Raw genomic sequence first — 72,089 nt, forward strand, 5'->3', positions numbered from 1 at the left:
TAGACTTCAAGGATACACCTGTGGTGTTGCATGTAAAGATTAATAGGGGCAAAAAAAGTGGTTTGGGGCATTCTAGTGCAGGCTTCGGAGGTACTTGCACAGGCTGCTATTTTATAAGTGGTACTAGCGGTACCCGGCCACGCGTTGCAGTGGCAGAGTCAGGTTCTTTACCTTCCCTCCCCCTTCCCCTTGCTCATTTACCTCAGTCACTCATCCTCCTCCCCCTTGGTCACTCACCCCCCCCTCCCTTCCCTGTCCCCACTCCAACTCTCTCCCCTCACACTCACCTCTCCCCTCATTCTCCCTCCCCTGACACTCACCTCCCCCCTCATTCTCCCTCCCCTCACTCATCTCCCCCCGCCTACTGCCTACCCTTCAGATCAGAAAACCTTTGTCTTTCTATTTCTGTGGGAACCCCCCCCCCCACCCCCCCAAAAAAAACCCCCAATCCCAACCCTTTAAATCAAATAATAACCCCCCCCCCTCCTGCCCCCTCCCAAGACCTGGGAAATTAAAATTGTTGGTGCTACATGTGGTCTGTCCCTGGGCGTCTGTGCACGTTATGTAGCCAAATAGGGGAGTTCCTAACCAAATTTGCACTTCCAAATTTGTTTTGTGGTCTGGGGAGGGCTATTTTGGTGCATTCCCGAGATCGTGCAATTTTAGTGTATGTATTTGTGTGTGAACCTCCCCCTTCCCCCAAAAAACAACCCTATGAGAAAAGTTCTCTTAAACTAACCACCCCACACTCTCCTGCCCCCTCCCCCAGCCCTGCGAAAAACAGTAGCCCCCCCCTGCCCCCCCCAGAGTTGCTGAATGAATGAAACCTGCCCCCTCTCGTGACCCCTCCCCAAGATGTTCGCAATAAATTCATTATCACCCCCCACCCTCCAGACCCCCCGAGACCTGATAAAAATGTCAGTCGGTAGAGCGGGCGTTCAGGAGCAGTCCGGGAGCGATGTATTGGCGTTGGTCCGTCGGCTACGAGCACTGAAACGGGTTCCGACGGCCCTTTGCCCTTACTATGTCAGTGGGGTGGAGCAATGGCAGCGGTAGGTCCTCTGACATAGTAAGGGCAAAGGTCTGCCAGCTGCCAGTCCTGAAAATGGCGCCGAGGGGCCCTCGCCCTTACTATGTCACATGGGCTACTGCCGCCATTGGTGTCCCCGAGTGGCATAGTAAGGGAAAGGGCCGTCGGCGCCATGTTGATTGCTGGCAGCCGACGGCCGTAGTGCAGGAGATGTGTCCCAGACCGGTCCTGGCCCCCCACTGGAGCCTCCCGGACTTCTGTCAGGTTTTGTGTGTGTCGTAAGGCCTGGGAAGTAAATAAATTTGGCATGTGTGTGGGGGGTGTGAGGAGGGTGGTTTTGTGTGTGTTGGGAGGCTGTGGGAAGTAAATCAATTTGGCATGTGTGTAGGGGGTGTGAGGAGGGTGGTGGGTGTATTTTATCTGTAAAGGAAATAGTTATCTTCCGGCAAAAAAAGTGTGCAAATGTGTTAAAATGGAAGTGAAATGTGGACCTGGACTGGCGAAATGATTAGTGTAGCGTGTGTTAGTGTAAGGTGTAACAGATGGTGCTTACGTCCAGCAGATGTCACTGTTTTCTCGAAAAAAATGTTTAAACCTATTTTACCTGTCACAGGTGTGACATATCTGTAATGTAAGTACAGAAGAACCTTCCTGTATGTGAAATGAAGGTTGTGTCCAAATTTGAAAGCAATCGGTTCAGTGGTTTCTGAGATTAGCGATTTTGTCCAAACTATTTAACATTTTTATTTATATAGAAGATATGCATATATATTACTAAACTTGTCCGTACACATTTATACCTACTATCTGGGTCACACGTCTTCTGCCTGTTGTTTTTGGGTGGAAGGTCTGGATGGTCTAAGTGAAGTGGAAGGGGTCTGGGTGAGCTTATGGAGTTATCAGCAAACTGGTGATTCCAAGTACATGCGTAAGTATTTACACAAGCAGAGTACACACATGCTTTATAAAATACCTGCCTCCCCATTTAAGTCTGAGTTCATAGCACACATTGTTACAATTATTATGTTTGTAAATATAGTATACACATGTATTTTTATAAAATGGGTAAAGATAATATGCGTGTTTCTGCATTGCAAATTCACGTGTACTGAAAAATATGTGCATGCTTTCAGTGCAGGAATACAAAGCATTTTATAAACTGTGCGGTTCCTGCTGCACAGTTTATAAAATAATAGCATAAATATCTGTGGGCCAAACTACACCTGCTGCCTCATGTGTGCTCTTGAAAGATGGGCTCCTTAACTTTCTGGCACTTTTCACCCCCTGTGTTTTGCTGAAATCATAAACTGTTTCTGCACCTCGAGTCGAGCCTCATGTTTCCAAATCTGCAAAATCATCAGATCTTGATCAAACATTGCAGTGAATCTCTAATTTAGCTGTGAAAATCCTTGGGGGGCCTTGCAAACCACGCTGTGTACTTCAGGAAGGCAAAACATGCAGATGCTAAAACTGCTGACAAGATTGCACAACTGGGGGCAGTTTATTCCTTTTTCAGAACTGCTAAAAATTCTGTAAACTATCTAAACTAGGCATGTTTCTTACCAAATAATGTAGTCCTTCATTTCCAGCTAGTCTTAATTTTTATATCTAATTTGTAGTAAGGGGAAAAATGGCAAATAATTCAACTACTCCAAATAAGTAAAACATTGTAATTACATCTGCTATTCTTCTATTTATTACATTGAAATAATCAGTACGAAAGGGATAATTTTTTGTAAAAAAAAGTATATTTATTGCAGGGTTGATCTTTTATTCAAGAATCCTAAAACATTCCAGATGAATACATATGAGCAAATAGGTCATAGAGAGCCAATCTGTGGAGGCCAACTTTCATCGGTGCTGCTGTGAGCACGTAGATGTCGATATTCAGAAGGTTTAGGAAGGTAAAATTGTTTTTCAGCTGCACAAATCTTCTCCTTTAAGCGTATTCCCCTTTGTCCAGGTCACTTTGTCTGTAAAAAAAAAACAACTCTAGGGACAAAGTGATCTGGACAAAAAGGAAAGGGTCTGGAGGACGGGGAAGGGCAGTTGACAAGAGTTGCCATATTATTGCATAATAACATAATAAATGATGACAGATAAAGGCCAAAATAGTCCCTCTAGTCTTCCCAGGTGTTTGGAATTGCTGCTCCATGCAGGTAACCCCCATGCCTTCCCTTTAAGGTTGCAGCTGCCCCTCTGTGCAGGTTACCCCCTTAAAGATACCAAAGCTTAGCTTGGGGCTTTGTTTCCATCCTTTTGTCTTTGGTTTTTCCAATGCCCTTTTGAATTCAGTCACCATCTTTGTGTTCACCACTTCCTCCAGAAGGGTCTTCCAGGCATCGCCCTTTCTGCTGAAAATATATTTCCTGACAATGATCCAGCTTGGAGCTTCCTATTTCTTCAGCTTTATTTCCATTGGAAATGTTTTGTGCATTTTTATTAACTTTCAGGTATTTAAACGTTTGCTTCACAACGCCCCCGCCCCCCCCCCCCCCCCCCCCCCCGTCTCTCCTCTCCTTAAGATTACACATTGTAAGTTTCCCAAATCTCGGTCATTTGGTGCAGAGCTCACACTATTTTGGCTGCCTTTTGCTGGTCTGCTTCTGTCTTATCTCCATCCTTTTTTGAGATACAGCCTCCCAGAACTGACCACAGTACTCCTGGAGAGGCATGAGCAGCAGCCACCTGCACAGGGCCACTATCATCTCCTTTTTCCTGCTGGTTATACCTCTCTGGGCAGTCTAGCATCCCTCTGGACCTGGTCATAGTGCTCCGCTACCTTCAGGTCGTCAGACACTAATGTTTCTTTCCTGGTCTGTGCACATCAGTCTCTCATCCCCTATCTTACAGTTTCTTTGGAGATCTGTACCCAGGGATGGTAACTTTTAAAATGGCATGTGGACACACGTGCACAAGTTTATCGGCCCATGTCCCAGGGATGCAGCTATTTTATAATGGACGCGCGAATATGCGCGCATTGTTATAAAATTGCCTGACCATACAAACATGCTCTCAGTTTTAAGTGGATGCACACATGTGCATGCAAATGCCCCTTCTACCACATAAGTGGGGGAATTTTAAAAGGCTTGCTTTCTGACGACATTGCCAATTTTCCCAGTTCATTCCCATTTCGCCCAGTTAAGAGATAGGACTTTCAAACTCTCCTAGTTTAATAGCCTGTCTTCCCCTCCCCCGTTAGCCCCGACCTTTAAAACCCCACTGATGTGCCTAGATTTTATTATTTTATAAGTTATACGTCATCCATAGCAAAAGTAACGTTACACGGTAGGGGACTCCAGTGTGCCTGTGCGCATACTTACCCACTAATTTCAAGTTAAAATCCAGGAGCACCCGTGCTCCGCCCAAACCATGCCCACACCCCAGCCCTTTTTTTTTTTAACTTTTCATTTGTGAGCACAGCAGCAATCGCGCACGTATCCGAGCGGCTTTTAAAATCTGCTGGGCATGCGCCGGCTCGACATATCCCTGCAATCCCCTAACTTCAGCGCGTGCCAGGCTTTTAAAATTCACCTTGAGATGCCTAACGTCACATTTTTAACTACCAAGCATTCAATCGCTCCTGAAGCTTTCTTACATCATTCCACATTCTGTCTACTACTTCAGGAATGTCCACTATGCTGCAGAATTTAGTGCCATTCACAAAATGACAAATGTCTCTTTCCAATCCCTCTGCAAATAGTTTTCCACAAAAATATTAAACAGAACCAATCCCAGAACTGAATCCTGAGTTCAGTTCTTTCTCTTCTCTGAGTGCATGCCATTTATAACTACCCACTACCAATTTCTAATCCAAACCACCTTGGGCCCACTCCCAGACTGCTCAGTTTATGACAGTATTAAAAGCTTTGCTGAAGTTCAAGTAGCCAACATTCAGAGCATGCCCTTGATATATTTCTTTAGGTACTAGGGCTGTGTATTCAATAATGAGGCCAGTTTTGTTTCATTTGTGGTCCCCCAAAATGAATGGAGAACAGTGATGAAAATGAGAAAATTGCACAATTGAACTCTGGAATTTGTTGCCAGAGAATGTGGTTAGTGCAGTTAGTATAGCTGTGTTTAAAAAAGGTTTGGATAAGTTCTTGGGGGAAAGTCCATTACCTGCTATTAATTGAGTTGACTTAGAAAATAGCCACTGCTATTACTAGCAGCGGTAACATGGAATAGACTTAGGTGCAGATTTTCAAAGGGGTACACATGTAAGATACGCACATACCCCCCGAAAACCTGCCCCAACCTCCCCCTGCGCGCACCGAGCCTATGTTGAATAGGCTCGGTGGCACGCGCAAGCCCCGAGATGCACGTAAGTCCCGGGGCTTTGCTAGGGGGGCATGTCAGGTGCGTGTCACGGCGGAGTGTCATCCGTGGGTGGGCTGCGGGCATGGTTCCGGCCCGGGGGCATAGTCGAGGCTTCTGAAACTGCTCCCAGGCTGGGAATCGCGCAGCCAGCGCACGCGAGTTACGCCTGCCTTGGGCAGGCGTAACTCTTCCAACAAAGGTAGGGGGGGTAGATAGGGCTGGGTTAGGTAGGGTAAGGTGCGGGGGGGGGGGGGTTGGAAGGAAAGTTCCCTATGAGGCCGCTCTAATTTTGGAGCGGCCTCGGAGGGAACGGAGGCAGGCTGCGCAACTCGGCGTGCGCAGGCTGCCGATTTTGCACCCCCTTGCACGCGCCAACCCAGGATTTTAAAGGATACGCGCGTAGTCGCGCGTATCTATTAAAATCCGGCGTACTCTTGTTCGCGCCTGTAGAAAAAATTACATATCACTTTGGTTTACAGAATAACAATAACAAGCATGTAAGAATGCATTACATTAAACAAGGGATAAAAAACTTGGAGCAATGGAACTGGGATCAGAGAGAAACAAATAAATAATAATAGGCTCTTTCTTGGAACCGGAGATTAACTGGCTAAGGATCTAAGTGCATAATAAGTTAACTTATTATTAACTTATTAAAATCTACCCCTTAGTGTTTGGGTACTTGCCAGGTTCTTATGGCCTGGATTGGCCACTGTTGGAAACAGGATGCTGGGCTTGTTGGATTTTTGGTCTGACCCAATATGGCATGTTCTTATATTCTTATGTTCTTATGTTTATATACATTCCTTTTCCTTTATCGTTATATTCTATGGCCAAGTAAACCACAGCTGCCAGCTTGATCTTCTTCTTCTGAGCTGTTTTTTTTTCTTTTTCTCATCAAAATAACTTAGCAATCAACCACTGCCAGTGAGGTCAGTCTGACTGGAGATGGGGCAGCAAGGAACAGGGAAGAAGACAGGAAGCAGAATCAAAGTCAAGTATTTTTTTTAATCCTACTACCATAGCTGGCTGAATATACTTGGATACTTTAAAGTTAGCCAGATACATTTATCCAGTTGACTTTAGGAAAACCTAATAGCGGTCCTATACTTATCAGGGTAACTAAGCCAGCTAATGATAAATATCAGCTTTATCTGACTACGTTATCCAGACAAGTTTCCTTGACTGGATCACCCCCATCCCATCCCTCACGTAGCAGGCTAGCTTATTAGCTGGATTAAAAGTTAGCTGGTTAGGTAGCAGCCATTAATCACATCTGGGTAGTGAAAAGGCACCATTTAGCTGGCTAAATCTGAATGTTGCTAGCTAAATGTTGCAGAACATTGGGTCCATATACTTTAGTGACTAGGTCGTAATTTAGTTTGTGCATAATTTAGCTTGAGTACTAAGGGGCATAATCATGCACAAGAAGTGCTAAGGGATACATTAAAAAGAAGCTCCGCACTTCACTTAGCTACCTAGGTTTTAAGAGGTCAATATTCAGCACCACTTAGCCAGATAAGTTCTGACTTACCTGGCTAAGTGTTGGCATTTGAATATCCAGCTGCATTCAGCTAAACAGTTAGCCAGCAAAGTGCTGGATGGGAGGGGGTATAACTGGGATGAGTAATGATATTTAGACTTATCCGGCTCAGGGAGTTATTTTCCAAAAGCTTATCGCAAGCGATACGGCCGTATCACATGCAATAAGCCTCTATCACATGCGAAAAGGCCCTTTTCGTGTGCGATAGCATGCAAATTAGATTGGGAGCAGAGTCAGGGCAGGGAGGGGCGGAGTCGTGGCAGGGAGGGGGTGGAGTCGGTGGTGGCTTCTCTGCCGGCGATACATTTACTAACATTATCGTCGTCAGTAGCGCGCTGAATAGCACCACCTTTAATGGTGGCACTGTTCGGTGCGAAAGCCGGAAGTTGGCACATCGCAGCCACTGAAATTGCACCGCCGTGGTGTGAAGGCTGCGGGCTTTCGCAGGCTCGCCCCCCTTTGCCCCCCTGCCCCCCATTTTCACAGGATTCATCATTCTGTGAAGAATGATGAATCCAGGTCTAAGTTAGCTGGATATATTAGACCTGCTATTGAGCAGGTCTAAAATTAGTCACATAAACTTATCTGGCTAATTCAAATGTGCCTGGTTACAAAATGAGAGGAAACCTTTAGTAAATAACCCCCTTAGTCTATTATGTTAACCATTAGGTCTCCCTCATTCTTGTTCTCTTTCTCTCTCTCCCTCCCTGCTTCATGTTTAAGTTCCAAACCATTATACACAATAATCTACATATAGCATTAACCCTTCTAAATTTCTAAAATTTTTGGATCAAGCTCTGGATTCTTCACACTCTTTGCTGACCTAAACGGCAAAAGTCACAGCTGCCCACAGCTTACAAACCGATCATTTCTTGTCCTTGTTTTCCAGACAGTTTAAAGAGTCAGCCCATGTAAAAACATAATAGAAATACATTTCAGAATGTTCCTGAGTTCCAGTTGCTTCCCCTGAGATGCACCACAGTATACATTTTTGGTACACTTCCTTCTCTCTGTTTACTTTGCACAGAGAAACCTTTTCTCATTGTCAAGTGTCCCTGACGAACTGAAATCCTCAGAAGAATACCGGCTGAAAACCAATTTGCTAATAACTCCAGTCTCTCCAAAGTGCTTTATAGCTGAGAAAACTTTTGTTAAAATGTTATTTTCTGACGAAGAAGGATGTCAGGATGAAAATATCTTTGACAAGAGTTTCTGATCAATACAGAGTGTCCTTGGCGCCTCATCCCAATTACATGCTCTATACTTATGCAATCATACAGTCTTTTTTTAAATGTATTTGATACTCAATCCAATACAGAAAATAATAGCTGAATTACCACAAGATGAATGTTATTTGATGGATTTGCTCTTTTGAATCCATCTGGTGATAGATTTTTGTTCCCTTACCCCCAAGTTCCTAGAGTTCAGTGAAGGTTAGATGAGTAGGCAGACACCAGAAATCAACTAAATTATATATTACTAAATGCTGTTTTTTACATGGAAAACTGTAAGTAATGATACAAAGCAGGCTGACACCCCTCTGGAACATTCTGAGAAGTAAAGCCGTCCCAATATCTATCTTCAACATTTGAAGAAAATGAGTGGTAAATATGGGAATTCATGTCATCGTCAATGAGGAAAAAAGTCAGTTGCTTTCATTTCAACCAGTCTAGTATGCTCTGTTATGCCAATTTTCTAAAAGATGAAAATCAATTGTTTTTATCCAGCAGAGAATTCTGTGTTTTGCTAAGCAAAATAATATTCACAAATGTAATAGAATTATGACATTACAACAGCTTTTAATTCAATAATCATAAACATTTGGCAGGTTTGCTTAGTTTAAGTATAAACACAGAACATTTAGACTAAGCAAACCTGCCAAATGTTTTTGATTATTGAAATAAAAGCTACTATAAAATATTTGTACATTTATGAATATTATTTCATTTAGCATAACATGGGATAGAAATAATTTAATTTTTGTGGGTAAAAAGTATATTTCCTGTAGAAATGTGCTTTTAACAATATTGGCCTCTCTACAATGCATGAATTCTTTTCTTCATTGTACACAGGCATTCTTGGGGATGGGGACAGAGTGGGTGTTGGAAAAACAGGCATAGTTTTGAATAAACATTGTTTTAGTGCAAAAAATGAGTAACTTACCCAGAGAGAAAGCAGGTATATTTATCTGTGCGTAATTTTTTAGGGGGCATTAACTAAAGCAAAGCTGTACATAGTTGTACTTTGATTGTTGGTGCTTTTCCCATGAGTAAAAATTACTCACTGGGGGGGGGCCCATGACATAAGGGGCACTAAACCTATCGCAGATTTTTACTCTCGTTGTTAGCTTGGGTTTTTCGGTGCTAATGTAGCCCTGGTATGTAAAAGGGGCTTTAGTGACAAAAAAGCCCGCACTAAAAAACTTGTGGCTAAGCAAATTACCTACTACCCTGCAATGCAAAGACACAAGCTAAGCAAAAGACTGCCTAGCATGTCTGCTACTACAGCGCGAATTATAATGCATCCTCAGAGGCAGCTGTTAAACTTCATAGAGCTAGCCTGACTAGCTCCCCCCTTCCCCAAGGTTTGGCTTGATGGGCCAAGTAGTCCAGGTCTGACCCAGGTGACCTCTACCTGAAATGGTGTATCAGAAGGCCCATGTCTTAAAACAGTGCTTGCCAACCCCAAATCCCCCTTGACAGTAAGTGAAAAAGGTTAATATTAAGTGTTGGGCACTTAATATTAATTTATTCACTCCTTCACGCCTTCTTACTGCCGATTGATCCATTCATTGATTAATATTAAGTACCTGACACAATATTAATTTTTTCACTCTTTCACTTACTGGCAAGGAGGAATTTGGAGTCTAACAAGCTTTTTTTTTTTTTACTATATAACACACTGGAGTCAATAAAATATATACATTATTCTACAGTCAATGTCCAAACCAAAATATGATATTTTCCGTTGCAAAAAAATCAGCAGAACCAGGGGTCACGATTTGAAACACCAGGGAGGAAGACTCAGAACCAATGTCAGGAAGTATTTCTTCACAGAGAGAGTGGTGGATGCCTGGAATGCCCTTCCGGAGGAAGTGCTGAAGACCAAAACTGTGAAGGATTTCAAAGGGGCAAGGGATAAACACTGTGAATCCATAAAGTCTAGAGGATGTGATCGAAGAGAAGAGGCATGGGTGTGGCTTGCAGGAATGACGGCTACTACCTGGAGATTAATATCCTTATTCAATAAGGGGCGGATTTTCAGACTCCGTGAATAGGCCTACTTTTGTTTGCGCTCCAGGCGCAAACAAAAGTACGCTGGATTTTAGTAGATACGCGCGGAGCCGCGCGTATCTGCTAAAAACCTGGATCGGCGCGCGCAAGGCTATCGATTTTGTATAGCCGGCGCGCACCGAGCCGCGCAGCCTACCCCCGTTCCCTCCAAGGCCGCTCCGAAATCAGAGCGACCTTGGAGGGAATCCTCTAACGCTCTCCCCTCACCTTCCCCTCCCTTCCTCTACCTAACCCACCCACCCGGCCCTGTCTACACCCCCCCCTTACCTTTCTCCGGGGATTTACGCCTCCCGGAGGGAGAAGTAAATCCCCGCGCGCGAGCGGGCCTCCTGCGAGCCGGGCCGCGACCTGGGGGCGGGTACGGAGGGTGCGGCCATGCCCCCGGACCGCCCCGGGCCGTAGCCACGCCCCCGTACCCGCTGACGACACGCCCCCGAAACGCCGCGACGACCGGGCCCGCCCCCCGACACGCACCCGACACGCCCCCCTCGGAGAACACCGCGACTTACGTGAGTCCCGGGGCTCTGCACGCGCTGGTAGGCCTATGTAAAATAGGCTCACTGGCGCGCAGGGCCCTGCTCGCCTAAATCCGCCCAGTTTTGGGCGGATTTAGGCGAGCAGGGCTCTGAAAATCCGCCCCTAAACATACGTGCAATTATTGCGACTCCAATATTGCTCTATGCTTCAACGGCAAGAGGAAATATGGAAAAAAGGATTTGCATCCACATAAAAGCAGGGGAGTAGCTTGCTTGTTACGGCGGTTACTACCCCAAACCAAAAATGCCTGATACTTCACTTTTGTTCAGGACTGAGTTGCTGGAGTTAGCAATCTGTTATTGATCTGATGCCTGATGGGAGGAACAATCAGATAGTAGTTAGCAATCTGTTGTTATATATGAGGGTGGATCCTTGGACCAGTGACAGATGACCACACCCCTGGGGGATGATCCCGAGAGGGACCACCAGTCAGGCCCAGAGTTAGGAGACAAACACACACTAGTTATTTTATTAGACAGTATATTGAACCACCAGAGATGGCAGTAGTGAGCTGGTAAGCCCGGCTGGGCTGTAGTCCCTCACATACTGGAACAGCAATCCCTGGAGGCTGAGCTGAAGAGAGACTGAGATAAAGTGAGTAGGCAGGGTATGCAGATGGTAACACTCACACAATGTCCCAATGAAGCCCAGGAGCTGGAAAGTATAGGCCCTCGCGGAGCGAGTACCTGGTTCCAGGGAGAGAACGATGGTAACTCACTGATGTAGCTGATATAGTTGGTAGTGAAGACTTCCAGATAGAAGAGTATACTAAGCGAGTCTGGGATCAGGGCCCTCGAGGATTCAGTCCATCTGAATCATTACCCATGAAAACCTTCTCCATTATGGGTACCTCCCCAACATCCTCTTCAGTAAACACCGAAGCAAAGAAATAATTTAATCTTTCCGTGATGGCCTTATCTTCTCTAAGTGCCCCTTTAACCCCTCGATCATCTAACGGTCCAACTGACTCCCTCACAGGCTTTCTGCTTCGGATATATTTTAAAAAGTTTTTTACTGTGAGTTTTTGCCTCTACAGCCAACTTCTTTTCAAATTCTCTCTTAGCCTGTCTTATCAATGTCTTACATTTAACTTGCCAATGTTTATGCTTTATCCTATTTTCTTCTGTTGGTTCCTTCTTCCAATTTTTGAATGAAGATCTTTTGGCTAAAATAGCTTCTTTCACCTCCCATTTTAACCATGCCGGTAATCGTTTTGCCTTCTTTCCACCTTTCTTAATGTGTGGAATACATCTAGACTGTGCTTCTAGAATGGTCACGCCTCTTGGACATTTTATACTTTTGTAGCTGCTCCTTTCAGTTTTTTTCTAACAATTTTTCTCATTTTATCAAAGTTTCCCTTTTGAAAGTTTAGCACGAGAGCCTTGGATTTGCACACTGTTCCTCTTCCAGTCATTAAATCAAATTTGATCATATTATGATCACTATTGCCAAGCGGCCCCACCACCGTTACCTCTCTCACCAAGTCCTGTGCTCCACTGAGAATTAGATCTAAAATTGCTCCCTCTCTCGTCGGTTCCTGAACCAATTGCTCCATAAAGCTATCATTTATTCCATCCAGGAATGTTATCTCTCTAGCGTGTCCCGATGATACATTTACCCAGTCAATATTGGGGTAATTGAAGTCTCCCATTATTACCGCACTACCAATTTGGTTAGCTTCCCTAATCTCTCTTACCATTTCACTGTCCGTCTCACCAACTTGACCAGGTGGACAGTAAAATACCCCTATCACTATAGTCTTCCCCGACACACAAGGGATTTCTACCCATAAAGATTCAATTTTGTATTTAGTCTCATGCAGGATGTTTATCCTGTTGGACTCTATACCATCCCGGACATAAAGCGCAACATCTCCTCCCAGGTGCTCCTCTCTGTCATTGCGATATAATTTGTACCCCAGTATATCACTGTCCCATTGGTTATCCTTTTTCCACCATGTCTCTGAGATGCCAATTAAGTCTATGTCATCATTCACTGCTATACATTCTAATTCTCCCATCTTACTTCTTAGACTTCTGGAATTAGCATACAGACATTTCAAAGTTTGTTTTTTGTTTGTATTTTCATTCTGCTTTTAATTGATAGGGATAAGTTAGAATTTTTTAGCTCAGGTGAGTTTTTAGTTACAGTCACTTGGACTATTTTTCTAATTATTGGAACTACACTGTCGGCATACCCTAAGTCTAATGCATCATTAGTATCCTTTGAAGATACCTCTCTCCGAACCATGCGCTGCTGAGCGACTGTCAGCTTTCCCCTTTGTTCTAGTTTAAAAGCTGCTCTATCTCCTTTTTAAAGGTTAGCGCCAGCAGTCTGGTTCCACCCTGGGTAAGGTGGAGCCCATCCCTTCGGAAGAGACTCCCCCTTCCCCAAAGGTTCCCCAGTTCCTAACAAAACTGAATCCCTCTTCCTTGCACCATAGTCTCATCCATGTTTAATCAGGCGGATTTTGATCACCCTTCTTTTTATGTCCTATATATAATAAACTACATAGACATTGCATTGCATACACCACATTTTTTAATGTACAATTTGTATTTCCTCAGATATCATAGGAATATCCAATTGATGTCAAGCCAATAGCGTGGTTGTGGTGTTACACATGGAACATGCTCTGCATGGTTTATGTGCACTTGATTATCTGCTTCTGGCATCCTCTGGTCCTAACCAGAATGTCTTTCAAGCTTTTCCTTTTGTATAGGCTACCATTGGATGATCCTGAAATAAATCATGGAAACCCAGTATATTCCAGTGTTTATGCAAAATTGCAATTATTGCCTGGGATTTTGTGAAATAATGCATCATGCATACTAGACGAACTTCAGAGGTTTTTTTGTTGTCTAAAAATAGACATTGTCTTCTGTGTTTAATGCCCTTTTGTATGCTGACTTAATTACGCACATTGGATACCCACGTTGTAAAAACCTCCGGCACAATTCCTGAGTCACTGTGCAATAATCTCTTTTATTTGAACAAATTTGCTGTAGATATAGAAATTGTCCAATTGGCAAACCTGAGCGTAAATTGTGTGGGTGAAAGCTGCAAAATGCAATAGATGATTTTAATGATAGGTTACAAATGAATTGTAATAGGTCTGAAATTTCATTTTTTAGTTCTTTCAGAACCCTGGAGTCTATACCATATGGTCCAAGTAATTTGCTACTCTTCAGTTTGTCAATCTAGCCTACTACATCTTCCAGGCTCACTGTAATTTGGTTTGATTCATCTGAATCATTATCCTTGAAAACTTTCTTTTGGTCCTGTAGTCTGCCACTCTTTCATTCTGGACCAGAATACAGCTTTTGCTGTACTGAAAGGCACCTGTCCCTCCAATCTTGGAGAATAGCTGGCCTCTTTCCTTCTCATGCCTTCTTCCTCAGTACCCTAGTTATCTAGAATATGTGACTCACTATAGATGGGAAAGGGTTCATCCTCCAAAAAGACTGGGTGCACTTCTCATCTCCTGCCACATCCCTTTCATACCCCTCTCTGACTGCTACCAAGACTCCACACAGCCCTCCTCTTCAGACTCGCTCTGTTCCACTGGACTTTCCTGTAGTACTACCAGAAGCCACTGAGGCCTTCCCAGGCCACTGGAGCCCTGCCCATCAGAATCAGAGTGGGTCTCATCTACAAGAAAGCAAAGTACACAATCACGACTTATTCTTGCTATCTGGCCATTTCTCCTCGCACTCACCGGATCTGCTTTACAGAATGAAGAACTGCAAATTGGCCCCCATTTAATGGCCTCCAGCTACTGAACAATCTTCTAGTTTAGCAAATCCTAGGGTGTCTATGTTTCCATAATGCACTTGAAAAAAAAATGAGCATGAACAGAAAAAGGACTGGCTGCAAGGTGCTGCCCATGATAGCATGCTCTATATGTCTTTTGTAACATAGACTTTCTATATATGATACAATGATATAATCAAAATGCGTTATGCACCAGATTTTGTAACATACGCACGGGCGTAGATTTGTGCGTGCAACCCAGCACGCACAAATCTATGCCCGATTTTATAACATACGCGTGCAGCCAAGTGCATGTTATAAAATCCGGGGTCGGCGTGCACAAGGGGGTGCACACTTGTGCACCTTGCGCGCGCCGAGCCCTAAGGGAGCCCCAATGGCTTTTCCTGTTCTCTCTGAGGCCGCTCCAAAATTGGAGCGGACTCAGAGAGAACAGGGAAATCGGCCTCGGAGGGAACTTTCCTTTCCCCCCCCCCCCCCCCCCCCCGCACCTTCCCCTCCCTTCCCCTATCTAACCCGCCCCCCAGCCCTACCTAAATCCCCTCCCCACCTTTATTATTTAAGTTGAGCCTGCCTCTGGGCACTTGGCTAGCACATGGTCCCCCGGTCTAACAGGCCTTTGGAGGCCTCTGGCCACGCCCCTGTCATGCCCCAGACCACCCTCTCCTCGCCCCTTTTTTCAAGTCCAGGGACATACGGGCGTCCCGAGGCTTGTGCGTGTCGCCAAACCTATGCAAAATAGGCTCAGCGCACACAGGAGAGTGTTTTTGGGGTTACGCGCATAACCCTTTAAAATCCGCCTCTATGGCTTTAACACCTGCGATAATGCATTAACGCATGCGCTAGTTATGTTACTACATGGCGCAAATGCAAATTTTTGGAAGGGGCAGGATTGGGGAAGGGTTTGGGTGGGATTAATGACAATGAGGGGCAATATTGCTCCGTGCGATAGCATAACGCTTTGCTATCGCACATTTTTAATACCAGAAATAACTACTTTTTTCCTGGCGTTAAGCTGTGCAATGTGCCCAAAACAGCCGTAATACAATTTGCAATAAAGATTGCAAATTGCATTTCAAGTCCTCTGTTTCCCCAATATGACTTCCTTAGTTTAGCATTTAGTTTAACATTTATAAGATAGTAGTGGCCATAAATTTTGTAGGCATATTTCAATTTTGAACTTTGACTCAGCAAACTACAGAGATGTTCAAAAATTCTTTAAAAATACAGCGTCTACTCAATGTTTAATGAGAATTATATATATCACAAGATAAGTCAATGAAAATGTAACATATAGGTCCTATTATATTTATACATGTTGTAGTTATTTATTTTTGTTTCTTATAAGGAATTGCTTTACAAGTATTTTATAATGCTTTATTTTCAATTCTGTCGATTTCTAAACAGTTTCATCGCATTCCCCCTGAAGAAGTCATATTGGTGAAACAGGGGCTTTTGTTGTGCATGCATGCTTTAGGCGGCCGAGATGTGCGTATTTTAAAGCCTGTGCAGATGGCTCTGTGGAGGCTCTAAAATGCTAGATCAAATCTCTGCAGACCGCTAAATGTGCATATATGGAGCCGCACAGATATGTTTGAAAGTGGGCCTCAATGTCTGCATGTTGACACATGCTAATGCAGCAGGGCTCCCAGATTTGAGTCCCTGCCCCCTTGAGCTGATGTTGTGTTGGGAAAAGCAATTGGGCATGTGATTGACACTGGACTCATACCCTGTACCACAAAGATGCCTAAAAAACGGTAAGGTGCTTCTAACGGCTTAGAAAGAGGTGCTGCAGGAATTGTTATGTTTTAAAATTATCCATTGCTGCATTGCAAGGAGTGTTGTGCTCACAGACACTGAGCACAGACCCTGATGTTACAGAAGGGGGTGGGGGGGCCTTAGGAGGCCTTCACGATCTGTTATGCGCACGCAGGCTTTGGCTAGATGTAGCAAGAGATACCATGAGCAGCTGCTGCGCGAGAATAGGATATGTGTGCCCATGGACCTCGGTGAACCCAGAGAAGAGCTCCAGGGAAACACCGAGGCTGGTGAGACAAATCCGTGTCTGGGTCGAGACCAAGCTCAGGCCCCTGCTGACCTGCATACCTCAGTGAGACCAACCGCACTTGGTTGGTCTCTGAGTGGTCCTGCAACTACTCCAAGCCCTTTCGGACCTGCCGCTGGGAACGGCAATGGTAGCAGGCTGGACAGGAGGTGAGAGCGGACAAAGACTCTGGAACATGAAGATTGAGACAGGAGACTTGGGGCGTGCAGACTCAGATGAGAAGCTTGGGATGTGAAGACTCAGACGAGAAGCTTGAGCACGAAGACTCAGGATCAAGGTTTAGGAACAAGTACTGGTTAGAGGCTGCCATGCAGCACGCCCTACACAACCCACCGACATGGGCGGACCCCATGGGCTGGTCATGGACCACGCTTGAGAGCGAAGCGGACTCCAGACGAATACATGGTAGTAGAAGCCGGAACATGGCGAAGATTCAGTAGAAGCCTGTACTAAGACGTGACCTACACAGCCGCCCATGGCTAGTCACGGACCATGCTGGAATGGCACAGGTTCAGTCAGAGTCTTAGGCATGGACAGAGCAGTCACCAGAACATCCGAGGGCTAAGATGAATTCCAGGGTAAGGGACTTGGCTTCGAGCATAGGGTATGGGCTGAGACTTGGCTTTAGGCATGAAACATGGGACCAAGATGAGACTTGGCTTCAAGTGAAGATGACACTCCGGAGATTAGTGCTGTGAAATGAGAAGGCAGGCCAATGCCACGAGGTGACGAGACACGATGTGACATGCCAGAGAAGGTAGCGATGAGGAACCAAGGGTCCAGGAAGCAGAAGTGGAGAGAAGGCATCAGGAAGGAACATTAGGAAGACAAGAGATAACCCAGAAGAGACCAGGAACATGAAGAACAATAAGGGATCCCATGAAGAACAGGAAATACCAGCAGGAGCGAAGACGAGAAATCCTTGAGATGAACTAACTCCTTGCGGAGGCAACCACAGACTGGAACCTGGGCTGTTATATAGGGCTGATGATCAGAAGACATCCTGGGAGGAGACCAGGTGGGGCCAGGAGGCTGGCCCTTTAAATCAGTGAAAGAGGCGTGGCCCGCCTCTTAGGAGACAGGGAGCAGGAAGTTGTGCAGAACCATGGCCAGCAGCCATGCTGCAGGAGCAGTGCAGGGAGAAGCCAGGCCCCTGCACAGGCCCTGATGTCAGCAGCGTCCCCTGCTGCTGCTGGAAGCACCGAGGGTGGCTCCAGCTGCCAGGAAAGCCCGGGGACTGCGGCTTCCAGGCCGCGAAGAGATGATGACGGCGGCGGCTCCGGCCGCATTGAAGTCCCAAAGTCCGCGGCTCCCTGCCGTGGCGAAGAGAGGAAACAGCTGACTGCAGCTTCTGCTGCGAAGAATGCCAGCGACTCCGTGCCGTATTGGTAAGTACAGAGTTATAACACCTGAGGACTGAAGGCCCTGGAGACTGGAGAGGAACCAGGTAGTAGCTGGCGACATTGCTCAACCAATCCAGAGGGAGGGAAAAAATGTGTGCCTTTCCTTTCCTGCTGGAATGTGATTGGTGTCTGAGAGACTAGAGCAGAACAGGGGAAGGAAAGAGACGTGAGCCTGCAGAAAAAAGAGTTTGGGGAACTTTGTGGCAAAACCTGGAGACACACCAGGGAAGCTAGGAACTGGATGACTGGCTTCTCCTCTGCGTGTGGCAGAGATAAGTAAATAAAGATCCTGAGGTGGGGGGACCATAAGGGAAGAGGGGTTCCTTACCTCTCTCATCATTTGTGGGGAGGACAGAGCAGCAGAAGTAAAAGTCCTCACTGCTAAAGGACTGTTAACAGCCCTGGGCTGCTGGAGTCAGAGGCAAGCTGTGAGTGATAACAGAGCAACCAGGTAGGTTGCTTGGGAGGGTTCTACATACAGATTCTTAATCTTTTGCCTTGCCTATGAAGGAAGCTAAGTCAGGACATAGTGCTGTTTGGAGAATTGTTTCCATATCCAGTTATACTGTAAGTGATAGAGAGCCGTCCAAAATATCAGCAGCATTCCCTTGGCTCTGTTCATCTGCAGCATCAGAACCTCCCCTCCAAGAGTGGTGTTTTTTTTTTTTACCTGGTTTGTGCACACAAATTGATTGAGAGAATTATTGTGTGTCCAATTCCTGGGTACCCAGTGTTTACAGATCTGCTGGTTGAGAACTGCAGCTACTGTGAAATGATATTCTTTCTATAAAAAGTTTCAATTTTTATACTTTAACCTTTTCCCCTTTATTATTTACTGGCTTTTTTTTTTTTTTTGGCTTATCAGTAAAATGATAAAAGCTTGCATTGAGTAGTATCTCTTTTATACCTCCTGCAACATAAATGTGAGTCGTAAAAGTGGTCTGTGGGTGCTGTGGGGTTGAGGCCCAGGTTATGGGGCTGTGTCCTTCCTTGGTTCCCATCATCTGAACAACTGCACCCACTGTTATTACCCACGCCACTCCTGTGGGGTAGCTTGGTTTCTTTTTGTGGCTTTCGTCTTCCTCCCTTGGCATGCAGTTCTACTGTTTTACTTGTGGGGGCACTACACTAAGGGACAGATTTAAAAAAAGTATGCGAGCGCGTACTTTTGTTCGCGCACCCAGCGCAAACAAGAGTACGCCAGATTTTAATAGATACACACGTAGCCGCGCGTATCTTTTAAAATCCGGGGTTGGCGCGCGCAAGGCTGCACAAAATCGGCAGCCAGCGCGCGCAGAGCCGCGCAGCCTGCCTCCGTTCCCTCCGAGTCCGCTCCGAAATTGGAGCGGCCTCGGAGGGAACTTTCTTTCCAGCGCCCCCCCCAGCCCTAACTAATGCCCCCTCCTACCTTTATTTCAAAAGTTACACCTGCCCGAGGCAGGCGCAACTTGTGAGTGCAGGCCAGCTGCCAGCGCGCCATGTTCCAGTCTGGGGGCTGGTCCGGAGGCCGCGGCCATGCTCCCTGGAACGCCCCCCGATGACGCGCCGGCAGAGACACGCCCCCCCCGGAAAGCCCCAGGACTTATACGCGTCCCGGGGCTTGCGCGCATCGCCGAGCCTATGCAACATAGGCTCGGCGATGCGCGCAGGGGGTGGAAGGGGCAGCTTTTCTGGGGTTACGTGCATATCTTACGCTCATACCCCTTTGAAAATCTTCCCCTAACCTTGCATAGTTTTCATCTCAATATGGTGTTGCTTGTTTTCTTTTGGCACTATAGAAATGAATTTTTTCAAAATGTGTTCGACTGCTGCCTTCTTCCCCATTATATCCTAGAGAGCACAGCCAAATAAGTATTACTGAGACTATGCAAACGAGGCAGGCATGTGATTGAACTGCGTGCAAGCAATTTTGGCTGCTTTTTCTCAGTTGGTGCTGACCCCATAACTAAGGCATGTTCTTTATATTTCCTCTGTGGTTTTCTGCATGGGACGGGCACCCAAAGGGCAGGTCTGCATGCCTAGAAAGGCATAACGAGGCTTTTTAAAGTAATGAGGTTGATAATACATTCCAAGACTTAGAGCTTATCTAGCCCCGAATGCTTCATTGTTAGGGATGTGCTTCCATTTCAAATAAATAGGTAAAGTTGTTGACATTTCCTGTTTTGTTTCATTTTGTTTATAAACAGAATGAAAAAAAATAAAATAAAGCTAAGCTTTTTTTTTTTTTTTCATTTCCTGTACAAACCCTGAGCCCCACAACAACCAGAAAATTATACAAAAAAAAATCTACCTCCCACCCTTTCTTCATCTTACCCCATAACTGGAATCTAAATGAGGCAAGCACAATACCCAGTTGCCTCTGCCTCATGCTGGTGCTGTACTTTAAAATGATGCAGGATGACCCGAGACCAGCACAATTTTGAAGTATGCACCAATGGGGATTGCTCCTGACCCATTTGGACCCTTGGCTTTTGGGTACATTTAAACAAGATGGCATAAATCTCAAAGATTATCAGATTTTTTGCTATTATTCTGGTTTCCAAAATCAACTTTTTTTTGGACTCAGAATAGCCTTTAAAACATTTATTTGACACTCCTGAATAGCTATTCATCATAGCCTCCTTTCTGGTCTCTAAATGGGTGACTTGACCTCTAAAAGATTTGTGGCTTGTTAGTAATGTTCCATTTGCTCAACCATGTGAATAAAGGTGAATAGTGTGAGACATTCCTTTTCAGAGTACTTTATTTTGTTTCCGTATTAAATTGCTTTATTGCATGTAAGTTACATTCTTTCGACACAATTTTGACAAGTCGTCATACAGTTCTGTCACTGGTCAGCACTGCCCCTGGAAATGCTTAAATATAAAGGGCCATGTTTCTATGCTCAGGTCACAGCACAATACATCAATCCAAAGGAGCTTTTCCAGTTCCAGTATAGAAAGGACAATTTAAACACAATGTAGGTGACATCTTTTAACCTGAATGATAATATATTTGTCACTATCTTTTGAAAGCTGGTGACAAATGTATTGTAATATATACTGTCAAAATTTAACACCTATAGCTTGTTTTTTAATATTGATATCTATCGGGCCGATACAGTAAAGTCCGCGGGAGAGCGGTCGAACGCCCACTCTCCTGGCGCACGCACAGGCCACTCTCCTGTGCGCGTGATTCTCTATTCAAATGAGGCCCGGCGGTAAAAACTGACAAAAGGAGCGGTGGCTGTCAGCGGGTTTGACAGCCGACGCTCAATTTTGCTGGCGTCGATTCTCGAGCCCGCTGACAGCCACATGCTCGGAAACTGGACGCCGGCAAAATTGAGCGTCCGGTTTTCGACCCGACAGCCTCGGGCTGACTTCAAATTTTTTTTTTTTTTTTACTTTTCGAAACTTTTGGGACCTCCGACTTAATATCGCCATGATATTAAGTCGGAGGGTGCACAGAAAAGCAGTTTTTACTGCTTTTCTGTGCACTTTCCCGGTGCCCGAAGAAATTAGCGCCTACCTTTGGGTAGACGCTAATTTCTGAAAGCAAAATGTGCGGCTTGGCTGCACATTTTGTTTTCTGAATTGCGCGGGAATACCTAATAGGCCCATTATTATTATTATTATTATTTAGAACTTTTATATACCAACATTTATGTGGAAAATTACATCGGTTTACAGTGAAAACGATAAAAGCAAACAAATGCATTACATAAAACAAGGGATACAGGTAACTGGGATCAAAGTTACAAATAAATACTAAGCTCTTCATGAGAGCAAGAAGCTAAAAATGAACAGTATTACATTTCTAGGATACATAACAGGTGATCAAAGTTAACTTTGCTAAACAAAAGGAGTCTAGAAGGAACAAAAACATATGAAACTGGGTGAGAATGAAACTGAGTGAGAATCAACATGCATTTGCATGTTGCGGGCGCTATTAGGTTCGGGGGGTTGGACGCACATTTTCGGCCCCTTACTGAATAAGGGGTAACGCTAGAGCGTCGAAAATGCGCGTCCAATGGCGGGTTAACAGTGCGCTCTGTCGGATCGCACTGTACTGTATCGGCCCGTATGTATTTAAGTAGACTAACATGGCAACCAAAATGCTTTAGGTGCAACTAAAAAAGACCAGTGTAAGCAATTGATTTCAAATTAGTATATTAGGTATGACTAATTGAGAAATGCAAAAAAACAAACAGGAAATTCTAGTATTAATTTTATTTCCTATCTTTATGAAAACACATTCCACTATCATTATTAATCTATCATGAATGATTTTATGGGGAAAAATGGATTTAAAGAAGGAAACATATAAACGAAGGCCATGTTGGCTTGGGAGCGTGATTTACAGTGTGTTTATTCCGCATCCGAATGGGAAGGAATATCTTTGGGCCTGGGAAAGGGCCTCATTGCAGCATCATTAGTGGAAAACTCCTTAAAGATGTTTTTTCGTTCGTACTTTTATCCGACCCGTCTACACCGGATGTCCTCCCAGTTGTCCAATCGGTGCTGGAGAGGCTGTCAGAGTGACGGCACCTACTTTCATATGTGGTGGACCTGCCCTGTACTTCGGCCCTTGTGGCAGGAGGTGGAGACTTGGATTCAACAGCTGTGTTTCGTTTCGGTGGCTTTATTGCCACAACATGCCTTACTGGGTATTCCACTGATCCCAAGTAAAGGGAATCATAACAGGCTCGTGAACTATGTTTGTACTGCCACTCGGAATGAGATTGCCAAGCACTGGAAAACCGCCTCTTTGCCTTCGATGGCTCAGGTGCAGGCCAGGCTGAGCCACATATATACTATGGCGGAAATCACAGCTAAGCTCCACAGGCAAACACAGCGCTTCAAAGACGTTTCGTCACCCTACTGCACTTGGTTGGCGACTCAGTCGAATTCTACCACAGCTTGAGAACACGTTCTTTATGCTACATGGGAAGCATGCTTTAGCCCATTGGCATTATGTTTTCTGTCACAGTGTTCCTGTTTCAGACATTAGTGCAACACCCTTTGGAGCACACCTACGGGTGGAGGGGGGGGTCTAGAGGGATAACAGAGGCAAGAACACGTGGTTTAATAGCAAGCATCATTTTATTTTCTTTTATGCATTACTGTACCCAGTTTTCTATATACTTCTATATCATGCGTTGTCAGGTTGTACTGTTTCTTATGATATGTCAACATTAGCTTGGATGTATCTTGACTGTCTTGATATTTATTGTTTTACTACTGCCGTGGTACGCTGTTGCTGAGCCTGATATCTGCTGTTCTGTGTACTTGTCTTAATAATAAAACATTTCATTTAAAAAAAAAAGGAAACGTATGGCAGAATTGGTGTAAGATATCAACAAATCTTTAATTTTAACTATTGCATGAATCTAATGCAATGAAAACCAAACTCAGTACAACACCTCATTCTCACACAATACAACCAATTAGTTTCTGGGCACATACAGCTTCTATTGTTAAAAACACCAGCTTCTCTGTTTCTTGGCTGCCCCCATTCTATTTCAGTGTTATTCTTAGGATTCCTTTCAATTGTATTCTTAGATTATGTCCTTACGTTTTACAACATATTTCAAGACATTCTTTATGAAAGGAAAACAAAAGAATTCCTTTTGGGCAAGCTGAGTGTGTCCGTTTGTCTCCTGTGACCCAGTATCAGCGGAGAAAGAGGTGGATGGATTATGATGAAATCTGAGGTGGGTCTGAGAGGAGGTGAAACTGATATATTCAGTAAGATCAGGGGGAACCGGCAGGGGTTCCCAAGTTCCAGCCCTGCAAGGGTGTGTATTCATTTTTAAATGAAATGACAAATGACAAATGACAAATGTGACAAATGTGACAAAAAACCCTGAATTTTTGTTGTTGTTGTTGAGTTTAATTTGAGATAGTCAATGAAAAAAGATGAAAAATTCCCCCTACCTTAAATCCCCGCCTCCTGACCATACTTACCATTCCACAGCGGTCACCAATGTAGAAAGGGGCAGGAGTGGTTCCCAATTGTTCCCACCTCATCACCTCTCCTTTGTAAATGGTGCTGGCCAGTCCTGAAGCTAGCGCCATTTTGTTTTATGGCCATGCAACATACAGATATATAACAAAGTGATGCTGGCCTTAGAGCTCGAACATCTACGTCATTTTGCTGTACAGCCATATGCTGAATGGACAAATAAATGACACTGGCCGGCACCATTCTCAAAGCAGTACTGGAGGGCCAGGAACGACTGGGGATCATTCTTGACCCTTTCAACATAAACAAATATGAGATCCCTGCAGAAGGGATAAGAGTTCTCTGGGGAAAGGGGAGGTAAAAAACATATTTTTGTTATTCTCTTTAATAAAGCAGGCAAAGCAAAATGAAATAAAGATTAAATAAATAAACAAAGATAATGCCTCTGCATTGCGAAATGAAAGAACGAAAAGAAAAAAAATTTCCCTGAATATCCCTGTTTGCTGTTCATGCTCCTGGAATGGCTAAACTATACAACTAATCCTCACTTAGGCATAGTTAACTTTTTTGGCAAAAAATGGCATGCAAAGACATTTTTACACATCAGGTTTTGTGAAATTAATAATTAATGAGCTGCTTTGCATGTTTTTGCATTGCAGCAGCTCATTATTTATGAATTAACCAAACCTTTGTGGATAGTGAACTGTACACTAAACCAGTGGTCCCCAACCCTATCCTGGGGGCCCACCAGCCAGTCAAGTTTTCAGGCTATCTACAATGAATATGCATGAGAGAAAATTTGCATGCACTGCCTCAGCAGAGAAAGCCTAAACCGGGGGAGTGGCAACTGTCACCCACAGTTTTTCAGATAATTGTGGATCGATGGGGGACACCAGCCATGGACCTACTAGCAGACAGGTCCAACGCTCAAGTTCCCAGATATTTCATCTGCAGGCGAGATCCTCGGGCTCAGGGGATCGATGCCCTGGTACAGCCATGGCCTCAGGGGATCCTGCTATAGGCCTTTCCTCCATGGCCCCTGTTGGGCGCCATTGTTCACAGGATTCAGAGACACAGAGGCCTGGTTCTTCTAGTGGCCCGGGACTGGCCAAGAAGACCCTGGTACGCAGACATGAGAAGACTACTGGCAGGGAATCCTCTTCCTCTGCCTCCATACCGTGACCTGCTACGGCAAGGCCCCATTCTCCAAGAGGATCCAGCTCAATTCTCTTACGGTCTGGCCATTGAGAGGGCTAGACTGAAGAAAAGAGGATACTCGGAGCCGGTGATAGATACACTCCTCCGAGCATGCAAGTTCTCCACATCACTAACATATATCAGGATCTGGAGAGTTTTTGAAGCCTGGTGCGATTCTCACGGCACCAATTCACATGCCGCTAAGATTCCTCTCATCTTGGACTTTCTACAAGATGGACTTCAGAAGGGTTTGTCCCTCATCTCCATCAAGGTACAGGTAGCAGCGTTGTCTTGCGATGGTCCCAGACGTGACGGCAAATCGATTGCCCAGCACCCAGACATTTCACGTTTCCTGAAAGGAGTCAAGCACATTCACCCACCACTGAAGTGGCCAGTGCCCTTGTGGAACCTCAACCTAGTGTTGGAATTTCTAGCGGGATCAGCCTTCAGGCCCCTTCGAGGCCTGTCGCTCCGGTTATTGACCTTGAAGATGGTGTTCTTGCTGGCTGTGTGTTCAGCACGCCGCATCTCAGAGCTACAAGCACTATCCTGTCGTGATCCATTTCTCAGAATCACTCCAGAGGCTATCCATCTTCGCACAGTTCCCTCCTTTTTACCCAAAGTGGTCTCACACTTTCACCTCAACCAAACCATATCCTTGCCTACTACGGAAGGTTTGAAGAAATCGGAAGAAGGTCGAATACTACATCATCTCGACATCGGCAGACTGCTGTCCAGATACCTGGAAATGTCAGAAGCAGTACGAAAGTCGGACCACCTGTTCGTCCTGCACAGCGGGAAGAAGCAAGGGGAAGCAGCCTCACGGCCGACCATCGCCCGCTGGATTAAAGAAGTTATCAAGGCAGCCTACGTAGAGGCAGGAAAACTACCACCTCTACAGGTCAAGGCTCACTCTACCAGAGCACAATCAGCCTCTTGGGCAGAAGCTAAGCTGCTGTCGCCTGCAGACATATGTAAAACGGCGACATGGTCCTCCCTCCATACCTTCTCCAGATTCTACAGTCTGGACGTTCAGGCCAGGGAGGACACAGCATTTGCGAGGGCGATCCTACACGGTCCTCGGGCAGCCTCCTGCCCAGTCCTGGAGTAGCTTTTGTACATCCCATTTGTTTTGAGTCCATCTGCTACACGCTAGGAAATGTTAAGATTACTTACCTGGTAATCTCCTTTTCCTTAGTGTATGCAGATGGACTCAGCATCCCGCCCGGCTGCCGGTATACATGGGGATTCGCTGACTCACGGTAAGCCATGTTTTGCTTATAATAGGGCTTCCACCCTGCCGGGTGTCGACGCCTTCCAGTTGAGAACACTGGCGGTCTCCAGCTACCATCAATTGGTCAGGGTAATCCTGTTGATTAATCGATCGGTCAGTACACATATAGCTATAATAGCTTTTCAAGGAAGATTACTGAATTGCTTCACTTCCTGTGGGGGTATATGTACCCGTGCTGACGTCAGATCCGTCTCCAACTGCTAGTACGAGCACACTATACCCATTTGTTTTGAGTCCATCTGCATACACTAAGGAAAAGGAGATTACCAGGTAAGTAATCTTAACATTGGATCTGATCATGATTACCTGCTGCCTGGATCTGACCTTGTATTTGGACTTGATCATGATTGCCTGCCACCTGGATCTGGCCCATTGGCTAGACCTGACTATTCTTGCCTGCTGCCTGCCCTGATTTTGGCCCTTCTCTGACGCCTACTGTCTACACAGTCTATGGTGTGTCTCTGGACCACCTTCACCATAGGGAACTGCTTAAGTCCTGCTGGTCATCCAAGGGCTCAAACTGTGGAGGAGGCAGCTGGTAAAGTTGAAGCTCCAGATAATCCCACTACAGGGTGCATTCTCCAGCTGCCAGTGTAGGCCTTGGGAGTTTGCCCTTTAGGCTGCATCAACTATGCCACAGTCTAAGGGCTCATACATCCCCTATCTCTTACAATGCCTTCCTACTTTCAGCATGTCTGAAAGACGTGGAGCGCTACTGAAGAAGCCTAACTTCCTACCTAGGGAGGTGGACTTTATTGTCCATGAGATCATGAAGGTCCAGAATGTCCTGTATGGCCTCTAGGTCCAGGAGAGTGGGCTAATGCAGAAAGGAGAGAATTTGGGAGAAGATCTATCACAGACAAAATGTGGTCTTTCACAATAAATGTGAAAGACCTGAGCCCCAGGTGGCAGAACCTCTGACATCTTGTCAAGTAGAAGTAGGCCCAGATGAGAGCTGAGGGGACTTCCATCCAGATCCATTTCTCCAGCAGAATAGATGCTACACATCTTCATTTTGGATGCAGCTGTGGGAGTGTAGAACCCTTGCATACCTTGCAAGCTGATGGACATCCAGATGAAATTTTTTTACCTGAAAGTATTTTAAAGTTCTTATATGAATGCATTGACTATAACTGTGAACAGCACCATACATATATATAAGAGTTCAGTGAAGATTCTGAGCACATGGGAACATAGGGATGGCCATTGGACCACCTAAGACTTCATGTCCTTGTGGAGTTCCTGCACAGAGTGACAAAATAGCGTATTTTATTTGACATTCTGCATAGTCATCACAGAAACTGTTCCTGCTCATAAGGCAATCTCTCCATTAAAACACTCTGTACACCAATGCAATGGAAGAAAATAAAAAGCTTTTTTGCGTGATGGCTGGGAAATGAACCTTTCCATATATTGTTGCCACACTATCTGTATTCACACAGAAACCATGAGAACTCATTTTCTTGTAACCTCCACACCCACTACATTGGTCGGCTATTTGGGACACCCTAGCCCTTCCAGTAGTTGAGAGCTTTAATCTTTTACTCCTAGTTTGTGTTTACTTTCCTTACATTCTAGGGCAGCTTTTAGTAAGCTCCAACTCTGATTCAGATGAGCATTCCCAGGCAGCAAGTGCCCTTCCTGTAGCACCTCCTTATACTCTAGTACTCAACTTGTGGGAACCTCTTCCCCTTCTTATGTCTTCTACACTTTCCAGAAATGATTTTCTATTAATCTTATCCTAAACTTTCCTCTGTCTCCAGCTAATTGGGGGAAAAGTACACCACCATTACATAATAACACAAAGCTGATCTCTGACAGGCAAGGTCTAGTAATGCCTATATTATACTGAGTGCCCTCCGACGAGCCAAAACCACACAGAGGACATATATCCAGGGGCTGAAATTGTCCCCTCTCCTTCCTTCCATAGAGCTATCTTAATGGTTAGAACTATAAAATGGTGCACATCTGATAAGGGCAAGCACTGAAGAGTAGGAGAGCCAAGTGGCTCACTAATTTCAGGACAGGTTGAACCAGTGCTCGTTTTATCACACAGCATACAGGGACTTGTATTATAGCTATTTTAAGGGAATACAATAGGAAAGTCTGACCTACAAGTCCCAGAATGCAATTGGATACATCAAGAACTACAAATCTGTCCTGCAAATCTTGAGCCAGTTGGCTAGCCTAATCAAGAGACACATCAATTAGTGAGTTTCCTCTGTGTCATTGTGTGCTGGTGCTTTACAAATGTTGCTGGTACCATGGGAATGCTTTCTATACAATTTATGGTGCAGCTGGAGGTTTAAGCATAGAGTCCATGGAGCTGTTTGGTTAGGCAGAAAGAATGGTCTAGTGACTGTGAAGAGTTAAGCCATATAGCATGTATATTTACAGTTTGTACACGCTTCCTATTTCTAGAGAAACAGCCATGTGATGACCCCAATTCCTTGGGACCTACTGGCCTCTGATAGGCAATGCAGCACTTTCAAGTGCTGCCTGCTAGACCAGAAGAGGAGGAGGAAGCTGCAGAGGAGCACAGAGTGACAGAGTGTACACACCCAGAGAAGGAAGAGGAGGATACCAAGATCCAGAGTACCATGACTGTCATGCACACCAGAGCTCTTGCAGCATGCTGTTGGGCCAAAGAGGGGCAGCTCCACTGAGAAGAACCTCAACTGTCAGAGGGATGAGGATGTGCAAGCCACTGCAGCAAAAAGACATGTAATGGACCTGAATGCTCAAGTGGTGGAAGAGATCAGACCTCCTTGCTGCATCAGGAATATGTGCAGACTGCAGGTAAAAGTGTGCTTTGCAAAGTGCAATTTATTATATTGAGCCCTATGGGGTTGATATTCATCTGTGGAGTGGCTACTTAAGTTAGTCGGCTATAGCTATCTGACTAACTTAACCAGGATATTCAGTGGCACGGTAGCACCGCTGAATTTACCCAGCTATCTTAAAGTTAGCTGGCTAAGTATATCTGCCTACCTTTAAGACAGCCCTACAGCACGACCAAAGTTAGCCACATAACTTATGCGGTTAACTCCGCACCTCCCCTGCAACACCCAGTTAACCATTTACACAGCTAAACTTTCAGTTATCTATCGAATTGGCTTTTGAATATCGATGTTTCTGTGTATGGCTCTTCAGCTTGCAAAACCGGGCCCCTTATTTTGCAGACCAATGTGATTTAATCATCAGCCTTATATTTACTTTTCCAGTATAACTACTGTGATAAATTCCAACCATCATTTGGCCGCTATAGGACTTTAGTTTTCCTTAGGACCACCACTAGTCATTTCAGCTGAGAGGTTGGAAAGATCCCACATGAAAAGTAATAGTGAGCCTTGTTGCAACTGGAGGGTGACTGCTTTGGAAGTTCTGACACGGGTCGTTCAATCTAGCCTTCAAAATGTGTGTCAAGCATCACTGAAACACAAATCATCTCCTATAGACAATCATTTGTGAGGAATAAAGGTTTGTTAAAGTAAATCCCTAGCACCTTTCATTGTTCCAAAATAAGAAGTACGTTCAGTGTTTTTCACTGTTTTATCCTGAACTTTTCGAGCATTAGCTTGAAGTATGTGCTTCACCTGCAATGAATAAATTAGGGCTTCAACTTGCATTATTAAGCTTACAGTCAAAATGATTACAAATGAATTTACTTTATGAATCAGAATATTTGAGAAATTATCTTCAAAAAATCCTTTTGAGTCCTCGGTAGAAGTAGAAAACTGTCATTTAAGGACGTAACCTTTTCTGTCATGATAGCAAATCTCAAAGCAAAATGAGCAAATGGAAATCACTTGGGAAAGCTACAAAAGACAGGAAACTTTAAACTAAATGCCATTCATCCCACTACAAAGCTAAGTAAATGATATGTTGGCTTTGGCAGAGGAAAACATATCTGTGCCATTATAGATCATTAAGCAATAGAAACTGTCAGACTCACTGCTTCTGCTGATGCTTCTTTTGCTGTTCTGGAAGGAATATTTGAAGCACTAATTGCAAAGACAAGTTAAGGGGAGATTTATCATGCCACAACATTTTATCGCAGGAGAAGCAAAAGATCGTGGGTGTTGGCCCCCCTCGATATTTATCCCCTCCCTGACAAAACATTGTGGTGATATTGGCTCATTCTCATTTTATCGCAGAAAAACAACACGGGAGAGAGCTGCAAAAATGTGCAGTGGTGGTGGGCCCGGTTTGCAAGGAGCCATCATTTTAAAGGACCAAGCAGGCCCCCCCCCCAAAAAAAAGTATCAAAACCATCCATAGATGCTAGTGAGACCCCCCTCCTACCCACCATGCCAACTCTAGGGGTGACGCCGACCCCAAAAATGAAAAACAAAATAGATTAAAACTTATGTGGCAATGCGCTAGGGACAAAGGCCGGTCAGAATCACTTTTTTTAAAAATGGCATCAGCCAGCCCAGAGCTAGTGGGCACTCTAGGCCGCTGTTGAGTCATCAATGAAGCTTCTATCAGGTGGGAAGGTCTGAAGTCACCATAGACCAACAGGCTCTGTTTTTGAGGTGAGGGGAAGGGAGGGGAGGCCTATCCTAGACCACCAGGCCTTTTTTGGAAAGGGTGGCCCTAGGAAAGGTCCTGCTACTGGGGGGAGCTTTGCTTGGAGCAGGGTGCTCTGATAAGGGTAGGGTTTGGGGAATGGGTGCTGGACAGCACTGCACAGGTTTTATTCATTTTTTTCCCCATTTTTGGGGTCAGGGCTGCCCCTAGTGTTAGTGGGGAAAAGAGGAGGTTCACTAGACCCCCAGGGGGTATTTTATAAATTTCAGGGAGTTAGTTTCAGGCTGCTTGTCTCATCCCAGAGCCATTGGGGTGTCCATCCCAATGGCCCATGGAAAAAATAACTGCACATCCCCAAAAGGCAGTAAAATAATGGATGCTTTTTTTCTAAGTCAGCCACATATCACAGAGGTGATATGATACAGACTTTCAGATATTTGAAAGGTTTCAATGATCCAAAGACAACGACAAACCTTTTCCGTCGGAAAAAAATCAACAGAACCAGAGGTCACGATTTGAAGTTCCAGGGAGGAAGACTCAGAACCAATGTCAGGAAGTATTTCTTCATGGAGAAGGTGGTGGATGCCTCAAATGCCCTTCTGGAGGAAGTGGTAAAGACCAGAACTGTGAAGGACTTCAAAAGGGCATGGGATAAACACTGTGGATCCATAAAGTCTAGAGGACTTGAATGAAGAGTGGGTGGTTCGCGGGAATGACGGCTACTACCTGGAGATAATATCCTTATTCAATAAACATACACACGGTTAATGCGACTCCAACATTACTCTAAGCTTCAACGGCAAGAGGAAATGTGGAAAAAAGGATTTGCATTCACAAAAAAGAGGGGAGTAGCTTGCTTGTTACGGCGGTTACTACCCCAAACCAAATAAGCCTGATATTTCACTTTCAATGCATATCCAGCATAGCTCTCTGCTTCAATGGCAGGGGAGAAAGACAGATACGTCACGCATATCCAGCATAGCTCTCTGCTTCAACGGCAGGGGAGAAAGACCGATACGTCACGCATATCCAGCATAGCTCTCTGCTTCAACGGCAAGGGAGAAAGACCGATACTTCATGCATATCAAGCATAGCTCTCTGCTTCAACGGCAGGGGGAATGAAGAAAAGTGGATCTATATACAGACAACAACCAAGAAGGACTGAATTACATAGTCTGGGTAAACAAATAAACTAATCGGAGAAAGTTCTTTTTTACTCAACGCACAATTAAACTCTGGAACTTGTTGCCAGAGGATGTCGTTAGTGCAGTTAGTATAGCTGTGTTTAAAAAAGGATTGAATAAGTTCTTGGGGGAGAAGTCCATTACCTGCTATTAAGTTCACTTAGAGAATAGCCCACTGCCATTAGCAATGGTAACATGGAATAGACTTAGTTTTTGGGTACTTGCCAGGTTCTTATGGCCTGGATTGGCCACTATTGGAAACAGGATGCTGGGCTTGATGGACCCTTGTTCTGACCCAGTATGGCATTTTCTTATGCTCTTATGTTCTTAAGCATGGGTGTAGCTTGCTTATTGCGGCGGTTATTACCCCTAACTAATTAAGGGGGTCATTTTTCAAAATGCGGTAAGGCGTTTTCGCATGTGTTAAGGGCTTATCGCATGCGAAAAGCCCCGTTTTCGCATGCGATAGGCCTTTAACACATGCGAAAACGTGTTTACCGCATGCGATCACACCATATCGTATGGTGCGATGCAAATTCCAAAAATGGGCTCTCTGCGAAGAGTATCGCACAGCCATAACGCAGATTTTTAACTACACCTTTTTCAAATGTGTTAGTGGCCGTGACCATGCGGAAAGGGTTTATCTCTATTTGCGATGTGTCCTGTAAGGCTTATTTCAGAGGATGAGAGAGAGAGAGAGAGAGAGACCGGCCATAATAGCACGTCCCATACATAGGTTGATACATCAAGCTAGGTTGAGAGACCCTTGCCCAAATCTCATCTTTGAGTGAGTTTCCTCACTCCGAAGGCCAGCAAATCTTCACAAGAGACCACTGTTCTGTTCGTACGTCTCATGTAGAATGTGGAAGCGGCCCCTAACCCCCTACACTCTTACCTAATCCCCACCTCGAGTTACTAGGTGGGCCTAACCTAGGGATACAAATACCTATGTATGGGACATGCTATTATGGCCAGTCTCTCTCTCTCTCTCTTTCTCTCTCTCTCTCTCTCTCTCTCTCTCTCTCTCTCTTTCTCTCTCTCTCTCATCATTGAAAAACAGGTCCCCCAGTGGTTGAATGCAGGAAATACATCAGGTTTGGCACTTATCACAGAATATGAAATGGTATCACAATCTGCACTAACTTAGCTCTTCGCACAGGTAATTATCACAAAATGCGATAAATACTACATTAGCATAAAACACACCCCTTTTGCTATCACAGGCGGTACTTACTGCATTTTGATAAATCCAGGCCTAAGCTAGATATTTCACTTAGATGCAGTTCCAACACTGCTCTCTACATTAATGGAGGGGGGGGGGGGTAGGGAAAATGATTCTAAATACTCAGAAAAATATACACCATTACAGAAATATCTTTAGCTCAATCAAAGCTTAAAAGCAAACATCTCATGAAAATTAGATTGATTCTGCACAGACTGACTGTAGTGAACACTTATTGATAGTGTGAAAACCTTAAAAGAGATTTCCATAATGTCATTTACACATAGAAACTTAAGATTTCAACTATAATGACAATTGCATATAATGAGGAACATTTTGAAAGGGATCCAGCGTAAAAAGTAAAGGGTAGATTTTAAAACACGCACATGTTATAAAAGACAATATTCACGTGCACATGCACGCCTGATTTTAATATCCGTGCACACATGCAGGCAGGTCGCGACTCGCGCGCGTGGGGGGGGAGGAGTTTTTTTAAGTGCACATGGCGACGCAATCGGACCTTTGCCCAGTTCTTTCCGAGTACACTCCAATTAAGGAGCAGACTGGGAGGGAACTTCCCCAACTCCCTAACCACCCTTCCTCCCTTTTCCCCTCTCCACCCCGACACATAAACCCCACCTATCTGCTCTATTTTTTAAAATTTTAAAACATGCCTGTGGACCTAATGGTCACTGTCCCAGTTGGCCCCTGCCTTGCCCAGACCCACCCCTGGCCCACCCATTTCAAGGAGCCTGGCACTTTGGCACATATTAGGAGATATTATGCAAGTGGGCAGGCTGTTTTTAAAATGTGCGCGGCTCGTGCATCGTCCGGCCAAGCATTTATCCCCCGGTTTTTGGGTGCGTTGGGCTTTGAAAACTTGGGCTTGAGGAGTGACCTGGCTAGGTTCATGGGAACAAAAATGAATGACTTGAGGTGGATAAATATCATCCATTTCCACTGGGCAGCTATATTTTTCCATGGAAAATGGAATTTTCTGAGGGCTGGATGGGTCAGGGAAGGATTATAGCCTCTCAGATTAAAACAGTCATTAAACACCATCTATTATATAGCATTTCACTTTGGCAACTAAATCCCAATATCTAACCTAACATAGTAAAAAGATTATAAAGTCTATGTTATTACTGATCAAATAGACTCCACCTAATAGAGTATTTAATCACCAAAACCACGTCGGATGGAAAATTTGAATCTAATAAAAATCCCGTGTATCTATGTCAACGGTATTATATATAGATACTGTAGCTTGCACAAATTATCATTATAATCACAGGTCTCTTAATGAGTCTTGGCATGTCTTTTGCCCTTTTTAGATATTTTATGATGCAATAAAAATGACAACTTCTTCTATAAAGCTTATTCAATACATATCGAGCATTCAGCAGTGTCCACCTGCTTTACCTGATAACTGCAGCAACCAAAGGTTCTCCATTGCCCAACCAGCTGCTGTGTTTTGAAGCTCTGTCCTACCTTAAGGATACTCTTGCTGCTTCAGTGTAGCATCAGCTGCACCTAGAGGAAGAACCTAGATCAGGGATGGGCAATTCCGGTCCTCGAGGGCCGCAAACCGGTCGGGTTTTCAGGATATCCCTAATGAATATGCACGAGAGAGATTTGCATACACACTGCCTCAGTCATATGTAAATCTTTTTAATGCATATTCATTAGGGATATCCTGAAAACCTGACCAGTTTGCAGCCCTCGAGGACCGGAATTGCCCACCCCTGACCTAGATATTATAGATGTCATGTCTCATGTGAACCAATCCAATTTTTTTTTTATAATTTAATCTTTATTGCTTTTTGCATTAGTTAAAGGAAATTTTTCATTGTATATCATATTTCAATCAGGTGACATATGAATATCCAAACATTAAGGAAATAGAAATAACCTATAAAGGAAAGAAATAATAATATCACCTGGTCATATGTACATTGAAATAACAAATTTAAGAAATGTTAGGAGACCAAGGGTGAATATAGCAGATAATAAAAGGAAATCTTGAACCATCAAACAAAAAATAGCTTATTCACTGTGAGTAACACCAACAATACACCTATTTCCAACTACCTTAGGATTCTCCCTAGGATTGCGATGAGGAATCTAAGTAAGTGCGCAGTTGCTCTGGATCTGAAAATACATACTTTGCATCACCACAGTATAATAGGCAATGACAAGGAAATCGTAACATAAAACGAGCTCTTCTACCTCCTTCCTCATTTCTAAAAACTTTTTCCGTTTTATTTGTGTCATTCTAGCAATGTCTGGAAAGATGCGAATAGGATGGCCAAAGAACTTCATTTTTTGAAATCTAAAGTAGTTTCAGAACATTATCTCTTTCCAATCTTGACGCAAACTGGACCAGTAGTCTAGCTCTCAAAGCAATGTCCATTTCAAATGATTTTTCCAGAAAATCAGTTATATCCAAAGTTTCTTCCCCTAGTTTTTCTTGTTTGAAATTTTCATTCTCAGCAGATCGTTGTATCTGATAATACACTGTTGTTATTACTGGAATTTTTTTCCATCGGATACTTTAATATGTTCACAAAATAACTCTTCCATAAATCCATAGGAGATTGTAATTTAGTTTTGGGAAAGTTCAAAAAACGCAAATTTGCTCTCTTAGCTTGATTCTCTTGAAACTCCATTTTATTCTCAAACAGTCTTTCTGACTTTATAAGATTTACTTGTACTTCTTCCATTTTTTTCACTTTCCCTTCCAAAATTAAAGTTCTTTTGTCAACCGACACTAAAGTTTTTTCCACCATATTCGTTTTATTCATAGCTTCTTTCACTGTTAAAGTTAAGGTATTGATAGATTTCTGCATTACAATTAGAATATTCTTTATTTCCTCCAAGGACGGAACGAGAGCAGAGGTAGTATTAAGAAGAGAAAAATCACTCATCGCTACTCCTACCTCCACAAGGCCTTCACCACTTTTCTTTAGATCTTCCGGGAACCAATCCAATTTTAATGCTGTTGTTGAGAGGAAGCGCATTTGACCAATTCTCCAAAATGTCTCTCCTGCATTAAGGATGGCATCATTCACATCCCTCCTGTCTCTCAACCCCAATACATGCGCACACACACACACCCCAAAGAGTGACCGCTTGTTCAATTAAAGTCCACTTTAAATCCTGAAAAGTGATTTTTTGACACAAAATAATAGGTCCAGCTTCCATGCTCCATAAATTCCTAAAAAAAAAATGGTTTACTAGCCCAATTTTTCTTCCACGTTTCAAATATACACAAATATTTTCAAAATTAGGAGGTGCAAGACCCTTTTTTACCTGCATATTACTTTTTTTTACTTGCAAACTAGGCAATTTCCCTTTGAAAGATAGCTACAAAGTGCAAGTGCTTTTGCCTCTGTACAGGCAATGTCATAGAAGTTCTGACAGGAAACATAAGACTGAAAAACTAAATTGAACTTTTAATGTATTCAGTCTTTTCATTTCAAACTCATTTTTTATCCTGTACTATTTGAAGGTTTTATCACAGCTGTTTTGATTTTGAGTCCCCTTGATTATTGCAAACCTGTGTGTACCTCGACCATCTGCATGGCTTAATAATAAAAGCCATTGAAAACTGCAGTGCAAAACAAAATAATTATTGCATCTCTGAAGAATATAATTCTTGAGATTCCTCATATGCTTATGAACACAAACATACATTATCTATACACACACACACAGTCAGATTAGCATAATGCATTATCTACTTCATGCATGACCTTTTGTTATCCCTTTTTCAATATCTAGTGTAGCTTTCTTAATATCATTTACATCTGGAATTGAGCAGAGAAAAAGTGCTGAGCATGATTACATCACAATGTTTGTTCAAAGTAAGGGCAAGAAGGCAAAAACACTATCTCATACATTGAACCTACTACCTTATGTAAAGTATGTTCCAAACTACTTAGTTATACACCTCAGAAAAAAAATTAGGAAAATGAAAACAAAAAATATATATTATTCTTCGTGGAGAAAACCATTGTCCTAATTAAAGTGTGATTATATGAGGAGTAAAATAAAAGTTAATAAAATGACTTATCCCATTTCCAAAATTCACCTTGCCCTCTTTGAGCTATTAGTAGCACTGCATATCAAAAAGATGTATAGGCTACTGGCAAGAGAGAGAGAGAGAGAGAGAGAGAGCCTCTGTGGAGGCCCACTGATTTTTAAACTCTTTATAACACTGTACAGAGGTGCTTTCTCTCTCTCCCTTCTCAAAATTAGATTTGCGATGAATCCCGTTTTGGCCATAACACACAGCTATCGCAGGCAAAACGCTCAGGAAAAAAGGTGTAGTTATTTCCGGCATTAAATCCCACATTAGTGTGCGTTACATTATCACACACAATGTTACCCAGCCCTTATTTCCATTTACTCTGCCCAAACTCCTCCCACTTGAATACAATTTTCAAATTTGCATACACAATTCATGATGTGGTATTTATCACATGCTTTATGGAGTTGTCATGGGCATTAAGGCCCTAACGCCTGCAATAACACCCTAACGCAATTTGATAAATGATCCCCTAAGACGGTAACGTTTAAACAGCCACGCAGGCTGCACCAATGGATGCAGCCATTTTCTAACACGCACGCGTATATGCATGTATGTTATAACATCGGCAATGTGTACAAACATGTGTGCACAATTTTATATATACGCACACACGTGTGCACAAATGCTACATCTACCGCATAATTTGGGGGATTCTGCTAGTCACGCGCACCGAAGCAAATATCTGTTTCTCCAGTTTGCTCCTAGTTCGATAGGATTTCCTAACCCCCTTAGATAGATCTCCTCCCTTTTACCCTTTTATCCCCAATCCTTCAAACCCTGATGACTAGCACAGATTTTTTAATTTTAAAACTTACAAGCCATCCATAGCAGAAGTCAAAAAAGCAAACAGAATGTTGGGAATTATTAGAAAGGGAATGGTGAATAAAACGGAAAATGTCATAATGCCTCTGTATCGCTCCATGGTGTGACTGCACCTTGAATACTGTGTACAATTCTGGTTGCCGCATCTCAAAAAAGATATAATTGCGATGGAGAAGGTACAGAGAAGGACGATCAAAATGATAAAGGGAATGGAACAGCTCCCCTATGAGGAAAGACTAAAGAGGTTAGGACTTTTCAGCTTGGAGAAGAGACGGCTGAGGGGGGATATGATAGAGGTGTTTAAAATCATGAGAGGTCTAGAACGGGTAGATGTGAATCGGTTATTTACTCTTTCAGATAATAGAAAGACTAGGGGGCACTCCATGAAGTTAGCATGTGGCACATTTAAAACTAATCGGAGAAAGTTCTTTTTCACTCAAAGCACAATTAAACTCTGGAATTTGTTGCCAGAAGATTTGGTTAGTGCAGTTAGTATAGCTGTGTTTAAAAAAGGATTGGATAAGTTCTTGGAGGAGAAGTCCATTACCTGCTATTAATTAAGTTGACTTAGATAATAAGCACCTCTATTACTAGCAATGGTAACATGGAATAGACTTAGTTTTTGGGTACTTGCCAGGTTCTTATGGCCTGGATTGGCCACTGTTGGAAACAGTATGCTGGGCTTGATGGACCCTTTGTCTGACCCAGTATGACATGTTCTTAAGTAAAATTACATGGTAGGGGACCCCGGGGTGTGCTTGTGCATGTAAATACTTAAGCATGCATGTCAAGTGACCTTCCCAGAATGCCTATGTCCTGCCCAATGTCCACTCGGACCATGACCACACCCTGCACCTTTTTTAACTTTTTGATTTGTGTGCGTACTCGAGCGCTTCTTAAAATCCATGCGGCACGAGCTGGCCTGAGACTCATGCCTATCTCCCAGCTTTGACTCATGCAGGGATTTTAAAATTCACTTTTAAACCTTTATTTTCTACTCTATCCATCCTAGGATAAGATGCCCTCCCTGCCTGCTTTGATCTTTTCTATTTAGAGAAACATCAAGGAGGGATAGGTAGATGGAGCAAGATTATCTTCCCTCATACAGAACCGAAGTATCTGAAATATAAGAAGGTTAGAATAATTCAATAGAGTAAAAGTGGCTAGTCAAGTCTTTCTGAATATCTTTGCATGGCGATCTTGCTGTACAACATTTAGACCAAACGTCAGCAAGGTGACTTTTATTATTTATGTAAACAAGTAAAAAGACAAACCCATGGCTGCATGTCACCCAGGATATAAAGATGCCGACTCTAAGCATCAGCTCTGTAGTGTAATAGCATGCCACTTATCTTGTTCAATGGTCTCTGATCTCTTTGGATCAGTTTGCTCCTCCCTTTTATAGGTGCTACATTTATTTATAATGGACAGGAGTATATTTTCACTTCTTAGTGTTACAGTTAGCTATGATACAAACTTAACAAAGCAACTTTTAATAATAAGCATCCACTAGCAGTGAAAATTTACAATTTTTTTCTTTGAGAAGGTTATGTTCTGATATATGTGATTATAAAGTTAAAGGTAAGGATATGATTCGGAATTTTGTGGAGCGTGGTTACCCTTTACAGATTGTAAAGAAAGCATAGAAGAGAGCATGTTGGATAGATTATGACTTTTTTTTTTTTTACTTTGTAATAGAGATGTTGATCAGAGGATGACCTGTATTTTGCCCTATTCTTCACAGATTTTTAGGGTTCAACAAAGAATTAAAAAACACTGGCATGTTTTGAGTTTGCATAAAATATTTGAAGAAGGACCTATTTTTTTCTCTTAAACAGGGTAAAAATATTAAAGATCAACTAATACATTCTGAATATCATGAGACAGCTCCTTTGGTTGATATGATAATGAATCTATCAAATTTGGTCACTATCCTTCTAATAATTATTCAGTTTGACCACAATCTTCTTTCGATGATAGGATATCTTTTTCAAAAAGTAGAGTGTTTCGTTTATGGTCATTAACTGATTGTGGTTCTGCAGTTGTTATTTATTGTGTTTGGTATCCCTGTAGTCTCTTATACATTGGTAAGACTCAACAATGTTTGTGTACATATATGATAGAACATCGAAGTGCTATAAGTTGTACATGCATAGAGGATCCTCTAGTGCAGCATTACATTTTACAGAGACACATTTTTGCAGATCTTCACTTTGCAGTAGTGGATCATCTGAAGCCCTCAATGCGGGGGGGGGGGGGGGGGGCGATGATTTTGATAGAATTTTACTGCAGAAAGAACAAAAATTGATTTATTATTTTGGGACTGTAGACCCTAAAGGATTAAATAACAAAGAAGAATCCAGCTCCTACTGGAGATGACAGTTGGATGAAGTCACACTCCTGATTCTCTTTTATATAATCGGACATGGTGGTCTCTGGACCTGAGGTCAGATAAACATGACCTCTAGGTGGAGTCTTTCCTCACAAGAGGTCTATGGTTCAGTCGTATGACCTATGGGATGGAAGCAACTCAGCCTGTTTTATATTGAAGTAATGTGCGCTGGTGGAATCTTTAAAGCCCTGGGATGGGCATCCGAGCAGCAGTCAGTGGTAGTGAGACTGAGAGGAGACATTCTCATTGATTCCTGGGTCCCCATAAGGAAATCTCAAGTGCTTGCTAGTCAATGAGGAGGTCATGCTTAAATAACAGGGTAGACCCAAAACATTGGATTCACTGCCCTTGGGAGGATGAAAAGGGTGATCTGCTCCTGATTTAGTCTTGGTTGTGGGGCTGGTGGATTATCACCTGGGCTGAGAGAAATCATGGAAGCAGGGTCCTCCAAGCTGGATCTTCATTAAGCAATTGAGATGGACATTGAACATTGGGCCTCGAGTAGTCAAAGAGGCCGGTGAAGATGTAACTATTTTATTTTTCCTTTTCCTTCCCATTGGCTCCTAGGGGCATGCCCCTTTGGTATGTGGCTTCAGCTGTGCATGGCAGAGCCCTCATTTAAATAGGAGGGCATTGCTGGTTGATGACATCACTGGGGTCATAGAGGAGGAGAGGAAGAGAATGCCTTGATGCCAGTTCTCTCGCTGGCTTTTACACAATTTTCACGATACTTTAAACACCCAAATGGCAACAATACGATTCCCTCCCCCTCCCAGCCGAAATCGATCGTTAAGACGATCGAGGACACGATTCACATCTCTATTTATCTGGCTAAGTACTTATCTGGATAAATGGCGGCAGCTAATAAGGCCAGATATTCAGCCTTACCACTTAGACAGATAAGTCCTTACTTATCTAAGTAGCACTGAATACTGACATCCACATGTTTTAAAACCATAAAACTAGGTCAGATTCTCACTTACAGTAATGTTAAGTAGCATATACAGTAAGGCCTTTTATGGACTGCATTACATAGCATATGCTTTGTTTTTCTTTAATTGTCTTAATTATTGCAGTACTGCCTTTAAGAAAAGTTAGAAAACCTAAAATAACTTCTTGAATTAATCAGGAATAAAAATTGCTGCATGTGTTAATAAAAACAGAAATGATGATGATAATGTTACACTATTTTAAATAATGAAATACAATGGAATTGCTACTGATCTAGAATAGATATCATTTCTCTAGCTGCATGAATATTAATGCCTGCCTTAATCATGCCTAGTGTTATTTCATTGAACTTAAATAGAAACAATAATGAGATGCCAATCAAAAAGCTTTATTTTAATGACTATTAGTAGTTTTGCCATAGAGTGCAAAATAATAACATAAGAGTAGATAAACAAGCATTCCCATGGTTAAGGTCATTTTCAAATACTTAGCAGAGTTTATGCATGTAAAACCATTCGTATGTCTGTATGTGGAGTTTGTACAATAGTCAATAATTTCATACCACTTAGCTCAATAATTCTAGAATTAATTGCAAATCCATCTTGTCAATTTTCAAATACTAGATTCATGATTGATTCATTCTAATCGCCTGTCTATAAGATTGTCGTTATTTAATTTGTTGTTATTATGTCTTATTTAATTCAATTTTCTCCAAGTTCATTTTCCTATTCTATGTAAGACTCATATGTTAAGTCATCCCAATGTTATATGTAAACTGAAGTGATTAGTAACATTGTTACCAGAACCTCGGTATATAAAAAAAAGTTAAATAAATAAATTAATAAATAAATAAATAGTCATAGAGTTAGAAATATGCTCATCCTGCCAATTTTCCACGTAAATGTACATGCAAAAGGGAGTTTGAGGCTATTCAGGGCGAGGTTCTATAAGTACCTGCATATTTACTTATTTTATAAGAGGACTTTATTTATTTATTAACTATTAAAATGACTTATAAACCGCTTATGACAAAGAAATTGAACTAAGTGGTGCATGTGCCTTCAGCAAGCGTACATGCTTTTACACCTGTTACTTAACCTGTACATTATAAACCTCACTTGTCTTTTGGGATCTGGTGGTTGGATTGGTGGTTAGTATTAGAGATTTGTCTGTGCTGTTTTTTTCATTTCTTCAGTGTCTGTCAGTTGGGCGCTCTCTCTCTTTGTGAAGTCTCTGTGCCATTGATGTCTGTGTTTACTACTTGAGGTTCTGTGTAGCTGCTGTTTGGGTGATAGGTATAGGTTCCATGATGGTGGGATTGAGTATACTGGTGGTGTGTAATAATGCTGATATAAGTGCTGTAAATGTTTGCATTCTGAGGAATCTGCATCAGTGGCCATAAAGACAACAGAGGAGAAGTAGGGCCCAGAACTCAGTTTTTGAATTTGTTAGATAAGCAAAGGGATATATAGGTTTAGGTTCAGAAAGGAAACCATTCTATATCTGTGCCACCAGTTGGAAGGTATTCTGCGGTCTTTCATACCTTGCCAGCCCACCTCAAAGTCACTGAGCCCAGGCATTTGTGTCTACTGGAAGCTTCCAGGCCACTCTTGGGTCACAGGAGGAATAAGCCAGTCAGCCACCTTGCACTTGCCTGTGGGTATGAAGACTTCTATGGTGGCCGAAATGGATGGTGGAAAAGTGTAGTCATGTGACCAGGCAATAAGTAAATAAGTGTTATGCACCACAGAAGTACAGTTTAATAAATAACACTTTTTATAATATCAATTTTGACTCAAATATCATTTGGTAAAGAGTATTTTTTATTTAGTATAACATTTGTTTTCTATATTAACAATAGAACTGTATTTGTACATATTGGGATATTTTTTATTTATGTATTTATTTAATGGTTTTTGTATACCAGCATTCATGTCAATAGATACCACGTCGGTTTACAACATAGATTTTAAAAGGAGCGTGCGCGGCCAACATATGCACGCGCTACCCGGTGCGCGCACATGTACGCCCGATTTTATAAGTTGCTCGCGCAGGCGCGTGCAAGTTATAAAATCAGGGGTCAGCGCATGCTGCCTTCCCCCTAACCTGACCTTCCCACCCCTTCCCCTAACCTTTTCCCCCCTTGCCCTACTCTAACCACCACCAAAACGTTTATCTTACCTTTTCTGTCTCTGCCGGCATGCGGATCCCCTGACACAGCGGCAATGGCCGCTCTTTCGGAGGCCTCTGGCCCCGTCCCTGCCCCCAGACTGCCCTGTCCATGCCCTGCCCCTCCCCGTCCCTTTTTGCAAGCCCCGGGACTTACACGTGTCCTAGGTCTTTATGCACATCGCCGGGCCTTTTTAAAATAGGCCCGGCATGCGTAACCCTTTTAAACTCCGGCCCATCATCTCTATTCTGTGTCTTTTCGTTCTTTTTACAGAAACTATATTTAAGAATTCAGACAATTTCAAGAAACATCTGTTCGAAATTGAGACTGCTATCAATATCTCATTGACAAATTATTAGATACATAACATTAACTCTATTTTATCTACTAAATATGTCTACAGTTTTCAATTCCCAAGAAATGATTCTTTTCGTTAAATTGTTTTCTAGTATTGCTGAAGTTTTATTCCCGAGATGAGTTTCATTAAAGGTATGTTCTATTCTCTATTCTTTTCTTTTATATTTTTTTTCTTAGTCTTTTCCTCTGTGTGTGTCTGTCTTATTGACACTGTAATAGTTCCAGCTATTAAAATAAAGGATAATTGTTCCACCTTATTTCTTATATAAAAGAACTGCTCATATTCTCATGCAGACTCGTTTTTTTCTCATTTCCTTATTCTTATTATCAAGCTTGTCAGTTTTATTTCTTTAAAAAATAAAACAAGTTTCAGATTTACTATTAAACAATTCTTCATATAGGTATAATCATACTCACAACTTGTCAAACCGATTCATTAATGTCATTATTAAATCTTGTTCTTATTCATGGTACAAGAATTCTCCAGGTAGATGATAGTACATTCCTCTCACTGTACACTCCCCAAACACACATGGGATTTATAGTCATAAAGATTCTACTACACATTTAGTCTCATTGCAATATAATTTGTACCTTGGTATAACACTGTTGCTTTGGTTATCCTCCTTCCACCAGTACTCTGAGATGCCAAATATGTCTACCTATTCATTCATTGCTATGCACTAACTCTCCCATCTTATTTCTTAAACTTATGACATTCTCATACAGACATTTTATAGTGTGTTTTTTGTTTGTATTAACAACCCGCTTTTCAGTTGACAGGAATAATTTGGAATCGTTTAACTCAGGTGTTTTTTTACTTATAGGCAGATGGACTATGTTTGCTGTTATAAGAAGCTCTCTGTTGGAATGCCCTAACTCAGGGGTGGACACATTTTTTTAAACAGGGCCACATTACTGGTGCTTATTGGAGATGAGGGCAGGGTCCCCCTTAGAATTCTGTGAGTGGGGGTGGGGGGTATAGGGTAAGCAGGCAGTTACAGTGGCAAGTACACTGCACAGTGAAGACCATAGTAACCATACCAATAACAAGAATAATTAACAGGCAGAAAGGAAGAAGAGTTGTTGCACACTCACATGATCTCTTTCTATCACACACACACATAAACACATGCTCTCACCCACTCATATACACACAATGCCCTCTCTCACAATACATACACACACACAATGTCCTTTGTCACCCATGCATAAACACACACAATGCCCTACCTCACCCACCCACCCAAAAACACACACACACACAGGGCTAGATTTTCAAATGGTTACAAATGTAAGATACGCACGTAACCCCCTAAAACCTACCCCTGCGCACGCCGAGCCTATTTTGCATAGGCTCGGCAGTGCGTGCAAGCCCCGGGACGCACGTATGTCCCGGGGCATTCAAAAATGGGCGGTCCGGGGGTGGGGCTGTAGGCATGGCAGCGGTCTGGGGGTGGTCTGGGGGCGGGGCCGGGGGCATGTCGGCAGTCCGGGGGCAGTCTGGGGCAGTCTGAGTCCTCCAGCACAGCGGCCTGTGCCGGGGGGGTTGGCGCGCTGGCAATAAGGTAGGGGGGGATTTAGGTAGGGCTGAGGGATGGGTTAGATAGAGGAAGGGAGAGAAAGGTGGGTGGGGAGCTAAAAAGCCATCGGGGCTCCCCTTGGGCTCAGCGCTCACAAAGTGCACAAGTGTGCACCCCCTTGCATGCGCCGACCCCGGATTTTATAACATGCGCGCGGCAGCGTGCACATGTTATAAAATCAGGTGTACATTTGTGCGCGCTGGGTAGCACGCACAAATGTACCCCACGCACATTGGAATTAATATCAGCCCCACAATGCTTTCTCTCACCCACCCATACACATGTAAATTAAAAAAAAAAAGTACCTGTCCCGATGCCTTGAAAGCCATCACTTTGGGATCTACTACAGTGGTGAGACCTGTGGTGTTCCAATTTAGGCCTGGTCTATGGGGATATGTCCACAAGAACAAATTAAAATAGAGAAAGCCAGAGAACAGTAGCAGCATGATGCTGCTGATAGCCATAATTGCCCTGGTGATGGTAGGGCTTCTGAATGGCTTAGGAGCATGGCCTGAGTTTTTTTTAATGGATCTGGTGCATGGAGGTCAGGATATATGGCCATGTTTTGTTTTTTTTCCTACAAAATGTAATCCCCAGGAGAGATGGAATCGTGGAGCTGCTGTGTGCAGCTGCTAATTGTGTGGATATGGTGCCGTGGGAACCTGGGGAGCTCTCAGCGGCAGTTGTTATGCAGGCTGGGAGGATTAAAGTTGTGTCATAGGACCTGTTACGGCTGTGGCTGCTGTGCAACCGCCTCACCACCAGGGGTCCCTCTAGAGCTGGCTTTCCTGACAGGCCCAGTCCATCTCCTCTGTCCACTCTATGCTCTGGGTGTGCCCTTATAACCCTGCCTGACAGTTGCCTCGGTGCTTCGGCATCGAGCTCACCTGGGCTCCCTGCTCTAGCCTGCCTTGCGTGGCCTTCGGGCCTTCTACCTTGTCTTGCCTTGCCTTCGGGCCTTCTGTCTTGCCTTGCGTGGCCTTCGGGCCTTCTACCTTGTCTTGCCTTGCCCTGCCTTCGGGCCTTCTGTCTTGCCTTGCATGGCCTTCGGGCCTTCTACCTTGTCTTGCCTTGCCCTGCCTTCGGGCCTTCTGTCTTGCCTTGCCTTGCGTGGCCTTCGGGCCTTCTGTCTTGCCTTGCCTTGCCCTGCCTTCGGGCCTTCTGTCTTGCCTTGCCTTGCGCGGCCTTTGGGCCTTCTGTCTTGCCTTGCCTTGCGCGGCCTTTGGGCCTTCTGTCTTGCCTTGCCTTGCGCGGCCTTTGGGCCTTCTGTCTTGCCTTGCCTTGCGCGGCCTTTGGGCCTTCTGTCTTGCCTTGCCTTGCGCGGCCTTCGGGCCTTCTGTCTTGCCTTGCCTTGCGCGGCCTTCGGGCCTTCTACCTTGTCTTGTCTAGCCTAGTCTTGGTGGCCTTCGGGCCTTCGGTCTTGCCTTGCCTTGCCTTGCGCGGCCTTCGGGCCTTCTACCTTGTCTTGTCTTGCCCTGCGCGGCCTTCGGGCCTTCTACCTTGTGCTGTGTATGGTCTTCGGACCTTCTGCCCTGCCCTGCCTTGCTTACTGTGCATGCGGTCCTACGGGCTCTCTGCCCCGCTTGCGGTGTGTGGCCTACGGGCCTTCTGTGTGTGTGTGTGGCCTACGGGCCTACTGACCTGCCTTGACCCGCTTACGGTGTGTGGCCTACGGGCCTTCTGTGTGTGTGTGTGGCCTACGGGCCTACTGACCTGCCTTGCCCCGCTTACGGTGTGTGGCCTACGGGCCTTCTGTGTGTGTGTGTGGCCTACGGGCCTTCTGACCTGCCTTGCCCCGCTTACAGGTGTGTGGCCTACGGGCCTTCTGTGTGTGTGTGGCCTACGGGCCTTCTGACCTGCCTTGCCCCGCTTACGGTGTCTGGCCTACGGGCCGTCTGTGTGTGTGTGGCCTACGGGCCTTCTGACCTGCCTTGCTCTGCCGCCTGCCCTGACCCAGCCTAGACCCAGACACTGCTTCTTGCTGTCTGCCCTGACCCAGCCACGGTTTCCAGCCATCCCTGTCTCTCTCCACCTGGAGCCACCCCTTTTGGGTGGTGTTCACTACCCCTGAACTCAGCCCAAGCGTAACAGGACCACAAGAAGGGAGAAAGGCAGTGAGTGAGGGGAGTTAGAGTGAGCATCTAATGAGGCTGGAGCTACCACTCTAAAACTTCCTTGAAATCAGTTGGGTCATGACAGTAAAAAAAAAATATATATATAGATATGTAATAATAATAATAATAATAATCATAATAAAAATCAGAGTTGCTGCACAGGAGGGACTGGAAACAGCAACAACAACTAGGGATGTACATTGGGTGTTCATCTGGCTGCAGGAAAATCTCATTTTCCCACGGATCCCCATTTTTTTTCGTGAAAAATTGGTTTTCGGATTAGTACGTGCTAACTCATGTTAGTGCACACTAAGCTGAAAAACGATTTTTATGAAAATTCAGAGGGAAAAGTTATCGTTTCTTTTTTTTACCTGATATATTAATGAATTTAGAAATATCGTACGATATTTCATTTCGTTAGAAAAATGATTCACATCCCTAACAACATTGGGAACTCTGCTGCTGCATCCTATGGCTAATCAAGGTGTTAGAAGTACATTCTCTTCTTGCCCCACCGGCTGCATAATCAAATCCGGCAGGGATACAACACTCCTCATTCACACATTGAGACTCCAGAACTCAACCTGCCTCTGGAACCCTGCTTATTTATTTTTTTTTTATTTATTTATTTATTTATTTGTGTTTTTCTATACTGGCATTCACGGAAGTTCGTATCATGTCGGTTTACATAAAACAAGGGGTGAGCAATACATTATAACGTACATAGCTAAAACGTAAGAGTATACATTACAAAAGTATAACAAGTGCATAGAAGAAAAAGTTACAATAAAACAGGGGTTATTCTAACTGGGATTAGAGTTAGAGGAGAGATAAAAAGTTTAACAAGAAGTAAAACATTGTAGTGATTGGTTGGTAGTGTCTGTTTCAGTTTAATAGAAGATGCTCAGTGTTTCTGCATTTGATGGAAGTGATAGGTGGGAATGTATGAGGAGGAGGAGATGTAGGATGCTTATGTATGAGGAGGAGGAGATGTAGGATGCTTATCTTAAGGAATGCCACCCTCAAGGTTCTGGATTTCAGCTTCCTACTTAGAAGTCTAAATTTGGCTTCCAGAACCTCCCTCCCACATCTTCTATGTTGCTGATTCCCACATGTTCCATATCAGCTGGCTCTCTCTAGCACTGGCTCTCTCTAGCACTGTCTAAAATGATACCTAGGTGATGTGCGAGGTCCACCACCTTTACACTAGGCAGGCAAGTTACCAGGTCATGTCCACAAATTACCCAGCTATCTACTTTCATAATAATTGTATCACTAACTATGATGGTTGACCTAACCCTTCCCTATTGGGCAGTAGCCCTAGGAGACTCTGCTCAGTGTTTTCTGGGTTACCTATGGCTTCTGATGCAGGATCTATGAGGTAATCCATTCTACAGCTATACCCCAGGGTGTGTGGTCAGAGTGTACATTGGGCTCAGCTGGGATAACAAGTTCAACATGGGCTATCTGGGGAGGGCTTTGTGATGTAGAAACCAGATTCAAGACATCTTGGAATGGTGTCCCAAAGGGTGCAGAAGGGGAAGGAAGAGTTGGAACAGGAGAAAGAAAAGAGTAAGGGGAAGGTACCCATAACATTGCCTTGATACCCTCTGCTACAGAATGTGCTCCAAAATATCCCTTATTCTATTTATCTCTCCCTGAACAGAACCTGACAGTTCTGCTAACTATCATTCTGTCTCATAACTCTTTCCTTGCAGGGGTTCAAGACACCTCTGTCGTGGCTGTAGGATGCTACACTGATTCTTTAGCAACAGACTGCATGAAAGTCTTTGCCGCACATGTGAAAACAGCTGGGGAGAAAAGGGTTCATCCTTGGTCGTCAGCTCCTTCTCCTCCTCCTCATACATTCCCACCTATCTGAATCTTGATTGTGGCCATCTCCCTTCATGCCCCAGAGATTACACAGCAGAAGGAATGGAGCTTTGGTGCCCAACAGGGTTGTCAGGTTCCTCTTCTGAAAATAGATAAACTCTATAACTAATTGGGAAAACTCTATAACTGATTGGTATTTCAAACTCTATAAATAATTTCTTGCAAACTGCTATGAGTTCATATTATATGCAGGGCCTAAGCATCATATCAAAAGAAGGAAAGGATAGCTGACATTGAATCATGGTTAAAGGAGCACATAATAGTTTTGAATACAATGTTGCTGCATCACAACTTCAACACAAAGAATAGGGCCATATAATACCTTCTCTCTCCCCCCCTCACCCCTCAATACCTTTACATTCTTCAGGAAACTATGCATAAATGCATAGTAGGCTAGAAACTACTTAGGTTCTAATATATCATGCTGCCTAAGAGATCCATATGATACAGGTATACCCAACTAAACTTCAGTAAATTTTAGTTTTGGACACAATGAGATCCTGTGTTTTGCCTGTGTACTAGCATGCCAAGGCAAACAGCAAGTGTAAGCAGTTACAGGAGGGAGATTTTGTGACCAGTCCTGATTTTCCGCTCTCATTTCAATGTATTCTGGTCTTTGAAATCCCTGATTCAGTCCATGAAAATTTCTGCTGAATCTATAATGTGTCAGGATGGGGATGTAGGAAACTCCAAACTGGCTTTTATTCTCTCTCTCTCTCTCTCTCTCTGTCTCTCTCTCCAGGAGCCTGGTAACTTGCCAGCTCTACAGTAGGTTATATCAGGCAAGTCTTTGATATTACTATTAGGGAAAATAATACTTCACATGAATGCACACAAAGAAAGCAGGCATGGAATATAAGAAACTCATAATAATTTGTGTTGCTTCATTCAGAGCAGCAGGTATCATGCTGGCTCATCCCAGAAAATGTGGTTTTGTCTGATGTGGACAGCACTTTGCACTCAAGACCAAACAGAGTCAACTGAGGACAAGGATCCTTCTCTCTTATGGAGACCTTACTGGCCCTCATCTTCTTGCAGAGGTCCCTCTATGTTTTCTGCAGTTCCTCAGTATCCCTGTGGTGTGGAAGGTGACTTTTACCCTTTTATCCATGACTTGCCACAGATTTTGCTTCTGGTAAGCATTTACATTGGTTGGTGCAGGACCAAAAAGATGATTTTGTGCTTTGAAAACTTCATTCATAAGCATGAACATGTTTTCTGGTGAGTAGCATGGGATCTTCTTAGTGTTTGGGTAATTGCCAGGTTCTTGTAGCCTAGTTTTGGCCTCTGTTAGAAACAGGATGCTGGGCTTGATGGACCCTTGGTCTGACCCAGCATGGCAATTTCTTATATTCTTAACTTGCGCTTCCTGAACTGAGGATTCTTCTTTATATATACTGGACATATAAAGATACATAAAACTTGTCTTTGCATATAAGTTGATCTTAATTAAATGCATATATTAGAAAATGTTTTTCATGGTAATTATGTGCACATAATTTTATAAAATAGGCAACAAATTTATGTGCCATACCTGTATTACATACTTTTCAAACATTATGTGTGGATATTTCCAACTTATGCATAGGGATGGGAACTTTAAAACAGACACCTGGGCATACATCAATACATGTATGCTGGCTCGCACCCATGGATGTGGCCATTTTATAAGATGCATGCATATATGTGCATATTTTATAAAATCGGCTGAACCGTCTGTGCCGCTTCTTCCGCGTAAGTTGGGGGATTTTAATATACATGTGCACCGACGCAATTACCAGTTAAACCAGTTCATTCCCATTTTACCCAGTTACAGGATACAACTTCCTAACCCCCATTGCTAGCTAACCTCTCTTTTATCCTACCAACCCTTAAAACCCCACTGACGGCTAGTATTTTTGTTTTACAACTTACAAGCCATCTATAGCAGAAGTAAAGTTAAGTGGTAGGGAACTCTGGCGCATGCTTGTGTGCGTAAATACTTATGCACTGGTTTCCATTTAAATTCATGGAATGCCCATGCCCCTCCCAGACCACACCTTCTCTCCACCCCTTTTTGGATTTTTTCTTTTCTGTGTGTACCAGGAAATAAGCGCGTCCATGAATGCTTCTTAAAATATGCACGCCGGACCGAGAGATGCACATATCTCCCTGAGTTGGCACACGTAGGGCTTTTAAAATCAACCCTATGTATTCCTTAGTGTTTTCCAGTGTCCCTTAAAAGTGTTCAGAGTTTCTTATAGATTTTATATGTTGTGTGCAGCCTTCATTTCACTGTTATTAATAATTGTAAGTGGTTTATAATTTTAAGGTTTTGTAGCCTGTTGGAATAGATGGCATTAAAAAGTGTTAACTATGTATTGCATTTCTTATTATGCATACCGATCCCATTTAGCAAATTACAAAAAATGTATCCATAATACAAAGAATTCTACTCGACCAAAATAATCAAATACCAACAGAACCCCAGAATGCTTTTCACCATTGTAAAAAACCTCATTAAATCACCTAATGAAACAAGAACACCTCCAAACACAAGCAAAAGCAACGACTTTGCAGAATACTTCACTGAAAAAAATCAGAAAACTAATAAACAACTCTAACATCAACAACACCACACACACCCAATCTATATCATCTCTGGAAACAACAACTTGGAATGAATTTGATTTTGCCTCATCACTTGAAATCCAAAAAAATAATCAGAAAAATGAATCCAGCAAATCACCCCATTGACAGCATCCCCATACAAACAATTAAACTACTTGACAACTCAATAATAAAATCATTAACAGACAGTCAACCTCTCCCTCACTGAAGGAATATATCCTGAATGCTTAAAATCTGCAATCATCAAACCATTAAAAAAAAAAAAAAAGAACAACCTAGATCCAGAAAACATCCAGAACTATAGACCCATATCTAATCTACCTTTCATTGCAAAAATCATAGAAAAAATTGTCCACTCCCAACTATCAGAATACTTAGAAACAAACAACATTCTTCACCCCGCACAATTTGGTTTCAGAAAAAACTTAAGCACGGAAGCATTACTCCTTTCACTTAATGACACAGTTCTTTGAGGATTCGACAAAGGACTAAATTACATTTTATTACTCCTAGATTTGTCAGCCACCTTTGACATAGTCAACCATTCCATTCTATTCCACAGAGTTTTTGAAATAGGAATATCAGGCACTATTCTAAAATGGTTCTCCTCCTATTTATCTCAAAGAAGTTTCCAAGTAATATTCAACAACAACCTATCAAATAAAGTGAACCTAAATACAGGAGTCCCACAAGGATCTGCACTGTCAACAACACTTTTTAACATCTATCTCCCACTTATCTGTCACACACTGTATCGCCTGGGTTTGATCCATTTCCTTTACGCTGATGACATTCAAATATTGGTCCCAATTCAAAATACGCTCGAAGAAACCTACAAGAAAATAACCTTCTATCTCTCAAAAATCAAGCAATGTCTTTCCAACCTAAAACTCATAATTAACTTCGAGAAAACTGAATTAATTATCCTCGACAAAAAAATCAATGACTCACCCATACAACCACTCAAAACAGAAAACCCAGAAACAATAATCTCTCCTGTTGACCATGCTAGAAACCTTGGAATTACAATTGACAAAGAATTATCCTTCAAAACCCATATAACAAATAAAATCAAAGAAGGTTATCACAAATTACTGACTCTCAGATGTCTCAAACCCTTCCTCACACAAAATGATTTTAGAACAGTCCTGCAACTACTACTATTTACAAACCTAGACTACTGCAATGCTCTACTCCTTGGCCTCCCTTTTACCACCAACTGTCCACTCCAAATACTGCAGAATGCAGCAGTCAGGATTCTTACAGGAATTGAGAAACAAGAACATATTACACCTACTCTCATATCCTTGCACTGGCTCCCAATTAAATACAGAAAAGAATATAACGTTTTATCAATCCTTCACAAAATATTCACAGGACAACAAAACTACTGGTTAACTGAATACATTGAATTACATGTTCCAAAAAGGAACCTTCGCTCAATGAATAAAGTCCTCCTCAAAATTCCTCATGCAAAAATCATGCATCTAGTATCAACCCAAGAGAGAGCTATTTCCATCACCAGCCCATGTCTATGGAACTCTTTACCCCATAATCTAAGAACTCAATTTGACACCAAAACATTCAAAAAAGATTTAAAAACCTGGCTTTTTACCAGAGCATTCTCAGATGCACTTAATCACCAACACCAGCAGACTCCCAACCAGACAACAACAAGAAAACAAAGACACCACCCTTTCAACCCATGAAAGATCAACACAACCATGAAATCTACAATAGTCATCCAAGAACTGTTTTCCTATATAAAAACTAACCCTACTATTACTTCCTCCAATGTTACCCAACTTTATCTATGAAATTCTATGTTAAAACTCTGTTGTTCTCCTTATTTTTTCCTGTAAACCATTATGATAGCAAAACCGAATATACAGTATACAAAACATGTTAAATAAAAATAAATAAAATAAATTATTACTACAAAGGATATGGTCAAAGCAATTAAAATAGTTGATTCCAAAAAAGGGCTGGACAAGTTCCTGAATGAAAATGTTGTAAATAGTTATTAGGTAGACTTGAGAAAGCCAACACTTATCCCTGGGAGTTATATACAAGAAACAGATCTACTAATAGGGATGTATAAAGGAAAGTTTTTTTTGGTTCATCATCCATACATTTTATAGGGCACTTTCATTTGTTTTATTAGATTCAAACAAAAATATGTGTTTATTTCTTGATTTATTTACCATTATAGTCAATGTGGGAAGCAATGCAGCCTATTTTGAACTTCTAAACTGGGATTATATAATCATTTCTAAATAAACTAATAGGTAAAATGGTGAAGACATGCCAATGCATCAATACTATGTCAACGTGGAACCAAAAATGAAATGAAGAATCCAAGGCCACATAATAGGGCAAACAGGTACCAGCAGTGGCAGGAGTTCTTCAAAGCACTATCAGAGGAGAAAAACATCAGCAAGACTGGATCACTCCAACAAAAGTGGGGCAAATGGCACAAAAAATGTGGCATGAACCCCCTAAAGTACAAAAAGTGCAAAGTGGCACCAAGCATGGCATGAATAGCTGAAGTTACCACAAAGGGGAAACAAAGCACCAAAATAGGCATAATATTATTGCCCTAAGGCAATAATAGAGAGTTAAAGCTAGTGAGAGTGGCATGTAGACCCCCAAAGCATCATGAGAGGCACAAATCAGCCAGCTAGAGTGGCAAGAATACTCCAAAGCTTCAAATGAGTGACATCCAAATTGGTAGAAAACCATAGATAGTGCAGAAATCCCACAAGGAGATCTAATGTCATTTCTGTATGGAAACATTAGGTGAAGGAATTAACTGTTTGGCTTACTGATTAACTGCCTACTGCTTCACCAAATTATCTTTAGTCACTAGCTGCTTAATATCCTGTGAGTCAGGAAATCCAGGACATAATTCTTCCTCTGTATCTGTTTTTGAAAATACTGCCTCCATTTCTTCAAAAGCAGTAATCATGGAGGAGTGCAGTCCTGGTGATTCTGCATGCTGCACTTCTTCAGTCCTTCCCTTTTGATAAGATATAGTCTATTGAAAGCTAAATACCAAATGAGACCAATAATCGCCAGAACCATAAATGAACAGGGTTTGAAGACAATGTCCAAGAAAGCATAAAACCATTAAAGATAATGGGTGGTTAAGGTATGTGAAAAGCATCAGAGGGCCAGGGCAAGTGTAAAGGTTTGCAAGTACTATAGGGGAAGGGTATTTGGAAGGAGCCTTGTAGACTGCTGATAAGACTGACTTGGAGCGGCAGTATCAGGCAATTATTAAAAATTATTAAAACTGAAATGGTAGGAACAGAACAGTGCAGCAAGGAGTGTAGCCATAAAAACCCCCAAAGTGTAGCTTGCAAGCTAAGGTGGAGGAAGAATGGTATCAAAAGTCTGTGAAATGGTGCAGCAGGCATGCAAAAAAAATGGATGGCCAGGGCAAGACCAATAGTCAGCAAATACTCTAAAGAAAGGAGATTTGGACAGAGGCTTAAAGACAGGGATACCTGTCTCAGTAGGAGGAATGTGGTTGGTCCTACCAATGGACTAGGATATGATTCTGTCAAACTGTAAAGATTGCACCATGCATGTGTTATATACACACAGCTGGAACAGTGAAACTGCAAATGGTTCATTAAATCAGTTATGGTTATATAAATGTGGTGATTAACTGTAGAGCTAATACTTGTGGATGACCCACAAGACATAGTGCAGGGAATCAGCATAAAGGCACCAAATCACAAACAGCAAAAAGTTGTATAAACCCCAAAGGTGTGGAATATAGTTCATTCCAAACATCACAAAGGTGTATAAACCACCAAGGCATATGTGTGATCAAATCACAAACAGTACAGAAAAGGTTAAACAACCAAAACATAGGGTGTGGTCTATTGCAAACCGCACTGGAATGCAGGTCCATCACAAACAGCATGAAGATGTCTGAACCCCTAGGTATGTAGTGTTGTGAATCAGAAACAAAACAAAGGTACCTAAGCTGCAAAGTCATTGAGTGCTGTGAATCATAAACAGCAGAAAGGCTTAAATCAATATTAACATCAAGATGGAAAATCATAAAAGAGGTGGGGTGTGAGAAGAAACTGAATTTTTGTTTCTTTTTTCACATTTTGTTTCTTGTGCTGAAATACCCCAGTATTACCCAACAAACAAAGAGGGTGGGAGAACTAAGCTGAGATCCAAAGAAGCAAACATTACAACATAAAGGCACTAAATCTCCCATGCTGGTTTATCATAGCCAGAAAAGAAACAAAACAACATAAATGATGAAAACTACAAGTAATAATATGGGGCCATTATAAAAATCGAGCATGTAAAGATTTCACTTAAGAACAACTATTGGATCTCATTTTGACCATATCCACTTAAATGTGAAACAGCTCCAACCTTTTAAATCATTGGTACCTTTCATTTTGTGATTTCATTTTGTTTTGTATATAAAAATATTAAAGTACAAACCAAAAGTGATTTATCTTGAAAAAGATGGAAATTCAGTTGTTGACCAGTTGTTGATGCCCCGCTTAAAGCCTGACGCAAATCATGTTTTGCTAGTAACATTTTCAAGGGAATTTTTGTCAGGCACAGAAGCAGCTATTAACAGCAAATATTTGAGATAAATAGACAAGATGGGTTAGAAAACATATTATCCAAAAAACATATAATCTGTATCTTCTTGCAAAAAGATGTGCTAGATTTTAAGTACACAGTTAGTGGAAGTCCATCTTCAAATAAGGTAAGGCTCTGCCATTTTTTAAAAACAGTTAAATACCCAACCCAGGATATTATGATTAATCACAGAAATGAAACAGAAAGAAAAGTGACCAATCATAGTGGCACTCGAAAGGTGACCTAAAACATTAGTGCACATGCGATTGAGAGCACTCTTTGAAATAAAAAATCTCATTGTTTATAAAGTTCTTTATTTTGTGAATGAATATGAACTTTCATAATAAAATTGTTGACCATTCAATGTCCTCATTCTTGCCCTTTGGATGGCCTAGAATCCACAATGAATATCTAGTGCTCCCTCTCTCCCCTGCATGACTCTCCTTGCCTCCTTCCTCCTCTCTTCCTCTCCCTGCCCAGTTTCCCCTCTTTCCTACCCCTTCCTCAGCATCCCCCATATTTCCCTCTCTCTTCTACCTTTCCCTGCCCAGCATTCCCATCCTCCTTTCTTCCACCTCTTACAGAGTGAAAAGAGCATCAGCAGCATCACTTCCAGATCCAGTGAGGGAAGGTAAAGTTGGTATCCCATCGAGCTCAGAAAATCAGGACAATGTCTTGCTCTGATTTGGGTGAAGGAGGAAACAGATTCTCACTGGCCAGAAAGACGAGAAGAAAACAAGAAAAGTCTCTTTTCAGGCCTGATAAAATAAACATTACATTTAAAAACAGTCCGAAAACAAACAAATTAAATAAATGCCCGCATTCTCTCTCAGACCCCTTGTCCACTCAGCCCCTACTTACCCCATTGCGAGGTTTGAAGGGGGAAAGGGACAGGAGTAAATCCCAGGTGATTCTGCCCCACTGCTTGTGCTTTTAGAATGGCGCTTGTCTAAGGGCCTGCGGAGGCTGGGTTCTTTTTACGAGTGTAAAGCAATTCGGCCATAAAGCATTACTACTGTAAAACAAGAGCCAAAAACTGATCCAGTCATAACGTTTTACCCGTTGCAGTGTTTGTGTGAACTTACAACTTACCTTTTCTTCAACTTGAGAGCTGTACCTGGACAAAGTGAGTGCTATCACACTTGTCATGGGTCCTCAGTTATTTACATACAAAATCTGGCCTCCTTTCCACATCAAACCTGGGAAACCTTCCCTTCCTGGTATAAAATATTGCTAAGAATCTTCTTGTACAGTGACATCTTAATAAAGTGTGTGAAAACCACTTGACCTTTTACAAGATTCCAATGGACTGATGTTATTTGCGAACATTGTTGAATTCTCAGGGTAAATAATTGAGAAGAGCATTGCACTCACATGTTTTAATTGCCTGATCTTTTAAACTGAGCAGTGGAATACTCTTTCCTGTTTGTAACAGCTCATATTGCAGCTGAGGCTGAAGAAGGAAAACTCAAACAAATCAGTGAAAAGGCATCACAATCATTTCTTCCTCCCCAACTCTTAAAATAGCAAAATAGCAAATCATCCCTACTATTGTATATCAGTGGAAGCTCTAAAACGAACAAAAGAAACCACTGCAATCATAATTGTGTTAAGTGAAATGAATAATTAACTTTTCTTTGACTTTGGCATCATAATTAACATTAAATAACACAGTATATTCTAATTAGATTAGAACAACTTTTGAAAAGATGAACTACAATTGTGTACAAAAGAAGGCCTATAATTCCAGTAAATGAAATATTATAATTTTATTCCCCCGCTGTTTCTACCTTTAGGAGTATTCTTTCAATGGAAAGTGTCTCAATGATAATCTTTCTAAATAGAATATGTAGCCCCTTGTTTGAAGTTAATGAGCCTTGGATACCGTACTTGCCATATTTATTTTCAGACATTTCCCTAAGCAGCTTCCATAGACTACAAATTTTTAAGTCTTCCCTTCCGCCACATCTAACAGTGCTCCAGCAGCATAAGAAAGGTTACTCATAATTAAATGTCCATTCTTTTTCACAACAAAGAGCATTTCATTTTCAAAGAGATTTCATTACACCTATTAAGACAGAACTTTCGTCCTAGACTGATAAAAAGTTGGATTCTAAAATCATAATTCAAGATTGCGATCTAAAATTGAAAATGATAACATGGATACTTACATTCATGCCAGCTCATTCCCCTGCCACTTCCCCCCACCTGCATTATCCCCCAAAAAGAGAAATAAACAGGTAGTGTTAACCAAGGCAGAAACCTTACTTACTTAATTATATTAGATAAACTACTGGCAAATTGACATAAAAGTATAAGATTATAGCTGTTTATTTTATATCTGAATTCCACTGCAAAAGGCAAATTATAAATCCTTCATTAAATTAAGTTTATATTATGCCCCAGCCCGAGATCCGGATTTATTCAATGTATGGATACTAGGCTGAATCGCAATCACTATAATTGAGGTTAGTAGCCAAATGTCTGGGTTAGATACCAAGCTTACGTGCTTGCTTAAGTGGTCCTAAGAAGAATTTCAATGGGATTACAAAAATCTGTGAGATTGCTTATGCAAATTAAGTTCATCATATGCCAATGACAAGTTTGTGAGTTTACACTAAATGGCATGGTATGCTCACTAAATGGACATATTTAAATACCAACTATGACCTAGTGTTAACTTACAAAAGTGAGCATGCTGCTTACTGGGTGGCTGATGCAATAAGATGCATGTTAAAACAGGAGCTCTTATTGAGCGTCTGTTTTCCTAATGCGCGCACAGCCACATCCCCTGGGTGGCCGATGCAGTATTTAAATGAGAGGTTGCGTAAAAAAGGACACACTAAGGAAGACTTGTACATTCCTAGTGCTCAAATGCATTGGGTACCCACAATTGTAATGGGCACTCAATGCATGCATCTGTTTTTATCCTGCTTCTGGCCAATTTTGCTGAGGTTGCTGGATGCCCATAGCTAAGCACCCATTGCAGTTGTGCATGTAAACTGTGCACCTACATTGTGTGCCAGAATTTATTTTTTTTAATCAAACTAATCTACATTTATTTTTAAACACAGCAAGCAGTAAAATTTAAGTGTCACAACGAGGAGGAACCACAGAGGACCGCATTTTTTATTTTCTCATGAGCCCTTGACTTAACGCCTCCTCAGGGGCAAGAATTAAATTTAACATGTTAAAAAATGTTCATTGGGCATCCAGCAATTTTCTGCATTGGGGGTAATTGCTAATAGCCTTATCTATAATGGAATTTACATGTAATGAATGCTATCAGCTATGCATTTATTTGGGTGTGCTTTTTGGACATGGTAATCTCCTTATTGCACTGGGTGCTAGTCTAGCACGTCAAAAATGTGTGTCCAACTGCACGTAGACCTGTGCGCTAGGCTGGGTGCATTTTATTGCTTTGGCCTGTGAGAGCAAGTTAAGTAGCATGAGCAGGCTAAATAGAGCATGCTCAGTTTAGTTTTCTTCATGATTCCTCCTGCTGGCTTCCAAGGGGTATTACAAGTATGCCTGGTACACAGGGATTGCATGTCAGAGCAAATGGTAACAGAAGGATTTTCTGTGTTTAGCCCAAATTTTGATGAGCAAATGGAATAAAAACTGAGAAGCCTTATTTGACAAAAAAGAATGAGATGGCAGGAGAATTAGCAATTGATCATGATTGAGAGTAATTTTGTAACATCACTCACAAAATGTTTGCAAATACATTCAAACATTACATCAATTTTCAAAGCTTTCGTGTATAAGACTGCTTTGAAAATTATCCCTCCAATTAAACCCACACAAGTTATATCTGCTAAAATATCTACAGAAATTTTACATGAAAATGTATATGCATGCTTTTTAAAATCCAAAAGTATGAGAGCAGGGGCAAAACCCTCTCTGTCCCACCCTAGAAACGCTTCTGCTCAAACTAGGTAAACTTAGGCACGAACATAAGAACATAAGAAATTGCCATGCTGGGTCAGACCAAGGGTCCATCAAACCCAGCATCCTGTTTCCAACAGTGGCCAATCCAGGCCATAAGCACCTGGCAAGTACCCAAAAACTAAGACGAGCCCATGCTACTGATGCAATTAATAGCAGTGGCTATTCCCTAAGTAAACTTGATTAATAGCTGTTAATGGACTTCTCCTCCAAGAACTTATCCAAACCTTTTTTGAACCCAGCTACACTAACTGCACTAACCACATCCTCAGGCCACAAATTCCAGAGCTTTATTGTGCATTGAGTGAAAAAACATTTTCTCTGATTAGTCTTAAATGAGCTACTTGCTAACTTCATGGAATGGCCCCTAGTCCTTCTATTATTTGAAAGTGTAAATAACCAAGTCACATCTACTCGTTGAAGACCTCTCATGATCTTAAAGACCTCTATCATATCCCCCCCTCAGCCGTCTCTTCTTCTAGCTGAACAGCCCTAACCTCTTTAGTCTTTCCTCATAGGGGAGCTGTTCCATCCCCTTTATCATTTTGAGTGCCCTTCTCTGTACCTTCTCCATTGCAGCTATATCTTTTTTGAAATGCGGCAACCAGAATTATACACAGTATTCAAGGTGCAGTCTCACCATGGAGCGATATAGAGACATTATGACATTTTCCGTTCTATTAACCATTCCCTTCCTAAAAATTCCTAACATTCTGTTTGCTTTTTTGACTGCTGCAACACACTGAGCTGATGATTTTAAAGTATTATAGACTATGATGCCTAGATCTTTTTTCTGGGTGGTAGCTCCTATTATGGAACCTAACATCGTGTAACTACAGCAAGGGTTATTTTTCCCTATATGCAACACTTTGCACTTGTCCACATTAAATTTCATCTGCCATTTGGATGCCCAATCTTCCAGTCTTGCAAGGTCCTCCTGTAATGTATCACAGTCTGCTTGTGATTTAACTACTCTGAATATTTTTGTATCATCTGCAAATTTGATAACCTCACTCGTCATATTCCTTTCCAGATCATTTATATATATATTGAAAAGCACCAGTCCAAGTACAGATCCCTGAGGCACTCCACTGTTTACATTTTTCCATTGAGAAAATTGACCATTTAATCCTACTCTCTGTTTCCTGTCTTTTCTTTTAACCAGTTTGTAATCCACGAAAGGACATCACCTCCTATCCCATGACTTTTTAGTTTTCGTAGAAGCCTCTCATGAGGGACTTTGTCAAACACCTTCTGAAAACCAAATGCATTACATGTACCGGTTCACCTTTATCCACATATGAACATGTACTATCCTTATATTAGGCAGATAATTTTATAAAAAGTGATTTCTGTGAGTTAAATATGATTTTATAGGGATATGTATGCTATTTTTTGTGTTCGTTTTGTTTTTTTTCCATTTCTATTTTATTACATACACATATACAATAGCACATCCATTAAACAAAAAAATTAAAATTAAAAAAAACAAACACCACAAATAAACACTAAATTATCCATACATCTCTCCATTTCATTGAACAAAATATATTCCTTCACTTTTTCCGTTTACATCCCCCGCCTAACTCCCTCCCCCGTTCCCCACCTCCACTGAACAGAACATATAACAAAAGTGGGCTCATTTGTCATGTTTAAGACTTTTGTTTCAAATGAATGCGCATTCCAACTGTTTTACCTATATAAGTTCCTTTGAAAATTACTCTCCCTATGTCTTCCTATTACAAACTTTTTCATGGGGGGCTCAGCTTAACTAGTCACAAAATGAACACCCAAATTTTTGATGCCCAGGCACATAACATCTGGGTTATATGCTCGTGCCTGGTCCGTGAGTGCATTTTAGAAACAGCCCGGCCATGTGCGTATCCCCTGGTATGCACAGACATTCCGGGCCAGTGAAAAGGGGTGGGCTGGAGGGCGGGGTATGGGTGGGGAGGTGGTGGGGCCATTAGGCCCTGTCCCGGGGAAGTGCACGCCAGCAGCTGGCCCAAAGTTACTTCTGCTCGGACAGAGCAGTAATTAAGAAATCAAAAAAGGTTTGCCTAGCTAGGTAGGGGTTAGGGGTCGGGTAGGAGTTGGGAAAAGGTAAGAAGGTTAGGTAGGAGGATAGGAAAATTCCCTCCCAATCTGCTCCTTATTAACATCCGGCACACATGTGCCTACAGGAACCGTATTTTATAACATGTGTGCGGCAACACGCTCATGTTATAAAATCAGGACGTCCATGTGTGTGCGCTGGGAACTGCGCATACATGAATTCCCACGCAGATTTTTGAAAATCGACCCCTAAGCTTCCTCCCATGCAGAAGAGTTCCTTCCAGTGGCAATTAGTTAGCCAGTGGGCTCCCCCCATTATTTAAACAATACCTTCACAAGCTACCAGCAGGACAGGGGAAGTCATGGAGGAGAGGGAGAGAATGACTCAGAGAAGGTGGAAGATGACGGAGTAGATACTGAAACCCACTAGAGCAATACAAAAATATATCAAGCTTTCTTTACACGAGAAAAATGAATTTTCAAGCAATAGGTTATCAGGGGATAAAGGTATTTACTGTCATTGACATTGTAGATGTTAACAGTCTTGAGACTAAAGAGCAGACTGACCCTCAGAATCTTTTTAGAGGTTGGCAATTACTTTGGCTTGAGTGCAAAGTGGAACTGAAGAGGCTTGAAGCAGCACAAAGAGAGGCTTAAAGGCTCCCAACTACTGAGAGGAGTAAAGCAGCCCCCCTCCAACCCCCCCAGACTGGCAAGGTGTTAGCTCTGGGGTACAACCGCAAGGCACAGCATGGAAGGGACACAAAGACCCCCAAGATGCAGAGGGGGAATTTAGATTTTTGTTGTAGAATGGGTTTGCCAAATATAAATGTTATGATCACAATTACTGCATGCAACGGTTTCTCTAATGATTGTGGAGTGGTTTTCCAGGAAAGTAATGAGGGCTGCTTTATTTAGAAGACCATTCCCCACATCACTGAGCTGCCCTCAGCCTGTTCCATTTCCTGATTTTCTGGTCTTGCTTGATATCTCTGGCACTGCCCTGTTTTATCACATGCACACATCAAAATGGTTTCTCTTGAGCATTTTTTTGTGATGTGCTGAATGTGATAATAACCAGACCTTACACCTTGAAGCCACTCTTTGTGCTGCTTGGCCCCTTTATCAGGGCCTGCCTTGGAGGTTTTACTGCCACCTTTTCAGTTTTATTCCCCCTTCATGTTGATTTTGGATGCAAATGCCACTTTTTTGCTGTTTTGCCACTCGAGATGCCATCAAGGGTTCATGGCACAGTTGCTGGTAAGTGGTAACCTCTTTTAGAGCCTTGAGGTGTTCCTCTCATACTTGATCTCTTCTTGGTTTCTTATACTGGGACTACGTTTTGGGTTGTTCCGGCCCTGCCCATGCCAGTGCCAACCTGGTCAATTTTGGACACATTTACACTTGCTTTATTTGTTCTGCCTCTCCCTATCTCTGACATGATTGTTTTTACCTCACTGGGGATCATAAGATCACAACAATGATTTCATATTTTGCCTTGGTATTGTAATGCCCACTGTCTGTGCCAGTACCATGCTGCTCCGTGAAGAACACAGAAAAACACTGCCGCAGTGTCACACTGTCTGCTCTGCACTACTTCTCTGACACAGACAGGCCTGTTATGCTGCACTCTCTGCCCTGCCCTCACTGCTCACTTATGCTCACTGCCCACACTGTGGCTGCTACCAGGCAAACAGCCAGCCTCACACTGCTTTCTCTGTCTGCACTACTTCTCTGTCACAGACGGGCTTCACAACACAGCCTGCTATCTGCACTCTCTGCCCTGCCCTCACTGCTCACTTATGCCCACTGCCCACACTATGGCTGCTACCAGGCAAACAGCGAGCCTCACACTGCTTTCTCTTCTGCACTACTTCTCTGTCACAGACGGGCTTCACAACACAGCCTGCTATCTGCACTCTCTGCCCTGCCCTGCTCATTTATGCTCAGTGCCCATTGTCTGGAGCTCATTGCCCACACTGGGCCCAGTGCCATGCAGAGAATAAATAACTAATCTCAAGTTTTACCAGAAGCAGATCGTGTCAATTGCTTTCAATTGGGTTGACTAGAAGATTAGTTCCTTCACTGACAGTTAACTAATCCCTTTTCAGGACTCAGTCCTGGCTGAAGTGGATAAATAAGTATATGGGTGCCAGGTCGGTAGACAGCTAAGAGCACTGAGTTATTCACCCTGTAGGAGGAAGTAAGAGTCTCTTCTCTACCCATTGGGGTTCAGGGATGCTTTTGGGGATGGGGATAGTGCTGGGGCACCATTTTTCTTTTTTTTAAGAAGGGAAAAGGGGAACAGTCTGCACTGCCACTGCATTCTTTTTTTTTTTTTTTTATTTGGAGGTGGAGGAGGTCTCTGCTGCAAAACGTATTTTTTTTTTAATTCTTTATTTATAACTTTATGTTTCAAAATAAAGTACATACATGTATATAATTCCCAAAGTTCTTTGAGACATTGTTTTAGGAAACATGTTTCATACAATGTAAATCCCAACAAATTTTACATAATAAAACATAATCAGTTTTCACCTAGAATCCAATTACTAAACTATTTGGGGAGTTAAACCAAGCAAGACTTTTTATACAACAAAATCAAAAAGATTAATTTCCATAATACAGAAGTTCCAAAACTAAATATATTATCCCAAACTTATTCTGGGCTCCCACTTCTTCCTTATGGTTTTTATGCTCCTCCAGAAACTTTTCTAAGTGCTCTGGTTCATAATATATATATTTATCTCCTTTTACCCGCATAATACATTTACATGGGAATCTAATCATAACCTGGATACCAAAAGTTCTAGCTATATTCGCTAGAGTGATAAACCTTTTTCTCCTCAACTGCGTCTCTTTAGAGACTTCAGGGTAACACCAAACTTTTTATCCTAAATATAAAGAGGACCTATTGATCATAAATAATTTCAAAATTCTATCTCTATCAGAAGCTGAAGTAAACTTCACCAAAAGGGTACCTCTATTCTCAATTTGCTCACTATAGGATGTTTCCAACAGTTCGGTGACATTTAAGGTTACCTCTTGATTTTCCTGATTCAGATTGGTTCTTTGATTGCCTGTCCCTAAAAAAAAGGCATTAGCAATCAAAGGATAGCTTCTAGAGGACATGATGGGGGACTTGTTATCTTTCCTGTGATGAGGAGTGGACCTGAGGGTGAACTACCTATTGCCGATGGGTTTCCGGAAGATGATTATAAAAGGTTCCGGGTCGTCGCCATTTTTCATAGGATGCGTGTCTGAATTTAGACTGCTTGCAGAAAAGGATTTGCACTGAATTAGCCGCTTTCTCTGATGGAATATTTCATGCAGTGGATGGATATTTTTCGTTGAATTGGATTCGACTTTGATAGCTGTTCCCCTGAAGCAGGACTTCAGTCCGAAACATGGCCATGTCGGGACTTTCGGGACCTTTTCTTCGTGGATAAGTATCCCTATTTGCAAAATATTAGTCATCTGTTCCATTTGCTTGGAGATTTGTCGCATCAGTTGTGTTGAAACTGTTTTTAAGAAAGATTCATAATTCAAAAATTTAAACAAAAAGATATATGTGGTTTATAATTAAAGTAATGAGACCCCTTATCACAATCGAGTTGGATTTATAAATGCTTACTCGAGATTGGAGGGTCCAACAAAAGTTTTGTCGGTGATAGGGTGCTTCATAGTACATACCAGTACATTGTTTTGGGGTTATATAAGTTGTTTACAGAGTTAATTCCACCTCCAGGGGACAGTCTAGTCCATGACCCAATGCAAAGGACCTTCAACCTTGAGTTGTCTTTATTTAGGAACTATCTCCTCATTTTGAGGCAAGAAAGCTTTTTTCACCCTTCCTGTCTCTTGCTTGTTTCCCCTCCTTTTGAGTCAAAGTCTATTTTTGTTCCACCTGGAGCTGAGTGCCTTTGGTACCAAGGAATCCATTTCCATTCTCCTGGGCACAGGCGTCTTTCATCCAGGAAGAGCCTGAAAAGTGAAAGTTTCAGCAGAGGAAAAAAATGGATTCCTGTCCAATGACAGAGGGCAGGAGCTGAAAGTATTTAAGAACGGTGTCCACTGCCGAATCAAGTGTGCAGCTGTTTTGGTTCTGTAATACAGAGATCTAAAATATTTAAGAAGGTTTCAGGAAAGGTATGAGAATTGAGATGAGTTCAGATAAATTATTGGGACTTTAGTCTAATCATTCTACAGTGGGGAGAAGATGATCAATTTTGGAATGGAAGGAGGATTGAACTTTCTTCAATCTGAGTAACTGGCAAGAGAAGAAGATTAAGAAATTGGCATCCAAAGAAAATCAGAGGTATTACTAAAGAAATGAGGTCACAAATATAGTAGTCTTTCTTCTGTCTATTTGTTCATTGACTTTAATTGTAATCTGATTTGATGGCTGTAAAGAAGTTGGTAACCACATTTCCTCTCAGTGTGATTTGTGATGCCTGTGACTGTGGAGCTTGTCAGTGCTGTATAACCGAGAAGGAAAAAGGGGCTTGTATGGCGTTTAATGCAAAAGGGTCTTGAAGCTACGTTTCCCCCTACAGGGAGCCCTGGAACTCAGACATGAAAAGCTATCCAGGGAGAAATGGTTGCAGATAGGGTCCATCTCTCTTTCTATGTGCCCCTGGGTTAAGTCTCTGAGAGCCATCCTACCCAGGGGTTACACTGTCAACCCCAGTCCCATTTCCTCTTTTCTTCCTTTGAAATCATTCTACTCACTTATTTGGTGCCATTCTCCCCTCCTCTCTGTCAGGCCAGTGGCAGAGCACAAGGCAGTAATGGTAAATATTTGTTTTTTTTGCTGATGTGATAACCCAGCTTTCCTCTGCTTTCCTCAGTGTGCAGCAAAGGTTCTGACAGTCACAACGGGTCCCTTTCTTTCCTATCTCCGTTAAACATACAGAAGTGCAGTTTGAGGCTTCTAATGGATGCAAACGGGACCCTCTCTGGCCCTCCTCCTCCTGGTCTGCAGCAGTAAGTGGTGAAGCTTTTGGGACCTTACTAGGGCCCACCCTCACTCTCCTGACCTGTGGCAGCAGCTCCCCTAATTGCAGGTAGCAGCAGCCCACTAAGCTTGCAAAACGTTTTGGCATCCCTTTTGGAGACCCCCCCTGTGATGGTTTCAGGAACCCCAGGTTGGGAACCTCTGCTCGGAAACACATTGGGAACAGGCGATGGGTAAATCTGAATCCAAGTAATTATGTGCATTAAATCTCCAGCCAAGCTTCCAGGAAACTGTCATAAAACTACATTTTATGTGAAAATAGATTGCAGGTAAAGTTGATTCCCCAATTGTTTCTTCCTTTTTTTTTTTTTCTAATGTTTGACTTTTCTGCAACAAAAGACACATTGACAGCCATTCGGAAGAGCAGTGCTGGACTCCCACTGTGTGCAGTTGGCAAGGTTTGATGAATACTGTTCAGACTGTGAGGCTTCAATCCTTTACTTTTCTATTGCACTCATTTTTGTGGTCCAGGTGCAGCAAACATAAGTTCATCTTCCAAGGTGACAGGCATACAAGTTCCTTTATCTGCATAGGAAGAGATTTTCTATTCACAGTAGTGAAATTATGAAACATTTTCCGAATGGTGACTTTTTCCCAACCACTATTAAACCTACAATTTTCTGACACTATAGTTGTTAATATTAAGAGTTTGTTGATATACATATCTTTGGGTATGTTTTTTATTCTCAGTACAGGATACAATAGGTATATTTTGAAAAGGATTTGAACAGGTTAATGTAAATCAGTTATTTACTCTCTCAGATAATAGAAGCACTAGGGGACATTCCTTGAAGTTACCAAGTAGCTCATTTAAAACAAATTGAAGCACATTATTTTTCACTCAGCGCATAGTTAAGCTCTGGAATTCATTGCCAGAGGATATGGTCATGGCAGTTAATGTAACTGGGTTTAACAAAGGTTTGGATAAGTTCCTAGAGGAAAAATCCATAAACTGCTATTAATTAGTAAGGAATAGAAGCTGGGGATCTATTTAATGTTTGGGTACTTGCCAGGTTCTTGTGACTTGATTTGACCACTGTAGGAAACAGGATGCCGGGCTTGATGGACCTTTGGTCTGACCCAGTATGGCATATCTTATGTTTTTATATTCTTATGGCTAGCAGCATTCAAAGCCAGAAGAATGCTAGGCTGCATAGAGAGAGGAATAACCAGTAAGAAAAGAGAAGTGATAATTCCCTTGTACAGGTCCTTGGTGAGGCCTCACTTGGAGTACTGTGTTCAGTTCTGGAGACCGTATCTCAAAATGGACAGAGACAGAATGGAGGTGGTCCAGAGAAGAGAAACCAAAATGGTGGGTGGTCTCCATCAAATGTCTTATGAGGAGAGGTTGAAGAACCTGAATATGTATACCCTGGAGGAGAGGAGGAGCAGGGGTGATATGATACAGACTTCAGATACAAAAGATTTAATGATCCATGGTTAACAACAAACCTTTTCAATTGGAAACAATTTAGTAGAACAAGGTCACTATTTGAAACTCCAGGGAGGAAGACTTAGAACAAATGTCAAGAAATATTTATTCACAGAAAAGGTGGTGGATGCCTGGAATACCCTTCCAGAGGAAGTGGTGAAGACTAAAACTGTGAAAGATTTCAAAGAGGCATGGGATAAACACTGCAGATCACTAAATGCTAGAAGATGGGAATGAATGAAAAGGCTTGGGGGTAACCTGCACGGAGCGGCAGTTACTGCCCTTGACAGAGTCATGGGGGTGACCTGCATGAAGTGGCAGTTGCTACCATGGGAAGCTTGCTAGGCAGACTGAATGGACCATGTTGGTCTTTTTCTGCCATCATTACTATGTTACTATGTAAGTATAGCCAGATATTATAAAACAATCCAATCTTAATCAATCCTCACTGTCTACCTGAAGTAAACCATTTAAACTCCCTGCTCTCAAAGTAGGATGAATCCTTTCTTCATGATAGACTGCTGAAAGGCTCCAACCTGTACTGTTATTCCAACAGAATGATTAATGCTGGATGCAAGCACTGTAAAATGGCTTAAAAAGTAATTTTATAATGTAATAAAGCTCTCCAGAGTGTACAGTATAATGGAGTATCAGCATTTGTTTTATTTTAAACAAATCTAAATTTATATATGTGTTGCTATGGATTTACATACAAACCTCATTTACAGCATTTCAGTATTTATCATTTACACTATTTTATGCATCGTAGAAAGTAATGACATGGGGCCAGAAGCACTAAGCATTTTTTCCCATAGACATAAAGTTAGAAAAAAATGCCCTTTATTATAACTGGCTCTTAGTATTTAACATTTCTCACCATCAGCAAAGATTATTGGGATTCAATTACAATACATCTTATATCATGACTATAAGATCAATTCTGGGACAGAATGTCAAAAAGAGATGTTTGTTTTGCCAGAATACTAATTCAAGGAGTCATATATATATATATATATATATATATATATATATATATATATATATAAAGGCCAAAATCAACTATATGACTGTATTGCTGTAATCTGCACTGATCCATTTGTATTGGATTTGTGGGATACAAAAAGATGTAAATAAATATATATAAGAACATAAGAAATTACCATGCTGGGTCAGACCAAGGGTCCATCAAGCCCAGCATCCTGTTTCCAACAGAGGCCAAACCAGGCCACAAGAACCTGGCAATTATCCAAACACTAAGAAGATCCCATGCTACTGATGCAATTAATAACAGTCGCTATTCCCTAAGTAAACTTTATTAATAGCCCTTAATGGACTTCTCCAAGAACTTATCCAAACCTTTTTTGAACCCAGCTACACTAACTACACTTACCACATCCTCTGGCAACAAATTCCAGAGCTTTATTGTGTGTTGAGTGAAAAAGAATTTTCTCTGATTAGTCTTAAATGTGCTACTTGCTAACTTCATGGAATGCTCCCTAGTCCTTCTATTATTTGAAAGTGTAAATAACCGATTCACATCTACTCGTTCAAGACCTCTCATGATCTTAAAGACCTCTATCATATCCCCCCTCAGCCGTCTCTTCTCCTAGCTGAACAGCCCTAACCTCTTCAGCCTTTCCTCATAGGGGAGCCGTTCCATCACCTTTATCATTTTGGTTGCCCTTCTCTGTACCTTCTCCATCGCAACTATATCTTTTTTGAGATGCGGCGACCAGAATTGTACACAGTATTCAAGATGCGGTCTCACCATGGAGCGATACAGAGGCATTATGACATTTTCCATTTTATTAACCATTCCCTTCCTAATATTTCCTAACATTCTGTTTGCTTTTTTGACTGCTGCAGCACACTGAGCTTACAGCCCTCTTCAGCTACCGATTTGCCATATCTGGTTATTAATATTTGTTGGGTAATTTTAGGCACCCATTCTTTGGATTCATGTTTTTGAATACTGTATGCAATTTTGGTTGCCACATCTGAAGAAAGATATAGTTGCACTGGAGAAAGTGCAGAGAAGGGTGACAAAAATGATAAGGGGCATGGAAAGGTTGCCCTTTGAGGAAAGGCTGTTAGGGTTGTTCAATTTGGAGAAGAGACGACTGAGGGGGGATATGATAGAGGTCTGCAAAATCATGAAAGGACTTGGACAAGTTAATATGAAATGGTTATTTACTCTCTCAGATAATAGAAGGGCTATGGGGCACGCCATGAAGTTAGCAAGTAGCTCATTTAAAACAAATCAAAGAACATTCATTTTCACTCAGCACATACTTAAGCTCTGGAATTAATTGCCAGAGTATGTGGATATGACGGTTAATGTAACTGGGATTAAAAAAGGTTTGGATACGTTTGTAGAGGAAAAATCCATCAATTGGTATTAATTAATAAGCAATAATAGCTGGGGATTTATTTAATGTTTGGGTACTTGCCAGCAGGGATGTGCAGCCAGAAAGTATTCGTTGGTTTTGGATACGTATTCATCGGGGCCCAGATACATTGCATTCGTTCAAGGGGGGGGGGGGGGGGGAAGCTCGATCCATTAATATGTTGAATTCGGCATTTGTTCCCTTTAAATTTAATTACCTACAACCCCCACACTCCTGACCCCTCCAAGACTTGCCTAAAGTCCTTGGGGGCTCCTGGTTCGATCTCCTGCATTCGTGCCGTCAGCTG

The sequence above is a fragment of the Rhinatrema bivittatum genome, chromosome 18 (assembly GCF_901001135.1).
Source record: "Rhinatrema bivittatum chromosome 18, aRhiBiv1.1, whole genome shotgun sequence".
Lineage (NCBI taxonomy): Eukaryota > Metazoa > Chordata > Amphibia > Gymnophiona > Rhinatrematidae > Rhinatrema > Rhinatrema bivittatum.